This window comes from Zophobas morio, unplaced genomic scaffold (assembly GCF_036711695.1).
Source record: "Zophobas morio isolate AGI-343-1 ecotype UQ-CSIRO unplaced genomic scaffold, CSIRO_AGI_Zmor_V1 ptg000072l, whole genome shotgun sequence".
Lineage (NCBI taxonomy): Eukaryota > Metazoa > Arthropoda > Insecta > Coleoptera > Tenebrionidae > Zophobas > Zophobas morio.
Genome location: NW_026972177.1, coordinates 433 through 72,521, shown reverse-complemented (window position 1 = coordinate 72,521; position 72,089 = coordinate 433). Strand labels below are relative to the sequence as shown.

Sequence of the window (72,089 nt, the reverse complement as noted above, 5' to 3'; positions counted from 1 at the left end):
ATTTTTTTTGCGTCATTAATTTATAAATTTTATTTGTTATTATACAAAACATCCAAGTGTTTGTTCTTTATAAATTGGGTGTTAACTATCATTATAATAGATTCTCTGTGTATTATTTGCGCGCTTAACAGTAGTTTTAGTAATCAAAGAAAACCAATAATAATGCGCGTCTTTAGAATATTATTTATGCATATTGAAGCAAATATAGTAAACAAGTTTACTAGTAATAGCAATTAATATTATTATAAGCGTAACCGCTAGAGCGTTACTTTTGTTTTGAGTCACAAAATTGAAGTATTAAAATTTTTGGCTCGTAAATCTAAGAAAATTTTTAAGGTATTTAAAAAAAAATTAACAAAAATATTAAGAAGTTTCTAATGCGCATTATAACCACTGACACGCCCCCGTAACTTTTCGCGTTTACTCTTCTGCAATTTGGTTAAGGATCTTTCTTTATTACAATTTATATAGTGAAATTTCGTATAATTATGAACTTAGGGATCTATGTTACTTCTATTTTTAAAATAATAACCATAAATAATATATTATGTTAAAAAAAATATTTTTATTAATGAGAAATTTTTTTTCGTTGTCTTAATAATAAATAATAAAGTATAATCGTAATAATTTACTTCCTATTAATAATGCAGTAAGATATATATTATATATTAAAATTTACGTGCCCAGCAACTCTACTTTTAATACAAATAGTGGCTTTCATTAAAATATATGTACACCAAAAACAACTACTTCCTGGCGTCACATTGGCTGGATTGTGCTACAACGCTTGGCTATACGAGATTTCTTATTATTACTAATTAATAAGTAAAACTAATTTTATTTTATTATAAATTCTGAAGAGCTTACTGTGAAGCTTGCTATCATTTTTTTTCGTTAACAAAATATTTCATAGTGAAATTAATTTCTTTGAAAAATTGTGAATGCTAAGGAAATTTTAAGCGCAGGCAACTTTTGTGAAAAAAAATTATTATCAGTATAAACAAATTATACAGACTTTAGAATTAACTTGTCAAGTGGGGGACCTATTCCCAGTAAAATAAAATTTTTCATAATTTTGTTTGAAATATTAGTAAATTTTATAATAAGTATTAAAGTATTTATATATAAAAAATCATTTTCATCATAATTTTATTTACAGAAATATAAAATTATTAAGCAGTTGATGTGGTTTTTATAAAATATTTTACAAGTTTCAGCTTTTGATTTGCACGCTTATTGCAATAGAAATTGCTATTGAAATAATTTATTGGCAATTGTTTTTTTAAATATAATTATAATTTTTTTATCCATTAAAAAATTGTTAAAAGACGTAAATTTAATCAACTTTATAATTTTAATTATTGAAACTCAAATTTTTTAAGTACTTTTTAAAGACTTGATTGGCCCATATATTAGGTCAAAAATTTTTTAATCGAAGTCTTTAATTTTTACTTTCTTTTCTAAAGATATTTATAATTTCATTCAATTCATTAAAAAAAGTCTGAAGTTGGGTGAATTTATTCAACTTTATAATTTTAATATTGTAGCAAACCAAACCAATTTAAAGTACTTTTTAGTGACCTAATTGGCTCATTTATTGCGTTAAATTTTTTTAATTGGAGTATTTAATTTTTACTTGTTTTTTTTGTAAATAAATAATTATAATGTTTTACGGTTCAAAAAAAGTAAGTAAAGTCAAAAGTCGTGTAAATATATGAACTATATAAATTTTATTAAGCGAATTAAATTTTATTGAAGTACTATAAGTGACTTGATTGGTTCATTTGTTAGGTTAACTTTTTTTAGAAGTATTTAATTTATAATTATTGCTATAAAAATTATGATTTCATCTTATAATTCAGGAAAATGTTAAAAGTGTATAAATTTAATGAACTTAATAACTTTATAATTTTTTAGAAAATCAAACTAATTTTTAAGTATTCTACTGACCTAGTTGGCTCAGTTTTGTCTTTAAAAAAATTTATTTATGAATTTAAAACACTTCACTTTTTTCTACTTCCCCTTAGGTCTTTTCTTCTCATCATTTTTTTCTCCTTTTTCCTTAAAAAAAATTATTAAAGTTTAACTAAAATTTACTATTGCTGGGATACCAACCACAGCCCTTAAAATTAAAGTCGAGAGAAAAAAATTAATGATTTTTTCTTCATCCTTTCTCTCTCCTTCACTGTTAACAAAACAGTCCCATTTCCATTACTGATAATATATATATATATATTTATATATATACCACTCGCAGTGAGAGGCTCTCATCCCAGCACAAAAATTAGTTTTAGAAGGGAAGAAAATTCATTAAAAATAGTAAAAACTGTAATTTATAAAGATTTTTATTCACTTTTTTAGAAATCAATACTACTTTTATTGATTTCATTGACTCTTTTATTTATAAAAAATTACTATCAAACTATAATTTCTTACACTTCATAAAAAAAAAGTTAAAAGTTATGTAAAATTTAACGAATTTTTAAGTTTGATTTGTTAGCGAATTAAATTCATTCTAAAGTCACTTACTTTAAAATTAAAAATAATTGGACCCAAATAAAAATTATTGAGTCCATATTGGTCGCAGTCTTGCTGAACAAAGTTTTATTAAGAAAAATGATAATTTATGGTAAAGTCTTCTAAAATCTACAAAATAAAAGAAAAGAAAGTCGGAAATCCTTTTTTTTAAAATGTAAATAATGCTTTCAGTATATTTTAAGAATTTTTTTAATGCTCAGTTTTTTAAATGCAAATAAAGTTAATATGTTTTATTACTTGAACATATTTGTTAAACAGTTTAAATTGAAACTATTTAAAAATATAATAAAATCTCGAAAAAATGAAAACTGAGAAAAAACGAATAAAACTTATATATGTGGAGGGCGCTTTTTTGCAATTTTTTTAATGAATAATTTATAATTTTTGAAGCTTTTTATTCGCAATTGTAATGAAAATAATGAACATTGTAACTATAGAAAATATTTTTTTTTATTAATAGAATTAATAGCGCGTCAAGATTCTTCGCTAATATTGAGAAGTTTATGTATTATTGAAAATATTGTTGCTAGCAAAATGGTCACTTTATATACTTTTTTAATAAATAATGTTATAAACTTATAAAGACTCTAAGAGAAAGGTTTAAAGTTTTTAATTGTGTACATCAAGAAAAATATAACTATAAATTATTTAAATTTAATAAGTTAAGAAAAGTGTAATTAAAATAAAATAATAATATTTTTGCTAATAATAAAAAGATAATTTGGAAAAAAGTTATAATAGCAATATACTTTTAAAGTTGAATCAAAATTTAATTCTTAATTTATTGCAAAATAATTTCTTTTATTAATATATATTATTAGCTAATAATAGACATTGCTTTATAATAAAATAAAAGCTCATCTAAAAAGGATTAAGAAATATCAATTTTTAAAAAATTTTCATATTATTTAATTGAGGAAACACTCGATTAGTTTTAAATATATAAAATTATTAAGAAAGCTTTTGTAGAGAAACTCTTTTTGATCTGTGTAAGAATATTTCTATCATTACTTTTAGGAAAATGCGCAAACTTTTTCAAAAAGTAATAATACTGTTGAATTACTTTGCGCTCTTGCAGAAAGGAAAATAAAATCAACTGAAGAATGTCAACGGCGAGCACAAAAAATCTTGACAACTTTATCAGAGCTCTCGCTTATTCGCTCATTTGTATAATGCAAAAAGGAATATTCCTAAAGGCTAATAAAAGTGCCATTTAACAATTATTTTTTCTTACAAATCTTATATTAATGCAACAAAAAAAAGATTCCCAAGAAAGTTAAAAATGCAGCAAAGACACTTTATTTCTTCACAAGTTCTTTTAAAATAAATTTAAAATCTTTACAAAAGATTTTAAAACTCTTTATTTATTGTATATCCCTTCAATATTGTTTGTACGCGGTGTTGTTTAATTTCGTTTACTGATATAAAAATAAGAAAGTAAAGATAATTTAGAGTATTATTAATGTATACGAAGTATTCTACTGAAATAAGAATTAAATAGTGATTTTAATAAAAATAATGTTTTTATACAATAATTTGTTTTATAGTTTATTTGAAGGTGAAAATTTAAGTTTTTGATGTTATATAAGCTCTAAAGGATTTTTTAAATTAGTAAGTGAGTTTGCAAATATGTTAAATAGTTTATTGATTAACATTATTCTCTTTTTATGTAATTATTATTAAATGAATTAATTTTTTTATTTTTATAATTATTTTTTTTGTTCGTTTCTTATTACTCATCATTAAGCGTTGATGCTTTAGTAGAAATGCACCGCTAAATGCGTCCACCACTGGAAAAGTTTGATTATTCAAAAATTATTTTATTGTATTTACACAGATTTTGTTAATAAATGTTTATTTGTTGATTAATTAACTACTTGATCATTTTTTTTATAATCGTTTTCCTTGTGTAATGGACCATTTTATTCTTGCATTAAAGGCTCTATAACAATTTGTTTTTTTATGAGGAGTTTTTTAAAGATTAATTAAATTTAACTAATTTTTCAGAAATCCGTAAAAATTAGTTTTCTTTTTTACACTTAATAGAACTCATAAATCCTGCTTTTCATAGTATGAAGGCTAACGAATATATTTGTAATAAAGATAATTAAATTGCTTCTATTTATAATATTCCTTTGAAATGATTGCCGTGAACACGGCGAAATTTTATAGGCTATTATTAATTGTATAAAGTTGCTTTCCTCAAGCACTTTTTTTAAATAATAGTGGAACAGATATTTCTAACAATGCTTGCTAAAATTTTCTTTGTAAAGCATGTGTAAAATTTTAAATAACTTTTTTGTTGATACTTTATTATAAGAGTTGTTTTGGGGCCATACCAAGTTCACATGCAAACTTTGTTGTAAGTAGGAAAAAGTGAATTATGATATATTTTAATTAAAACTTGCAATTTTAGAACTTGAAAGCAATTTATTATGGTTGATCAAACTAAAAAACTTAAGAATTGCGGGAAGAAAGAAGCAAAGGTGGTAAAAATATTATATATACTTTGCTGGTAAGCCTTTCCTATATACATAATATATATTATAAATCTGTTTGGAACCAAAAAATCAGGATTTATCAAACTTTTTATTTTTAAAGGGACAGATCTTTATATTGCCTCTATATGGCAAATAAGTGCAAAGCCAAATAAGTTTGATAAAAAAAAGATATTTAATAATAATATCTCCTAATAATAAAAAACAAATATTAATACATAATAGTTATAAAGAAATTGTAAAGGAGAAGTATATAAAACAATATAAAATATTAAAATTTTTTTTTAAACAACTACTGCGAATCTGCCTTTCCGAGACAAAAAAAATTCTGGAGAAACTCCACTTAAAAAATCGGTCTATTTTTACAGTTTTCGCGTACGCGCTACACTAACATGAAGTGATGTCGGACTTTTTGTTTAAGCAAATATATAAACTAATTAAAAGCAATATATCGGGTTCTTTAAATAAAAATTTTATATAAATTAAAATTAAATAGTTTAATTTATAACTTTAATAAATACATATTATTTATTTATTAAATTATAAATAGTAATATATTAGAAAATAAAATGTTTTATAAAGTTTTTATTTTTTTTAATAAACTTTATTATTATTTATAGTAATTTTTTATCAATAAATAAAAAAGGTTATTACAGCTAACATGAGATTTACTTTATTATTAATAAAATTACATAAAATTAGAATTACATATTTGAACATACTATAATTGTATTGCGTTTTATAATTTAATTTTTTTTACAAACTTTATTATTATTTATAATAATTCTTTAGAAAAAAAGTAGAAAATGTATCGAAAATTAATTTTATATTCTCTGTTTTAAAAAATACCTAAAAATTTTATTATTAAAAAATTATGACTGTTCGTATATTTAAAAAATAAAAAATATTTAATTTTATTATATTTGTATTGATAACTTTACTAGTATTTATAAAAATTTTTTATAAAAAAATAAAGTGCTATTAAAATAAATTTTATATTAACTTTTTTAAAATTTTTTAATTTAAAACTACTTAATTTGTTATGGAAAATTATATAAAATACCAATATTTTATTTGATAAGATATTTAATTTATCTAATTTTGTTATAATTTTTTTTTTGATTTTATTATAATTTATGATAATAAAAAAATGGAAAAGCTATTGGAATTTTATATTAACTATTTCTTAAAAAAATATTTAAAAACTTTACTAAAATATTATTATTTAAAATTATGTAAAAATGAATATTAGTATATTTAAAAATAAAATTATTGTATTTTATAGTTTTAATTTTTTTTTAAACTTTTTTATTATAAAAATTTTTTTTTTAAAAAGGTTTTTGAAATTAAATTTACATCAATTTTTTAAAAAAAATGAATCTTTTCTAAAATAAATTATTTGTATCTATATAATTTATAAATATTAATATATTTGAATATATAATATTTGTTTTTATAGTGTTTTATAGTTACAAACTTTATTATAATTTATAATAATTTTTTATAAAAAAATAAATAAAGAGGGTTAATTTTTGTACAATTTTTTTTTTTTAGAAAAAATATCTAAAAACTTTACTAAAATTTGTTATTTAAATTTACATATATGAACTCTAATATATATGAAAATACAAGATTTATTTTTATTGTATTTTCAGTTATTATTTTTCTTTACAAACTCTATTTCATTTATAATAATTTTTTATACAAAATAAAATGTTATTGAAATTTTTTCTTTATTAATTATTATTAATACAAAACCTTTACTAACCATCTGCCAAATTAATTTGTTAAAATTGTTGAGTTTTTTTTTTAAAAAATGTCATATATAAACTACATATACGCAAATTTTACTATTAATTATCTTTACAAATTTTACTAATTTGAGAAACATTTTAACAATTAAGACGAAAAGATTTTATAGTTTTTTTTTAAGGGGATTCTTGGAATAATCTCAAAAACTGTAGAGAATCTTTGAAAGAACGCATTGAGTTATATAGTTCAGGTTAATAAGCTTTTTTATCTTTAATAAATATTTTTAATTACTAACTTCTGTTATTTTTTTAATGTAAATTTAGAAAAACAAACAATTAAAACTTTTCTAGCACAGAAAAAAAGTAGTGTTGCTCCAGCCACAATAAGTATTATATTTCTTAATTTTTTTAATGTTTATTTACTAAATAAAGATTATTTGATTATTTTTTAAATTATTTATGAATTTAAAATCTTGTAGTAGCGTATCTTAAGTGGCTTATTTCTTATGGCGATTTTTTTCTTGGCACCGAAGAAATTATTTGTATTCTTGATAATTTTTTAGATGAAGAAGGAGTTTGGGTAAATTATATCAATCTTTAGCCAAACTTTGCTATATAGTTTTTGCATTTAAAAGAAGGGTTTAAGTAAATATATTTTAACTTTTTAATTATTTACTGTGAAGAAAAAATATATAGATTAATTTTACACTTTTTAGATTATGTATAGAATATATTCCTTTTAATTTTCTGTTTACTTTTAAGAAAAAATTTATATCTTTTATTTCTCTCTTTTTCATTTATATATAGAATTGGTTTATATATAACTACTGATTTTTTTTTGATAAAAAAATTAATATAATTAACTAACTTTTAACAATATATAGAATTTATTTTTATTTAATTATTTTATTTACTTTGAAGAAAAAATTTTATGAATAATTTCTAACTTTTTAATTAATATATATATTTATTTAATTGATCCATTAACTTTAAAGGAAAATTTTTTACAAATAATCTGTAACCTTTTAGTTTATATTCAAAATTTATTTTTATTTACTTTGAAGAAAAATTTTGTATAATTTGTTTCTAACTTTTAATTTATATATAATAACCATTATTATTTAAAAGTTCCATATTACTTGAAAAAAAAATTTATATTAATTTTTAACTTTTTTAATTTATACATAAAATATATTTTTAATTAATTATTTTATCTACTTTGAAGAAAAAGTTTATATAATTATTCTATAATAATTGTATTTACTTAAAAAAAATTTAAAATAATAATTTTTAACTTAGTACTTTGTATATAGAATTTAATTTTTATATAATTATTTCATTTACTTTGAAGAGAAAATTTTTGTTTCTAACTTTTTAATTTATGTATAGAATTAATATTCATATACTTTTATCTAATATATATAAAATTTTCTTAAATAGAGTATATACGGTACTTCCTTTCTTAAGCTGCTTAATGCTCTTCTAGTAAACAGTCCTTATCGCCTCCGTTCCTTTTTTATTCACGATGGCGAGGCGGTAAGTTTATAAAATCCATAATTAATTATTTTTAATATTTAGTATTTATTTAGTTATTATAGTTTTATAAATCCAATAAATTTATTATTAAAAAATTAATAAAAACTAACAATATTTTAAGAGCGATACAAAGTATATACAAATATATTTATTTGTAGTGTAAAACTATTAATATTTTTAGTAGTTTAATATAATAAATTTATTTTTCGAAGGTTATTTTAATTTTTATAAAAAAAAGTTTAATTATGAAAATTTTATAATTTCAATAAATTTAATATTAAAAATTAATATAAAATAAAAGCGATAAAAAGTATATATTAAAATATTTATATGTAATAGTAATCATTTTAATTTTTTATTTTATTACTATTTTTATTGTGGTTTATAATTACTTTTTTATTTATTTATTGACGGTTTCTTTTAAAATAATATTAGAAAATTCATTTTTTTTCATTTTTAATTAAATTTGAGATATAAAATTTTTCTTTAAAACTTTTATTCCAAAGAAATTTATATTATATCTCGTGAATTTCTTTACTTTTTTATTACTATTTTATTATTTTTCCGTTGCTTCTAAATTTTTATACTCTTCTTCTACTTTTTTTATTTTTAAATTAAAAATAAATGTTAATTTTTTATTTACTTCTTCGAAACTTTTTAAATTTTTTTTATAAATATAAGAATTAAATTATTTTCGTTTACGCGTAATTATTACTGAAAAATGAATTTATTTTATTTGAAAATATATAATTAATTTTTTTAACTTGTTTTCTTTAATTTTTCATGTAATTCTAGAAATTTAATAAGAAATAAATATATTTTAATTTTTTAACAGTTTTACTAATTTAAAGAAAATAAACTTTTATTTTTTTTTATTATACATATTAATAACTTCCAAATACATATTTATTTTTAATATTCATTTCAAACTATTATTTTATTTAATATATATTTATTGTTATAATTATTTAATATACTCTTTATTATAATTTATTTAACTTTTGTATATTATAATAATATTACAACTTTTGATATACTTGAAAATATTATTGTAAATTTTACTTTATGTATTTTTAATATTTTTTTTAAAATTTTGAAAATTTAGTATTACGTAAATTTTATAAAGTTTATTATTGCTAAATTTAATATATATTTTTATTATAATTTTTATAATTTATTTAAAAAAAACTAAAATAAAAGCATTTTATATAGTCTTTTTCTCAATATTTTATTTATTATACTTTTTTTTAATATATATTTATTACTAAAGCAATTTATTTTCTTTTTTTTTTGTTATGTATTTTTTATGTCAAGTTTGTATATTGATTTATAAATCATTTGTAGAATTTTTAATAAAAAATCCTTTTTTTTTTTTCATATTTAAAGTTCTTTTTGATTTTCTATTTAAGGGAATCAGCCTTCCAACGCTACGCCTTTGGCCTTCGTCTGGCTATACTTTTTCCGCGTGGGTTAGGCTTGAACGTTATAAAAGTTGCAAGTTTTATAATATTTTCAGGTTTTCTTATTATTATTATATCAGATTTTTTTATAATAATTATTATTATACAAATAAACTTTTTTACTAATAAATTTATATTATTTATATATAATATAAATATTTATCCGTTTTTTTTTGTGTTATGAATTCTTTTAAAATTTTTTAAAAAATGTGAACTTTTACAGATTTAGAAATAGTCTACATTTTTATTTGGATAATCCGCTAATTATTGTTTGCAATGTTTAAGAGTTAGAGAATATTTATTATCATTGGTTGTTTTTCTTTTATAGTTATTACTTCTACAGTTAGAAAGATAGCATTTTCTATATCAATTTATATTTTACTTATAATTATTATTGAGGAAATTATATATTTTCAGCTACTAAGTAAATAAAAGTTTATCTTTACTTCTTAGTACAATATTATTTAATTGTATTATTATTACCATAAATATTAATATTTGTTATATTTTTATAATTTTTTTTAAAGCTTCTACGATAAAGAAGGGATCGGTATAAGCGCTTTTATTAATGATCAATATCGTTTTGTTATCAGCTCTTTAACAGGTTCGTTTTATATAGAAAATAATTATTATGTCAATATTATTAAGATTGTTATAATTTTTTATTTGTTATTATTATAAAATATAAATATTATATTAAATCTTACATAAATTTTTGGAAAAAAAGTTATTATTATATAAATTTTATTATAACTGGTTATGAAATATTTGCTAAATAATATTTTGATATTATTATTATAAAATATTAATATTAAAAAATATTCAGTATCGTTTTTACCGTTATTATATAAATATCATTAAAGTTGTTAGAAAGTTTTCAGGTGTTATTATTATTATTAAGTAATTATTTTATTATAACTATTAAAAAAATATCTAATATCGCTTCTATTATTATCATATAAATATTAAAATTATATAAATATTTGATTTATATTTTAATTGTTATTATTTTTAAATATTTATATTATACTAATTATTTATGATATAAAATTTTTGTTTTTATTATTATTATTATAATAAATATTATAACAACTATAATGAAAAATTTTTATTAATACAATTTTCATAAAAAATTATTATAACTTATAAATATTTTTAAGTTATTTTATATGTTATTATAGCTATGTAAAAATATTTGATATTGTCGTTATTATTATTATATAATTATTGACTATTAAATACCTTTTAAAAAATATATATAAAAAGTTTTTTTATTATTATTAAAAATATACTTTAATTCTTACAAAAAAATTTTAAAAAAAGTATTAATTATTATTTTATTTTATATAATTTTAAATATATAATTAAAACATCAATATATATATATATTTATAACTTTCTTTCTTATCAATTATTATCCTCTTTATCAAATTTTCTTATAAAAGTGTTCTAATCATAATTATTATTTAAATAATATTTAATAATTATTAAAAGTATATTTAAAGAAAGTTGTTTTTCCAATTATTACTAGAAATAATGTAACATAAAAATTTTTATAAATTATTTACTATTAATATTTATTACAACTTATTAAGAAATTTAAAAATTTTATTATTATTATTATTTATTATTAATCTATAATTCTTTAATAATTATTATTAGAAATCATAATTTTTTAATGTTTTGCTTTAAATTATTATAAATAAAAAATTATTAGAAATATTATAATTATTATATTTTATGATCAATAAAAAATTTTAAAAAAATGGTTTAATTATTAATATTTATTATTAATTTAATGTTCTTCAATAATTCTTAGATATTATTATAACTGTTAATATATAAATTAATAAGAAAATTGTTTTAAAAACTACTGTTTTAATAATAATGTTATAGAATAAACTTATCCCTTAAAAAATATATGATAAAGTTTTTAATTATTGAGATTATTATTTAATATTGTTAAAATAAGTTTATTATTATTTTTATTAAAAATTTATTTTAAGTATTTTATTATATTTTATTATCAATTTTTATGAAAGAAATACAACTTATAAAATTTTTTTATTAGAATATTTATTATTATAATATTTTTATAAAAGTTTCTTATAAAGTTTATTTTTCTATAAAATTTTTTTAATTATATTATTAAAATTTTCATAAAATTTTTAATTGCTTTTTTATTATATAATATTTATTTTAAAAAAAGTTTCTTAGATATTTTTCCTATTAAATAATATTTTAAAATCGTTGTATTAATATTATTATTATAATACTTTATTATAACTTAAAAAAATTTCTTAATAAATATTGTTTTTGATGTTATTATTAAAAAGTATCTTGAAAAGTTTTTTTTAGTTGTTGTTGTTATGAAATTTTATTTTAATTCTTTAAAAAATATTTAAATAATTTCTAATAATAATAATTATTGAGGTATTTTATTATAACTAAAGAATTCTTTTAATAAAACAAATTTCATAAATTATTTTTTAAACAATATCGGCAATTGTTATTTTGATAGTTATTATGAAATTTTATTTTTATTATAGAAAAAATTATTTGAAAAAGTTGTATACTATTTCGTTATACTTTAAAATTATTTAATAAAATTTTTTTATTGTATTATTATAAATAATTAATTTTTAAAATATATTTTTTTTTATAAATAATTTTTTCTATCTTAATTTTTTTATAACCTGAAAAAATTATATAAAAATTTTTTTTTATTAATATTATTATAAATTTTTATGTAAACTATTAAAGAATAAACTTCTTAAAGTTGTTTTATTGTAATTTATGTTTCACGAAAATTTTTTTTTCGCTATTTTTAAATTGTCAGGCTTATTATCATTTGTGCTTAGTTTTGGTTCATCCAATACATTTTTTTTGCTGAATATTTTTAATTTAATTATATCGCATTCCAACTTTTTTAATAGTTTTTTTATATTTTCTTTATTTGTATAATCATTATTTTTTTCAAAACTTAAATTTTTTTAACCTAATATTTTTTAACAGTTCTATTTATTATTATATAAAAGTTTTTATGATAAATACAATAATTTTTGATTTATTAAAATTTTACTTAGCATAACTTTCTTTTTATACTTATGTCCGTTATTTATTCCTTTTAAGGTTCTGAATTTACTCAAAGCGAAAATGTAGTGTCAAAATCGTTTGTGTCTCCGATAAAAAAAGTAATTTTTCCATATTTTTGTATTTTAATTTCCACTTAAAGATTCATTCTTTTTCACTATTTTTTAATAATTATGGTTTGTTTGTTTTATAAAAGATTTTACGCTACTTCTATCTTTCTTAACTTGTCTTATTTCATTATCATATAAGATGCTTTGAAAGTCAAACTTTTTTATTTCTTATCAAAAAACTCTATTTTTTTATATAAAAATATAAATAAATACTTTGTTTAGTTTATTATTATTATATCTTAATGCTCCGAAGTAAATTATAACCCACCTTTTTTTACTTATAAAATATTTTGTTAACTTTATATCAATATATTTATATATTTTTTTAATATTTACTTTATTTATGCTATTATTATTTTATTAATATGATTGTTATATAAGTCAAACTTTTTTATTATCAATTTATTAAATTTTTTTTATTATTACTTTCATATTAAATATATATTTATATAGTTTTAAATATCACATATATAATAATCATTATATCATAATTTTATAAATTATTATTATTATTTTTTTTAGTTTTATTTTTTATATAATATTATATATATATATATTGCAAGTTATTATTATTAAATTTTTAAACTATTATTTATTACAAAAATAAATTTTATTAGTTAGTTTTCTATATATTATTTATAATTAATTATTAAGATCATATTATTATATATTATGATCATTTTTATTTTTTACTAGTTTATTTTATAACTTATTTTTTATAATATAGACGCATTACAAGTTGTTATTATCATAATTATATTATTTTTCTACTACTTTTATTTATAATAATAAATTTATGTTTTTAAATTTTTATTGTATTAGATTTGTAATTAATTTTAATATTATATTATATTTGATTATCATTATTATTTTGTATTGGTTTTATTTTTTATTATCAAAGAATATAAATATTTGAAAGTTATTTTTATTTTTATTAAAATTTTAAACTATTATTATTTATTATAAAAGTAAATTTTTTTTAGTTCTATATATTATTTGAAATAATACTTATAATATAATATTATATATTATTATCATTATTATCTTCTACTCAATTAGTTTTTTTACATATTATATAGTATAAAAACGAATTACAAGTTATTACTATCATTATTGTTACTATTTGTTATTTATTATTAACATTATTATTATAACTATTACTAATATGACCGCTATTATAAATTTTTATTTATCATTATTTTTTTGTTAGTGGTTTCTCTTGACCATCACCCACAGTCGCGGGCGTTTGCTAAAAACTTCTCGACTTTGTATATATAAAGATGGCCTGTTAGAAGAAGAATTTTCATTAAGATATCCTTCACTTGCCGATGTATTAATTTTTATTATTATCTTTTTACTTTTTATTTTGTTTTTTTTTTAAATTAAATTAATTTTTTAATTATAATTTTAGACAATATTATATTTATTTATACACATCATTAAATTTATATATAATGACATATTTTTGTAATACTTTTATTATTATTGAATTTTTTTTTTAGACTGTCAACTGCAGTAAAGTTTTTGATGGGTTTCTAGGCCAATCAGGCTCCATCTACTTTTTTTCCGATGCATTGATTGGCCATGAAGTTTATGCTCTATACAAACTCTCTCCTTGCTTTAGTAGCAGCTTCGATGATTCCCATGCTACAGATTTACCAATGAGGTGCTTTTATCTCTTTTTTCTTCTCTTATTGGTTGACTTACACCATTTTTTCTGACTTAAAGCTCATAAAAAGTTAACTTTAGTTTCATTAATTTTTTGAAATTATTATGTATTTCGGTTGCTTGTAAATATTTTTCGGACTCCCCCCCACAACTTTCTGCTCTTGTTATAGTGTATTTTAAATTTTATCTTAATAATACACTGTCAATCCCTTTGCTATTGGTTAAATGTTTCAAGATAAAGAGAGAATTTCATTTCCAATAGAATTTATATATATATAATTTTAGTCAATCACTCGAACGATCCTGTTAAGATTTTCTAGATAGCAGGTTGTTAACTCATTTTCTAACTTTAATGGATGGGCGGCCTGCTCCAAAATTTTAACAACCAATAATAAAAGGCAGTTAACCTGCAAGTTCTTTTTTGTAGGGTCTCCGCTTTTAAGCCTTTATATATAATTTTATTAACAAATTCTTTTATAATTACTAAAACTTTAATATATATAATAATTTTATAAAGCGAATTTTATAGGCGCTTCGCTTTTAGCCAAAGAATGGAGTCGCTTGTTGTCTTTGGCTTTACTCCAACTGTAAACTTTTTATCAATATTTTCATTATTATATACATATTTAATAATAGTTTCCTATTGGTTTATAGATATACAATTTTTTTTTCATTATAATTTTAAACTTTCAAGGCTTTTAATGAAATTTGAAGTATTTATTAAATTTCTGATTATTAAATGAATTTTTTTATAACTTTTATTTTTGATTATATATATTATTAATTTTCAAGACTTTTGATGAAGAATTTTAAAGTTTTCATTCATGTTTTTTTGTATATTATATAAATAATAAATTTTTACATTTTTTAATAATTTTATTTAAATTTTAATAACTTTTTATATTTTTTAAAAAATAATTACAAACTTTTAAGCCTTTTAAAGAATATATTTTAATGAACTTATATTGAAGTTTTTATTCATATTTTTTTGTTTATTATACAAATTTTTATAATTGTTTTTAATTTTTTTAAGAAAATATATTTAAAATTTTCAAGTTTCTTATTGAGTATTATATTAATAAATATCTCAAGTTTTGTATTAAAAATTAATTTTTTATTAGTTTGTAATTCAAAAAGTTTGTTATTTTTATTTATTTATATACATATTTATAACATTTTGTTTTTTTAACGATATATATAATAAACTTTAATCTAAAATTATTTTTATTTATAATAATTTACATTAAAATAATAATAAAATACTTTTGTTAATATTTTTTACTATTAAAAAATTTTTATTTCCATAAAAAAATTATAAAGTAATTTTTTTATATAAATATGACTGAAAACTTTTTATAATAAAATTTTATATTGAAGTTTTTATTTATCTTTTAGAAAATATTTTATATATATATAAATATTACTGTTAGAAATATTATTTAAAACAAACTTGAACTTTTTTTTTATTTTTTTTATAATTTTAGAAATATAAAAAAGAAATATTTTAAAAAACTTATATTAAAGTTTTTATTATAATAAAAAAGTTCTATTAAATAAATTTATTATTTTTTTATAAATTAAGTAAAAAATTTCTTTATTAAAAAAAATAATATTAATATTTTTAAAATTTTTTTGAAATTATAATAAGTAACCAACTTTAATGATCAACAGTAAAGAAAATAAACCTGGTAACGCGTGACTAGTGCCACTGGCATCATATCTAGACGCCTATCGTATATGAATAGTAGTATATTATAGATTTAGTAAGTTCTATGTAAACGAACTGAACAGTACTTGTTGTTATGGAACTCCTATGATAGTATAGGTGTGTATAGTAAGCACACCAGTATAATAGTATTAGTTACTGGTACATATAGACATGAGCCGTACCTCCCATTTTTTTAATTTTATTGAAAAAAGTTTTTACCTTCTCTCACTAATAATAACGAATGAAACATTTTATAATTATATTAGAAATAAAAACTTATTGAACTTTTTATGAAAATAATAACAAGTAAATGTTACTTTATAATTACGATATTTTTATTATTTTGTAGAAAGTAATAAATTTTTTTATATAGAAAAAAACTTCAAAGCTTCTATTTGATAATAATAATTAGTAAAACTATGTATAAAACAATTTTTTTTATATTCTTTTATTTTATAGAAAAAATTTTTGGGCTTTTTCAGTAATTATGAATGAAACTTTTATAATGTTATAAGAAATAAGAAAACTTTAAAACTTAACAAAAATAATATCTAAAAGTTTTTATAATTTTTTTATTAATAATAATATTATATATGAAAAAATAACTTTTATGCTATTTTTCATAATAATATACGAAAACTTTTAAAAAACATTTTAATATTAGTAATATTCTTATAGAAAAAATGTATGTTTCATTCAAATAATAATGAATCAAACTTTATAAAATATTACAAAATATGAGAACTCGAAAGCTTTTTATAATAGTAATAACGATTAATATTTTTAATATCATTTTTTTTTATTTTATTATTTTTTTTTTAAATAAAAATGCCTGTTTCATAAAAAAATTATATTAACTAAAAGTTATATAAGTAATTTTTATTGGATAATGCTATATCTTTTTGGAAGTAAAAAAATTTAAGCTTCTTTTTATCATAATATTGAAGTGCTCTTTAATATTATTATCTTCAATTTTTTCGAATATATAGAATATAGAAAAGTTTAAACTTATTTTTATAATAATAATAACATTAAGTTTTCATTATTTCTTTTGTTTAGGCTTGCGAAAAAAGTTTATGCCATAACGTTGCTTTCCTTAAGGACTCTGAAAAATTTTTGTTTAAAGTAAACTTATTAATTTTTATTATATTATTTAATTTTTTTTATTAACTATTCATTATTACTGTATCGAAAGCTTCATTATTTATTGTTAACAGTAAAACTATTAACTTCTGTTAGTATTCATATTATTTATTATTATTATTCGTTATTTTATTAAAAGCACCCAAGAAATATTTTCATAGTAAAACTTTTCAGTCATTTTTATTATTATCTTTTAGTAATCACCCCAAAATTTTTTAAAGTAAAAAAGTTATTAACTTTTATTATATATTTATATATAATATTCCATTATTTTGTTGAATTTTTTTATCATTTTATGTATAAAACTTTTTTATTATTTATATTTATTTTATTAAATGCACAAAAAGTTTTTGTTTATCGTAAAACTTTTATTATTATAACTATTTAAAGCGCCAAATGCACGCCTTTTTATCTCCAAAAACACGTGTTTGGAGTGCTGAGCCCGTCGAAAGAATTTTGCATTCGTGCGGGGGGATACTGGTTGATTATTATTATATCTCTCATTTACTATTATATTTATTATTATTATTGCTTATTAACTTTCATTATATTATGTGCAGCGTATTATTTTTCTTTTCGCCAGTCTGAACCATACAAAAGCAATCGAACTTTCTCGCCGTAAAAAATATTATTAAAGTTTTTAAGCAACTTTCTTATATAAATAATTTTTTATTTCCAGCTGATGAGTGCTTGTATGAACTCTTTTTATGCTTAACTTATTTGGTTCTTCACTCTTTTCAATATCAGCACGAACTTTTGCTTTGCGATGGTTTTTATTATTTTTTATATAGAAAGTAAACGTTTTATTGGTTATAAATAAATTTTATTAAATATTTTCTTATTTTTATTAAATATGATTGGTTATAATAGTTCATTATATTCAATGCTTTTTTATGTAAACTTTTATTAATAAAAGTATTTTAACGTGTTTTTTTAAAAAAACTTTTTATATATAAAAAATAAAAAGGCCTCGTTATTATTGGCTACTTACTAAAATATTTTCCCGCGGAATTTCTTTCAAAAAGGTTTTTAGCGCTTCTTTTATCTTTTGGCCGCTCATTATTACTTCAAGGTAATCTATAATTATGGGTTATAAAAAGTTATTATTATCATTAATATTTTTTAGCTTCTGAAGGAAATATTAATGCAGAGCGTTTATCACATCAGCTTTATCATTATATTATTTGTGAAGGTAAATTTTTTATTTCACTAAAGTAACTATAATAATTATTATAATAAATAAATAAATAAATAATTAATTATGTATCGTAAACTAATGTGGCGTCCAATAAAACGTGCTTATTTTGAAAATAGTTCCGTCGTGGAGCTCATGCAAACCAACATTTATAATAAAACTTTATAGTGAATTGGCAGGAGACTTGTTAAACTTAAATGCAAAGCCAAGGTAGATTATTATTATTATTATTATTATTATTATTATTATTATTATTATTATTATTATTATTATTATTATTATTATTATTATTATTATTATTATTATTATTATTATTATTATTATTATTTAGACATCTTTTAATGAAGTTGTTCACCGTCAAGCGCATACTGTTTGTATTAAGCGCCTTGTACTCTCGTAATAATAATAATAATAAATAATAATAATAACTAATTCTTGCAAAAAAGCGTATTCGCTAGTATATACTAGCCGCGAAGAAGCCCACAAGGTTCGTTCATGTATCCTACTATGTCTTCAGCGCCGTTTGTTGTGGCATGGAGCCAAGGAAGCAGCTCAAGTTATATTATTATTAATATTATGACTATTATTACCATTATCACTATTATTACTCTTATTATTACTATTACCACTATTATTATACTAACAAATTTATTAAAGTTTGTTAAACTTATTATAAAATTTTCACTTGAACATACTCATGATGAAGATGCTTGTGTAGATATGCTTAAAATATTATTATTATTACTTCATTATTGGAAGGAGGACGCTTGCGAAATTTCTTTTCAAGTGAGTATAATAATAATAATAATAATAATAATAATAATAATAATAATAATAATAATAATAATAATAATAATAATAATAATAATAATAATAATAATAATTTTTATTGTAAAAGGCTCTCAAAATTGACGTTTTTCTTTCAAAACTTTTGAAAAACTTGAATTCTGGTTCTTATTTTATCAATTATTATTATTATTATTATTATTATTATTATTATTATTATTATTATTATTATTATTATTACTGGTTCACTTTTATTAGAAAGAATTTCAGTGTATTGTATTAAATTATTTGGAACCTGTCTAACCAATTTTGAGTCACTTTATCTAAAAAGCTGCCGATATGACATGTGGCATGTCTTTAAAATGACTATTGTATTAATTATATCTATTTTTAATTCCTTTTTACATATTATAAATATCTATTTATTATTACTATTTATATATTAATTTTATATATATTTGATATTTTTATCATTCTTTTATTAAAATTTTTTTCCTATTCGTTACTTTTCACCAAAATTTCTTTTATAACAGAACTTTACGCTTTATATATATATTTAGAAACTCAATGATTCTACTTACTCTTCATTGCTGGAACTTATGACCAACGAGGTTAACCAAACACGTGCAATTAAAAAAATTTATTGTGAAATTATAATTTGTTGAGCTAAATTTATATTTATCAAAAATTCAAGAAATTAATGAAGATGTGTTGAGAAAAAAATATTTATTATAAAATCATTTTTTTTTAATTAACCTTTCTGTGAATTTCTTTTTATTAAGAATTATATTGAGTTCAATATTCTTAGAAGCAAATTAAATTTTTGGTTAGCCTTTAAATTTTTAGAGAAAATATTTATTAAAATTACGAGAAAATAATTTTTTGTTAAACTGTATATGATTTTTATATAAAGATGAGTGCATTTATAACTTACAAAAAAATATAATTTATATATATATATATATATAATTATCAATCGTAAATTTCAATAAATATTTAGAAAAAAAAATTATTAAACTCTTTCTTCGTAATGCTATTAAATAATGTTAAATTTAAAAAATTGTTGATTAACAATTTCATAAAAATTTGCGCAAACCCAATTTTCTGCGTTATTTATTGTTCAGTTATTTTGTTTTGAAGGTTTCTATAAAGTTCAACCTCCGCCAGCGCGAACCAATACCTGCTCAGTGCGGTAATCATATTATCCAACCAGAAGCCGTTCTTCTTATATTTCAGGTTTTTTCGTTATTAATTTTTATATAACCAAATTTTCATTATTATTGACTTTTTTCAGTGCATGTTAGAAGAAGTAAAAAAAAATTCAAAGCAAATTTTTCACAATACAAAAAGTCTTTATACTTCCTCCCATCATCCAACGAAAGAGTGTTTTATTTTTACTATTATTATTATTACATTATCTACTATTATTAATATTAGTTCATACTAATTTATTATAATTAGTTAATAATTATTTGAAATTTTCTATTAAATTATAACATAGTAATTATACTTATAATCTTTTTTATTTCTATATTAGTATTAATAACAATATGTTTTTAGTGTAAAGAATAACTTAAAAACTTGTATTATATATTTTTTTAGTTTCCGGAGTGTTTAGATTTTTAATAATTTTACTTCTTAATTTGTATAACTATTATCATTAGTTAATGAATTGTTATATTTTTATTTCTTATTCTATATATTTTTTACTTCTCCATATAAATTATTAATAATAGTTAATATAATTATTAATATTTTAGTGAATTGTTTATTTTTAACTTTGTTTATATTTTATATTATTTTACTTCTTAATATTTATTAATATTATATTACATAATAGTAAATATTATGATATTTGTGAATTGTTCATATTAATTATATATTATAAATGAATTTAAATAATTATTTTTATATAATTCCCTTGAAAAATACTCATTAAAAGTACTGTTTTTATTTAATTTTTTATATTGTTATTTAATAATTTTATAAATAATGTTTAGAATTTTTTATTAATTTTATTGTTTTTATTAATATTATTTTAAAAAAAAAATATTAAAATTTAGAATTTTTTGTTAAAATTACTTCCTTATTAACACATTAATAATCATAAGACTCTTTCACGGAGATGATAGCCACTCCTGTGCATGCGCCTCCTTGAAATTTCTCATAAATAACAGGTATGGAGACCGCGTGTCTCAGTCATTTTATTGCAAACTTTTAAGTCCCCATAATCGTCTTTCCTTTTTTTTTCACCCAATAAAATGCGTTTTTCTATTAACTTTTATTATTTTATTGGCTGATTATTATATATTAAAAAATAGCTAATTTTTTTTAGAAACTGTAAACTTTTTTATAGTAAATAATAAATAATAAATATTTTACATTATAATTATTTATACTAAATTTTTACAAAAAGGTATAAAAACTTAGGAAGTTTTTTGAATACTAATTCTATTTTTAATTGTTTTTTATTTATATTTTATTAAAAGTTTTTATATTTCGTTTTTATGTTTTTTCTAATAAATTGTTGAATTCATGTATTTTATTATTATTAGTATTTTTTTAATCAAAATTTTATATATTTATCAACTTTTATAAAATATAAAATTGTTATTATTGTTTAAGAAATTTTTTTAATAATAAAGAAAATTTTGTTAGGCAAATTTTTGTTTGCCATTTCAAATAACAATAAACAAAAATAACAAACTTTTAATTATAATTAATTTATATAGAAAATTACGTTCATGAAATTTAAAAAAAATAATAAAGTCGCTTAGAAAAATTTGTTATAAAAACTTATGAATATAAATTTTACAATAATAAAAGTATTAGCGATTATCTTATATAATAAAATTATTAAATAGTAATAAACAATAGTAATAAGCTTTAAGAAATAAATAAATATTTACTTTCTTATGGGCAATAATTTTTATAAAACAAGAAACATTTAAAAAGTTTTACTTTTTTAAAATTAAAAACTATAAAAAATTTTTTATAAAAAATTGTTTTTTATAGAAAAATGGCAACAACAACAAAAAGCAATCAAATATATATAATAAACTTTTTAAATATTTATAATTATTCATATGAAAAATATTTTAATATCACACTAAAAAATCCGTTTTTAAAAAATTGTATAGAAAATAGCAGCAAACTTTTTATAATATAAATAATTATATTATAAAGAAATTATACAAAAAGTTTATATATAATAAGATAGCAATAGATATATTAATAAACTTAATATAAATTTATTAGAAAGAAATTTTTTTAATATATTAAAATAAATATAAAAAAGGTTATAAAAAATTGTATATTATAGAAATAACAATTATCTTTTTAAAAAAATTTTTTTTTAAATAATTATATTGTAAAGAAAATATAATAAGTTATAAAAAATTTATAATATTTAGCATTTTTCTTGTTAATAAAAATATCAGTAAATATAAAATTAGTAATAATTTAAAATAATAACTTATCGAATATATTAATTGTTATTATATAAAGAATTATTTCTTATTATATATTCAGAATTATTGGAAAAACTGTATTTAAAAAAATAATAAATAAATATTTTTATTTAATTTAAATATAAACAATTAAAAATGTAATAAAGTTAAAAAATTGAAGATTATTTTATATAAAAATATAACAATTACTTAAAAGTTATTTATCAAGAAAAATTCTAAAGAAAGAGGAATAAACTATTTATATATATAAATAGTTATTGTTATCAAGTTTTTACATAAAAAATAAAATAGAAAAAGTTACAAAAATTGTTACTATTAAAAAATCTTTTACTATATTTAAAAATATCAATAACAAATAGTTTTAGAAAAAGGATATTTAATTGTTTATAAATTTTTTTTAATTTTTTATATTTATAAATAAAGTTTATTATTTTTTTTAACTATAAAAGATTTTTATTTTCTTTTTTTTAGAATTTAAAAAATTCATTAGATCAATTCAAAAGTATTATTAATATCATACATAAAAAGTTTCCTTATCGTCTTTGAAGAAACCACAACCAACACTAAAAATTCCTATGTTCTTTTTTAGCTTATAATAATAACTAAAACATTTAAGGAAAAATAGTGTAACAATATATAAAAGTAATAAAAATTTTTATAAAAGCTAAAATTATATAAATATTTAAACTATTTAATAAAAAAAGTTTATAATAAACATTTAATAGAAAAATCTTATTAAAAAGTATACATTAATTTTAAAACTAATAAAAATTTTTTAAAATTACTAAAGTAGTGTTAATAATAATAGTAATAATAATAATAATGGAAGTTTTATTAACAAATATTATAAATATATTTTTTTTATAATTAGTAGAATTTTTTTCTAAACCCTTTAAAAAACTTTTTTCAGAGAAAAGTTTAGTATAGAATAGGGAATATAAATAATTATAATGAATTTGTTTACTAATGAAATTATTTTCAGTATTTATATTAGTAATAATATTATTTATAATATTTAAGGAATTTTTATAACCGCTATACAAGCTTTATTTCACTTTCCAAAAGAATTATTGAAAACATCAGTACTTTATGTTTTCCTAAAAAAGCGGAGGAAGCAGGTTTTCTGATAAACTCTTATTATTATTGTTTGTTTACTTAATATAATATTTATGTGGAATTAGTTATTTATATTCTAAAAATAAGTAAAAGTAGTTTATAATACTTTTAATGAACAACAACAGTTACAATTACAATAAAACTATAATGTTATTAATTAATTAATAATAAAAATAATAAATTATTATAATTTTGAATAATAAAAGGTATAATAGGCGCTTGCAATTTTCATACTGAAAACTGTAAGAGCCTCGTTTCTAAGGAAGTTTTATTTACTTCCTTAATAACTTTATTACGATATCTTTTACACGACCTACTTTCTCTCAAGTTTGTTATTAATGAAAAAAGGTAATCAATAATAATAATAGTTTATAAATAATATGATAATAATAATTTCTGTTAGTGCTTGTATTCATATAAAAGAAAAAAGTTTATATGAACATGACGTCACGCACATGGTTTCTTCTGCTTACTTAAAAAAGGACTTAACTATAACGTTATATTTATTATTATTTATATAAATACAAAAATTTATATCTCACTTCAATTTATATATGTTATTAATATTTATGATAAAAGTTAATAAAAAGATTTTTTTTATAAAAAAAAAGAAATGAACCAGATTTAGTTCAGCTCAGAAGTTTAATTGAATATTTTTTATTGGAAGTTATTGACTTTATTGGCTCGTTGATTTGCTATTCGCTAAAATATGAAGTACTTTTATTATTATTTTTTTGAAATTTTTATAGTATTCAAGTGTTTTTAGGAAAACTTTATTATATATTTTTTTACTATAACTGTCTATTCTTTCTATTTAATAATAATTAAAAAAGTTAAGAAAAATGTTTACAAAGAAAAGTAAGTTTTTTATATAAACATTAATTATTTTTATTTATATACTTGTTAATAATATTTTAATACATAAATAAAAGCGAATAGTTATTAATTTTATTATTTTTATTTAATATATAAATAAAATACTGATTTTTTTATTTTTTATTATACTTTAACAAACTTTTCTTTATTATTTATATGAAATATAAATAAAAAATAGTTCATTATTTTAATTTGTGAATTTTTTTTTTCAATTTTAATAAAATGTTTATAATTAATTATTTAAAAGTAAAAAAAATTATGAATTGTTTTGATTTTTGATTTTTTCAATAGATTATTATTTGTTTTTTTTTAAGGAATAAGTAAAAATACTGAATTATTATTATTTAATAAACTTTTTATAAAAATAGTGTTTTATTTTTTATAATAAACTTTTTTTGTTATTTACTTAATAATAAATAAAAATAGTTAGTTATTTTATTTTATATACAAAAAAACTTTTATAATTATTTTTTTAGCATAAAGAAAATTAGTGACTTGTTTTAAACTTTCATAATTATTTATTTAAAATTAAAAAAGTATATTGAATAGTTTTAATAATATAATTTATTAATAAACTTTTATTATTTATTTAGATAAATAAAAAAACTGTAATATTTTATTTATTTTATATAGTTTTGTTAGTATTATTTTTATATATTTATTATATTTTAGACCCTTTTATTAAATTTTTAATACATTTTATATTTTGTACTTTTAATACTAATAAAATGATGAAGAAATTTTAATAATGAATTAAAAAAAATTAATTCTAGTAGCATTTATAAGTAATTCAAAACACTTTTATGACAGCTGTCCGTATGTAATTTTTATATAATATTTTTGGCTAAAGTTTCCCCTTCCACGTAGCGTTTGAATAGGTAGGGAATCATATACTTGCTGACTTTTCTAGATCTCATTTATTTTTTATATTTGATGAGCTCATTGTTGAATGAAAACTTTTCTTATTAGTGCATCGCCCTGTTTTGTTAAATTATTATTATGTTTATTATTAAATGTCTTTTTTTTTAAATATGTAATTAACGTATTCTTAATTATTTTGTTTTGATAACTATTTATTTATGTTTTTATTACTAATATAAATATAGTTATACTCTTTATCATAATCAATTTTTACAAAAAAATCTTTATTTATTATGAAAGGTAAATTAATTATAAAATTAAAAAGAGTAGAAAAAAAAAATTTTATTGAAATTTTTATATAGTACATGTTTAGTTATAATTGTAACTAGTAACGGTGAATTTATATATATTTAGTATGGAATATTTGGTATGTTTTTATAATATATTATTTTATTATTAACATTATATATTTTTTATTTTTCTATTATTTGTGTATTACTATTATTATAAACAACAGAAAGACGCTTGGAAAACTCTACGAAATATTCTTTCCTGCATACAAGAAAAAGTGGTAAACACTTAAAATACTGAAATGGAAATACCAAATATATTAACTTTTATTAAATTCGTTTTTACTTATTTAATAAAACAGAAAATATTAAAAAGTAGTTAATAATAATAAAAAGTTATTTATTATATTAGGGCCGTTAATATTTTAACTAGAAGAACGATAAAAATATAATGAATTTATTTTTTATAAATGGAAAAAGATTATTATAATAATATTATATTTAATAATGAATTTTTTAGGTATTATTTACAAGTGTTGTAGAAAAAAAATCTAAAAGTTCTTATAATACTGCCAGAAAGACTGAAGTATTATTATTACAATTATTATTACTATCATAATTTCTATTGCTATTATTGTTATTACTATTGTTATTATAATTACCACAATTATTAATAATTAAATTATTTGTTATTACTATCATAATGAAATAGACATCTTCCATTGGCTCTATAGACGAATTTATCATGTTTTTTAGTGAAGAAGAAGACTCCGATCTCAACACTCAACAATTATTTCCAGTTTCTGTCGATCTCAGCGATAAACTGATTCACCTCCAAGTTATGCTGTTCTGCAAAGTTTTAACTTTTATAGAAAAAGAGTCTTTTGAGGATAAAGTACTTTATATAAATAATAATAATATCTATAAAGAGTGATATCATAAATATTTGTACATTTCTTTATAGAAGATAATTTTATATATCAAAGTTTATAAAATAGTTTAAAAAAATAAGGGATTCTTAAAATAATAATTATAGACAAGTAATTATATTTATAGTAATAATAATAATATAATGTTTTAGGTAGAACAACTTTAAATAGAAATAACCTTAAAAAAAAATAATGAATATGTAAAATAATAATTATAAATAATATACAATATAAAAAAATTAACAAAAGTAATAATAATAAATAAATCCTTTATAGAAAATAACATAATGTAATAAAAATATCCTAATCTGTTTTTTTAAAGGAATACCTTTTATGTAGAAGAAAGGTCTTTTAATAAAAATATCGCATAAACTTTAATGATAATAATATAATAACTTTTAAAAAAGTTATATAAAACAAATATAGAATTCATAATTTTCAGTGATAATAATATTATAATAAATGATGATAATAAAAACACTCTTCTGAAAAAAGTTTTACTAATAAAAGGTTATTCATAATTTATAATGATAATAATAAATAAAAAATAATAATGGTGGAAATAAAAATATTATAAGTACAAAAATAACTTTTTAAAATTAGTTATACTAATAATAAATAATTTATTATTTGTTTTGATAATAAATATAATAAGTAATAATTGTAATAAAAAAATATTTCATAAATTTTAATGATAATAATAAAATTAAAAATGATAATAAATTTTTTAAAAAAAAGTTATACTAATAAGAGGTTTCAAAAATTATAATGGTATTGATAAAATAAATATAATATTAATTTTTTAAAAAAGTTATACTAATAAAGAAATATATCAATAATTATAAAGGTTATATTGTATTATAAATAATAATAGTGATTAAAAATATTTTTATATAATAAAATTCTTCTAAAAAATTATACTAATAAAAAAGTAACTCGTAAATTTTTATTATTCTTATGATAATAGAATAAAATGTAAAAATACTAATTTAAAATTATTATAATATCTAAAAAAATTCTAAATAAAAGTTATACTAATAAATAAATATTTCATAATATATAATGATAATTAAATAAAACATTATAATAATAATAAAAATAAAATAGTATCAATAAAAAATTATAAAGTTATACTAATAAATAAATAATTCCTAATTTATAATAATAATAAAATGAAAGATTATAATAATAAAAAGATATTAATATGAATAAATAATTTTAAGATAAGGAATACTAATAGAATTATAATACATAATTTATAATAGTAATAAAATAAAAAATAATAAAAGTAAAAAAAATATATTAGTATTATAATATAATAAAACTTAGCGAAGAACTTTTATTTATATGCAATAGGAGAAGTTTTATGCTGAAAATGTCCTTTTCTTTTCTCTTGAAGCTTTACTAAATTTTATTCCTTTTGGTTGGTTAATATTTATATAGCGAATAAAGTTTTATACGTCATTAACTTCATAAAAGTTTATATATAAGCAACTTTATAACTTTTGGTTTATATTTACTTAAAATTTTATTGTTTGAGGAATTCATTATAATTGCTAAATTTTAGATTCCATTATTATCGATGGCACCTTTTCTGCTTCGCGGTTACAAATTTTTCATGTGCAAAAGTACCAAAACTTTTATATATACTTTTTTGGTATTATTAATTTTACAAATTTTGTTGGTGTTATGTGTTAGCCAATAGCAAATAAACTATAATTAACCTGCGAATTAATAATTGAAATTTTTTACTGCAGACTAGTTTTTCTCGATCGCTTCTTATTTGTCCTTGACCGGCTTTTTGGTAGATTTTCTGTTAACATCCTACCCAAAGAAGGCGCCTGTGGCGTCCCAGTCGGGCTTCATTCTGTCGTTATCCTTCATTTTGGTCAGCTATCTATTTATATAAACTCTGGTGACTTTCCACGGTGCATTTTACTATTATGTAGTTTGTACCAGAATTTTCTACCAACAAACGAAATTGGGCCCATTTAGCTTTGCAATTTCAGTGGAGGAAATTTTTTGGACGGCCTTTTGCTATGTGAATGGCCTGTGCGAAAGCGAGTTTATGGAAGATCTTCATGATGACCTCTTCACCAATTTTAATGAAGTCCCAATTAGCAAAAAAAATGAGGAACTTAAAAAATTACTAGAAAAAGTAGCTTATATGGTACTATTATTATTATTATTATTATTACTATTATACATTATTATTATTTATTATTATAATTTTAAAGAAAAGCAACGTGACCGAACGCTTATACGCTCCTCTTTTTTCCGATAAAGATATTCGCCTTTTAAAATTATTGGTTTCTATTTTTTTTCTTTTTTTTATTAATAATAAAGCCACCAATTATATACCATATTTTATAATAACCAACCAATCGCAAACAGATGACCAACCATAATGAAACTAGTAGCGACCATAAAGTTAAAAATTTTTTTGGCCTTCAGTTTATCACTAATTTTATTGAAAAGTCGTACGTTTTTTTTTTTTATTTGTATTTTTTTATGTGTATGTATAATAATTATTATTTATTTAGTATATAAATAATTATATTTTATAAACTATATTATAATAACTTTTTTCTATACATATTTTATATATATATATTATTTAAGCTTAATATATATTTATTCTATAAAAGGTTTTTTATCGATAACTTTTATACAAACTTTTTTTTTAATGGATTCATATTTATATTTATTCCTTAATTTATATTTTCTATTAATTTTTTTTTTTCCTTTATTTATTAATAGAAAAATAAAAAGCTTGTGAACTTTTGTATTATAAATTTATATATATATTAAAAGCCTAAATAATAATAATAATATTATTATCATTATTATTTTGATCAGCTATCGAAAACTGCTTGACCATCACAACATTCTAAACGGTAGGTTTTTCAAATTTTAATATTTTAATAATAATTATTATAGTTACTTTTTTTACCCCGTTATATTTAAATTTTTATTAAAAATTTGATTATTTTTGAAATTTCTAATACCCAAATATATTTTTGTTATTATTTTCTATTTATTACCAATATTATTATATTCTGTATGCCTTGTAGATATAAATAACATATTTTCTTTAATCCTTTCTTTTTTAAATCATTATTTTTATTTAATAGAACTTTTGTATTATTTTACGTTATAACTTTGAAAAATTATTTTTAATAAAAATTATTATAAAAATCGTTACTTTTTACGTATACTAATAATATTTTCATAACTTATTATTATATTATTAAAAATTTGATAACTTTTATTATAATAATGTTATTATTATATACAATTCTATTAAATTATTCTTAATAAATACGCCCTTCATAAAAATGTGATTATTTTTTTTGTTGGTTTTTCTCCATTTTTTTTAAGTATAAAATTTATGAACGTTTATAAAAATATATACTATTTATTATACACACACGACCCTAAAAGTTCTCAGTAACTTTACGTATTCTTTAATATTAATTTTTTATATAAAAAATAATTTTAAAAAAATTAATATTTTTTACTTAAGCAACTCTAAAATTTTTGAAAATTTCCTTTTTATTATTTTTTTTTTATAGATTTCTTTATAGAACTTTACTTTTTTTTATTATTATTTTGTATAAATAAACTTTAAAGTTTATAAGAAAGACAATATTAATTTTTTTTACATGCCCGGCTTTGTTTGTTCTAAAAAACTTTACGTTTTCTTTATTATTATTTTTTTTATATAAAATAAATTTTAAAAATATTTTATTATTTTTATTTATAAAACTTTCGTTTTCTTTATTATTATAAATATAAAATTGATAAAAGTTTTTATAAAAAAATATTTAATTATTATTATTATTTACTTGCACGATTCTAAAAAGGTTTTTTTTGGAAACTTTTTTCCTTTTTATTATAGTTTAAAATAACATATTTATTTTAAATAGTATTGCTTTATTATTTATTTATTAAACTTTACTTTTCATATATTATTAATTAGTATAAAAGCGTTCTCTTTAAATACATCATTATTATTTTATATATAAAAATTTACTATTGTCAGTATAATTATTATTACTATTTATTTTTTACTTATGCAACTTTGTAAGTTCCTAAAAATTTTACTACTTCGTTTTCCATTTTACTAAATAAAGAAAACTTATAAAGGTTTTTTAAAAATTTTTATTTATTTATTACCATTACTTGCGCGGCTTTCAAAAGTTTATTTTATTATTATTAATATTAAAGTATATTACTAATTTTTATTTGAGCGACTATAAAAGTTTATAAACACTTTACTTTTCCATTATTATTATTATCACTATTTATTGTTAATATTATCAAACGCTCCTAGACTATTGAGTTTACACGTGCTCAGAAGGCCTTTTGCACCTCTTTGTTTTTATAAATACTTTTAACTTCTCATTTATAAATAATTTTCTATATATATAAGATATATACTTTTATATTTATAATAATATTATCAAGTTTATAAGTATTTATAAACTTTTATTATACTTTTTTTATAATATTTTTTTATATATAATTTTTATAATATAATATAATAGTTATTAGTAAGAATATATAAACTTTTATATTTATAATAACTTTATTAAAGTTTTTATAAACTTTTACTTTTCTATATTTTTTTGTTATTTTTATAAATATTTGGTAAAACACTCTATTAAAAAGAAACAACTGTATATATATATTTATAATTTTTATATGATTCAATATTTTAAATTTATGATTATTTGTATAATAATATTTTTTAGTAATAATTATATAAGAAAAATAAGTTTATTAATTTTTTTTAGTAATTTTCAACAAACTTTGCAATGAATAAAAATATTATATAAAAGTATTATTATTACAATAATTATTTTTGTTCCATATTAATTTTTCTAATAAAAATTAATAAACTTTGCAACGCATGAAAATATGATTAAATGTTTATAATATATTTTATTATATTTTTTAAAATTCAAGATGTAAGAGTTTCTTACCTTTCTTTAAAAAAAAATAATAAGAACTCTGCAGTTCTTAAAAATATAAATGTTTTTTTTTAAAATGATTCTTATTATTTTATTGATATTTCTTTTAATAATAAAGTAATTAATTATGAATTTTTTTACTTTAACTTTTTTATAATAAAATTAGTTTTTTTTGTATTTTTTTGTTTTAAAAATTATTACTTGCGGTTTTTTTTAATATAGCTTATAAATATATGATTATTTTACTGATAAAAAAAAATTCTATAATTTATTTTGTATCCTTCATAATATTTCTATTCAGTTTCTTTAGTTTCGTTATTTTTATTTATTTTTAAACTTTAGTTTATAATTTTATTAAGTTTAATTAGTATATAAATGTTAATATATTACTATTTATTCTATAATTATTATTATATTATTAGTATTTTTATTATTTATTATAATTATTTTATTGACAAAAGCTTCTTTGGAAACTCTTATAGACGAGTATTTCCATAACGTTTTGGAGTTTTTACGACGTTTTGTGAAGCAAAACTTCGCTTATTACCCAGTAAAAGTTTTTTTTTATATTAACTACTTTATATTTATTTTTAATAAAAGTTTTTTATATTTCTTTTATACATTTTTATATCGTTTATTATTATTATTATTATTATTATTATTATTATTATTATTATTATTATTAATAATTTTTGGTTAATATAATATTTATTATTAACTTTATATTCATCTTTAGATAAAGCTTATTATTTATTTTATTTTATACTTTATAATTATTTTTTTTATATTTTTTATATTTTTATAAAATATATTGTTGTTATTATTATTTGGTTAATATCATATTTTTTAATTAACATTATATTTACTTTTACAAAGAATTTTTTTCTTTATAAAAAAAAATTCATTATTATAAGTTTTTTTTTTTTAATATTTTTATTTTATTATCAACTTTATATATATTTTTGGTTAAAGTTTTAAATTTTTTATACATTTTATAGAAATTTACTGTTATTTTTTTATAATATTTTTATTTTATTATGAACTTTATATATTTTCAGTAAAAGTTAGTAATTTTTTATTTTTTATATAAATTTATATTATAATTCGTTTATTTTGCTTAAATTTATATTTTTTTATTTGTGGTTGCTGTAGTGATTACTTTATATTTGTTAATAAAGTTTTTAATTCTATTATTATTTTTATATAATTAATTTATTAGATTTATTATTTTTTAATATATTTTATAAATATTTGTTTTTTTTTTACTTTACAATAGAAAGTTTATATTGTATAATTTTAAGTTATTCATAATTAAATCTTATAATTATTTATTTTTTATTTCTTTTTTTTAAAGTTGTAAAGTATTTTTATTTTTTGTATTTATATGTTCTTTATTTAGAAAATCAATTATTATTATTTATTTTATATTCTTTCCATTAAAATTTTATAAATATTAATTTTTAATGTATATACTATATTAAACCTCTTATTATTATTTCTCTTTGCTTTAGTGAAAGTTATATAATAATATTTATTTTATACTTTATTTTTACTTTTAAGTAAAAAGTTTTATCTTTTTTATCAGTATAAAAGTTAATCTTATTTTTTATTTTTATTTTCTTTTATAAAAATAATTATATTTTTATTAAAAGTTATATATTTTATATATTATTTGTCAGAAATTTTTTCTTCGCTTAATGTTTTTTTACTTTTATACTTTGAAGTAAACGTTTTTTTTCTCATAAATTTCTATATCACTAATTATTATTATTTATAGTTTCATAATTGTTATACTTTTTTCCTTTTTTAATATCCTATTAAAAAATTTCTACACTATTTTTATATTAATTATTCTATCGATTAACAATATATTTTTTTTAGTAATATTATTATTTCTTTACTTTATACTTTTTTTTATAGATTATTAAACTGTATAAATCTATTTGGGAGTGTAGCGAAGCTGACACTGCTTTGGGAATTATATTATTATAATTAGAAAATATTATATTATTATTACTATTATTAATATATTATTTAGTTATGTTTCTTTGTTCTTCTGACTGGCAAAGTTGGATAAAGCAAACAACTTGGCCAATAGTCGACACGCTTTTTTCAAAAAGTAATTATTATTATTATTATTATTATTATTATTATTATTATTATTATTATTATTATTATTATTATTATTATTATTATTATTATTATTATTATTATTAATATGGAAAAACTTTTTTATACATAAATAAAACTACTTTCTTGTACATAAAAAATATTACAATATTTTATTATAATAATACTTTATAAATTAATAAAACATAATGCCAAACAAATTATTTTTTTTTGTAATAACTTATATATTTACTTTTTATATATAAAATACTTTATTTAGTGATCTTGTTACTTTCAAAAATTCAAGTTACCAACAGAAACTTTTATCGGAGTCAACTTCGCCGTTTAAGCCAATTGGAAGATAGAAAGGTTTTGTGTTATCCAATGCGCAATTGAATATATTTCTCTTCAACTTTTTGTAGGTTCAACAGTTTATGAGTATTACAATAAAGAAGAAAAATAAATTGCGGGTATTACTAATAATAATAACTAAAGTAGTAAAAATTAAAATAATAATGATGAATAACTATAATTATTATATTATAAATATTAAAATAATGTTTTTTTTTAGTAATAAAGTTACATTTTATAAAAATTTTTTTAAAAAAATAGAAATTAATATAAAATAGATTTTTTTTAAAAAAAAGTAATAAACTTTTACTATATTAAAAAAATTTTGAATTAATGAAAAAGTAGATTTAATAATTTTTTTAAGTGTGCTAAACTTTACTACTAAAAAAACTTAAAATATATATATAAAAAGGATTGCATATTAATTTTTTAAAGTTATAAATTTATTATTATAATTATTTTTGAAGGAAATTGTATGAAACTTTTATTATTATAAAAAAATTTAAAACATAAAAGTTTTAAATAACATTTTTTAGTTATAAATTTATTATTATTATATATAAAAATTTAATAATATCTGCTTTGTAAATATTATTTTATAATTAGACTTAAAAAAATTGAAGAAACTTTTATTATTATTAAAAAAATTTGAAACTTATAAAAGTTTAAAATAATACATATACTTATAAATCTACTTCTTTTATTTCTAAGAAATAAATAAATATTTTTAAAAATTTTTTATTATAATCGTAGAAAACTGTTATTATTAAAAAAATGTAAACTATATTAAAGTTTTAAATAATTGTCTTTAGTTATAATTTTGTTATTATAATTTTTAAGAAATGTAAAATTATTTTTGCTTATTACAAATATTTTATTATAAATATATTTAAAAAAATATAAAACTTTTATTATTAATAAAAAAATCCAAGATTATAAATTTATTATTATAATTTTAAAAATATATATAAATATTGTTTTTATTTATAAATTTTTTATTATAATTATTTATAAATAAATTGTAGAAAACTTTTATTATTATTAAAAAAAATTAAAAAATTATACATTTATTATTATTCTAATAAATTCTGGATTTAAACTTTTTTTAATTAAGAAAAAATTACTTTTTCAAAGGTTTATAGAAAATTTTTTTGTAGTTATATATTTAATATTATTAACTTTTAAAAAAATTGTACTAAACTTTTACTATTAAAAAAAAAAAGTTAAAAAGTTTATCTAAGGCTATTTTCTATCATGAAAAGAATCATAATAGAAATTTTTAATTTAAAAAATTTTGCAGTTATAATGGGTATTGGTACCAAATTATAAACTGCCGATACTAGATAAAGGCACGTGCGCAAGAGCCAGGAAGAGCCTTTGTTTAGTCCTCAGACTGAGCGCGTGGGTTCGCTGTTTTACCTCTAACAAAGCTTCTTGTTCTAGATTATTTATTGCTCTTTAAATTTTAATTCATACCACGTGCGAGAGAATACCCAACTAATTAAAAAAATTCACTCAATTTTATGAAATAATTTGTTTTAATAATTAATTCATTATTATTCAAAAATTATAATAAATTTTACTTCTTATAAAAAGTAATTTTTTTTATAAAAGTTTTTGTTAAGAATTTTTTAAATTTGTTGTATATCTATTATTATTATTTAAAAAAAATATAGTATACTTTTTCTATATTAATTATTTTAAGTTTATAAAAAAAATATCTGTAAGAGAATTTTTTATAGTTGTTATAAATTTATTATTAATATTATTATTATTATCATTATTATTATTTATATATTTTATATTATATAGAAAAACTTTGAGGAAACAAGAAAATACCAAAATGCTTATGAAAAAAAGTTTATTAGAATTTTATTATTATTTATTATTTTTTTTATTTATGTAATTAATTATTATATCTATTAATATAATTTATATATCATTATCATTTTTATATATTTAATATTATTTTTCTATTATTACTATTATTATTAAGAGTTTGGATTAACCTTCTTGAACGTCTTCGGTGCAGCGAAGAAACTTTAACAACGGGAGAAACTGTAAATTTTTATAATAAATTTTATTTTTACTTCTAATTATTTCTTTTTATTATCGTAATTCCGAATTTATTAAAAACCTTTATTAAATAATTTTTAATAAATAAAAATAATATATTTTACTATTTATTATTTTTTAAATACTTTTATAAATGAATAAAATTCTAAAAAAGCTTATATTAATGATAATAACTTATTATTTTGGTAATTTTTTATATTTTTTCAATTAATATTGAATTTTTACAGTAAATTTATTATAATTTTTTTTAAAAAAGTTTTTTATTAATATAATAACTAAAGAGAATAATAATATAAAGAAAAATAATAGTAATACTATATCATTATATGTATTTATTATATTATTGATTGCTTTACTTTATATATATTTATCTAATATTATTAAATTTTTTACTATTTTTTATAATATTTGAATAATTTTAATTATAATAATAATAATTTGGTTTTATGTATTTATTGTTACTTTCTATTTAACTTTCAGTTTTTCATTAAATCTTTATAAGTATTTTTGAAAAATTTTTTATATAATGATAATAATAAAAGATTTATAGTTTTACATTTTATATTATTTATTTTTTTATATTTTTTTTAAAAAAATAAAAATTTATAATTTTAAAATGTTCTCTTTTTATTATTATATCCATTTTTTAAGTTATTAAACTGCTACTGAAAACATTTTTATAAAAAAGTTTATAACGTTAAAAATTTTTATATTTTTGTTTTATTTTTTTAAAAAAAAAAAAGAATATTTATTGGAAGTTGGATATGCACGAGGACCGTTACAAAAAACGAACTCGGATAGGTTCATATTTTAAATCTATTTTCAAAATGCTTCGTTTAAATTTTATTTAAATTATTTGATTGGATGATATTTCTATTTTTCTTTTTAGTTCGAAACTTTCAGGGGACTTCTCATGATGAAGCTGTACTAGAAAAGTTTAGAAGTTTGGCAAATTTTACTGGGCGAAACGGTCATAAATAATAATTATAAATAATAATAAGAAGAAGAAATATAGAAATATTAATAATAATAAATAAATATAATAATACTTAAGAAATTTATGATAACATTAATAAATATAATAATTATAATAGTAATAATAAAGAAATATATTAATAATACTTCGGAAATATAATAATAATATAAATAATAATTATTTAAAGGGATATAACTATGATTTTAATAAAAAAAATATAATAATATTAATAAATATAATAATCCTTTTTATTTATAGAAAAGCCTCTCAAACTATTACGTACTATACTACAGTTTTTCTTTAATTGACCACAAATAATTATCTTCCACTATTGTTATAGAGTGTCACGGGGAGGAGTCGAGTGTTTCTCATAATAATGCTTCCACGTGCTTTTCTAAAATCTATCGGCTTTACAAGGACAAAGGTATTCACTATTACATGCTGGCCTGCATCAGTTTTAAACTAATTTAACCATTAAAGAAAATGTTGTCAATTAAGTCTGCGTGTAGAAAAAAATCTATGATTTTGGAGCCAGTTATCTAAAAATTATAAAAGTGAGCAAATAGTAAAGAAGGATACATTATAACAAATAAATATAGTAGCACAATATCTTTATCGCGCCATTTTAGCTAAAGTTCCACCCCCTTCTGCCGAAAAGCACGTTTGTTTCGCACAAAGCAGTTATACATGTGCTTTAATTTCCTCCTCTCTACCACGAGAACCACTGCGCTATGTTTTATTCGTTAAAAGGCGAGCGCTATACAGATTTTTAATGCTTTTGATTCGTTATAATAATTCACTTTGTTTGCTTATTACTTTAGAAAACTTTTATATTTATATATATATTTATTTTTATAAGTTTTATAAATCTATAAACTTTTCATCAGAATTCTATTATATTCGTAAAAGGACGTCTTTCACTGGAGATTTAGATCGATTTGCAAAACAAAGCGAATCTTTGGTATTTGCTATTATTATTATATGCTATTAATGTTATTATTATTTTATTATTATAATCATTATCATAATAATCACTAATACTACTTCCAATATAATTAATATTATTATCATTATTTTTTCTATTTCATATCATTATTATTAAAGCTTGAGAGCACCAACAACAAAGTCAATTTTCCTTCAAATCCCAAAAAACTTGTAGTGGAATGTAATATTATTTTTCCAGGTTTTTATCATTTTAATACTTCCTTTATATATTATTTACTTCTTTCAATATTATTGTCTAAATAATAATGAAATGAGTTACTTTCATATATTACTATAAATACTAACCAAATTATTTTCTTTAGGGTGCTCTGCTAAAGGGCGCCTTATGATCGACTCCATGTATTTTACTTTTTCACTTCACGAGACTGAGGTACAGCGGAACAGCGAGTTTAAAGCCCATCTTGCTAATGTTGAGGGCACATGGTAGTTGCCTTTAAATTTTTTTATTAAAGATCATGAAACACATCTCAATACTTATAGGAACCAATCAGACATACTCTCCGTGGCTGCTCGGCGATATATGCTTCGGCCAACCGCCGTTGAGCTGCTGCTCCGGAATAAAACACGAATGCTTTTAAATTTTGAAAGGGAAGACGACTTGATTCAAGTACTGCTTTTACTGCCGACTGGTTTGACTTTTTTTCTTTTTTTTTCTTGGTTACCTTTTATATATATATATTAATATTAAAAAATCTTTATATCAAAAAATTAAACATTTTCATTAATAAAGTACACAATTATAGTGACAATATCAACTATTTTCTAATAATAATGAAATATTTTATATTTTCTGTACAAGTAAATCTATAAAACTATTTATTGCAGGAAATGATGTCCTTTTAGGGAGGGGAAGCTTAAAAAACTTTATAAAACCTAATTTAAGAACTCCTTCAGAACTTTTTCAAAAAGTAATTATTATTATTACTACTATTATATAATATTTATTATTACAATTATTATAACTTATTATTAATTAAATTATTAAAAAACTGTTGTTACTATGAAAGTCGACTTTTACTGAAAAATGGCAAAGCCATCAGCTATCAAACTTTGAGTATCTCATGGAAATCAACGCATTTGCTGGACGCAGTTATAATGATCTTAACCAATATCCTGGTAGCTTTTATATATAATGCTATAATAAGCACAAAAAGGTATAAATAAAAGAATTAGACGCAAAATACAATCAACAACCTTTTAAAGCTAATACAAAATATATTACAAAAAAAACGCAAAATATAAAACAAATAAATCTGAATCATAAACATATAAACATATTTTCTAATTAAAAAAATGATGCATTGATGACCAGTCTCTTATTTAAGAATTTCAACCATAAAATAACAACTATTATGGTTAACTGGAAGAAATACGACCTTTTTTTTCCTATCTCTAATATTGGTAGTTATTTTGGCAGATTTGTATCCAGCACACCAACTTTATGGGTAGCCTTAATACTTAATATTGCTAGAATGTTTCTACTGGTAATTATTCTAGTAGCTTTCTACTTACTACTAAATTGTATCTTCTATAACTTAAATTGGTAGTTATTTTAAAAGCTTTATTTCTGTACTACCAAAATTCTCTTTAACTTAAATTATATTTACCTTGGTAGCTTTTATCTTTATATATCAAATGGTTTCTCTTATAGCTGAATAGGTGGTTATAGGTAATTTTATTTACTGCTCTTCTATTGTTTCTTTATTTTTGAATTGGTGGTTTTCTTGGTAGCTTTAATATCTGATACAACCTAATTGTTTATCCTTTCACTCAAATTGGTAGTTATATAGGTAAATCTAATATTAGCATGCAACTTGTTTTTGGTACCTTTTAGTAATTAACTCTACCAAACTATTTTTTCTTAAAATGGTAATTTTAATAAATACCGCTTATTGTTTTTTGGTAGTTTCAATAATTGATGCTACCGCATAGTTCTTAAATTAATGGCCGCTATCACAATTAATTCTACCTAATGGTTTTCTTTTTTCCTAAATTGGTAGTTTTTCCTTGGATTTTATCCGATTATTCCAGTGAAACTATTAACCTTCTCGACCCAAGTAACTTTACAAAGCCCTCTACAGTCACGTGTAAAACTAATGTTTCAGCCAATAGGGGTCTACAGAGATTTGAGCCGGCCTGTAGGAGCCCTAAATAAAGAACGCTTAGCAATTGTATTGTTATTATTACCGTTAATGTTATATTTTATAATTATTATTACCATGACTATTATTATTATTATTATAGTTCAAAGAACGCTTTGAAACTTGGAGTGATCCGGAAGTCCCATCATTTCACTACGGTTCTCACTATTCCACCGCCAGCTACGTTCTCTATTGGCTCATTAGGCTTGAGCCTTTTACTACTCTTTTTCTGAATTTTCAAGGTTTTTTAGTTTTACTTATATTTTTTTATTATATATTATATTACTATTATTGTCATTTTTATTTTTATAGGTGGAAAGTTTGACCAGCCCTCTCGAATATTCTCTTCTATAAAAAAAACATGGCAAAACTGCAATCAGTCTACTTCTGATGTTAAAGAACTTATTCCGGAACTTTTTTATTTACCGGAAATGTTTGTACGACTTTTTCATAAAAGTTCATAGAAACTTTAGTATGTATAATTTTTTTATAATATTTTAAAAAAAAAAACGTAATGAATAAATATTAAGTAAATAATAAATTTTTTGCGTATTTTTTTAATGAATCCCGTGGCTTTCTGTAAAGGACTTTACTAATATTGATTTTCATCATTTCTTATTATTTTGTAGCGAATTGCTTTCTACTTTTTATTTAGATTAATATTAATCACTACAATTTTGGAAAGCTCGATAAGGACGATCCGATTGGAGACGTGGTTTTGCCCAATTGGTTATTATTATTATTGTTATTATAATTATTATTATTTTTATTATTTAGGTGCAACAATGATCCTTATGTTTTCGTTCAAATTCATAAAGCTGCCCTGGGTATTTTATTATTATTATTATTATTATTATTATTATTATTATTATTATTATTATTATTATTATTATTATTATTATTATTATTATTATTATTAATTATTGTTATTATATTATTATTACTACTATTATTATTATTATTATTAATTATTGTTATTATATTACTATTACTATTATTATTATTAATAGAATTATTATTATAGTTATTGTTATCACTATTTCGAAATAAACAATAGTAAAAATAAAAGTATTACTTACCTATTAAAATTTTAATTATTTATCATAACAAACCATAAAAAGTAGATATTATAAAAAGTTTATTATTAAGAAACCGTTTTATATATTAATTATTTACTTCTTATTATAATTATATATTACTATTTTTAATATTATTTTTATTTTCCTTATTATTATTATTATTTATACTATTTTTTCGAATATTAAAAGTTTATTATTAATTAAACATTATACTAAATGAATGATAAAAGATTTACTATTAATAAGTATTTCTCCTTTTAAATATTATCAGTGAACTTTTTTTTTATTTTTTTAGAACTTTATTTATATATATTTCAATTCTATTTAATAATAATAACGAAAAAGAAAAGTTTTTTTATGGTAAATATAAATGTTTATGTTTTCAAGTGTTCACTATATTTTTTAATATTTTTTTTATTTATTTTTTTTCGGTAATAAAATATTTATAAAATTGTTTAACTTTTTATATCTATTTTTTTTACTTTCACTTTCGTTATTATTATTATTTGAGCTCATGATTATTTTTTTATTTAATTTAGTATATTTTATACATTCTAGTAAATCAATATAAAAATTATTATTGTATTGAAAATATTTTTATATTTTATATTTTTTAATATTTTTATCAAATTTTTATTTATACTTTTATATATTATTTATATTATATTAAACTTTACTTAACTTTTTATTTTTTTTTTTAATATATTTTTTCTATACTTTCATTTATATTGCTTTTAAACTTTTTAAATTTCTAATAAAGTTTTCTTTAGTTTACTTTCTACACTCTTAAATATTAATTTTTTATATTTTTCATTTTTTTTATTTTACGTATTATTTTATATTAACCATTTTTTATTAGTTTACCTTCTTTTACTTATAAATATTATTTTATATATATAAAAAAAAATAAAATTGATAAACAATTTAATAAAAAAGTTATTATTTCATAAAACTGGTTAAAAAAGTTTATATATAAAAAAAAAAATTAAGAAAGAAATTTTAATATTTCCATAATTTTTATTTAGTTTTATTCTTTATTTATTATTATTAAATAATTATTATAATCAAATCTTTATTTTACGTTATTTTTCATATTTTTAATTTTTTAATAAGTTTTACTTTTAGTTTTCAATACTGTTCATTAGTAACTTATATAATAAATAATTATTATAATTTCTTTACGTTAACTTTACTCTATTTTGTTATATAAGTTTTGCTTTAGTTTTATATATTTATTTATTTTTATATTAATTAAAAGTAATTTATACTGTGATTATTATACTTACTTTTATATTTACGTTAACTTTTATATTTATTTTTTTAATTAGTTTTACTTTTAGTTTTTGTATTTATTTTTATTTTTTATATTATTTTTTTATATTATTTAAAATAATTCATATATTAATTATTATGATTACTTTTATATTTTACCTGAACTATTATATTTTTTAGAATTTTTAATAATTTTTTTTAGGAGTTTTACTTTATTTTTTTATTTTATTAAAAAGTAATTTATGTAAAAGCAAAGATAAAAAAAAATGTTATATTATAGTAATTTTTATTTTATATTTGAAGTTAACATTTATATATTTTTATTTAATTTTTTTAAATTTTTTTATATTTTTATATTATTTTCTCTTTTTATAACTTTTATATATTTATATATTTTATATATTTTTAATTTTTTTTTTTATTTATTACACTGATAGGTTTAACTCTTTTGTATATTATTTTTTTTTATTTCTACATATTTTCCTTTTTTATTATTATTCATATTTTTCTATATTTTAAATTTTTTTATCTAAAAAAGAATCCGATTATGTTTCTGCTCATCTTCATTATTGGCTCGACCTTATTTTCGGCTACAAACAACAGGGTAACTATTATTATTATTATTTATTATAAAGAAAAAATAAAAAAAATGAGCAATTAAACTCTTTTAATGAATTCTCTGCCAATTACATTTCGTTTTATTGTAAAATTAGCCAATGAGTGGTTGCATTGTTGTATAAGGTTTACTTGATCTTTGATTTATGCAATTCGTTATAACTATAATTTATTATTTATATTTATTTTATTATTATTATTATTATTATTTATAACATAACAAATTTAATAACAGGAGAAGCTGCAGTTGAGGCCAATAACATTTTTTATTACTTAACTTATGAAAGTTAATAATATATTTTATATTATATTATATTATATTATATTATTATTTAAATAATTGTAAATATATATTATTTTAAAATTATTTAAATATTTATAATAAAGACGCCTCCAATCTTGAAACTGTTATTGATCCTGTCTTAAAAGATGCACTTAAGCAGCAGATTACTAGTTTTGGCCAAACTCCCGTAATAGAAAACTTATAAATAATAATAATAAATAGTAATAATACTCATTAAACAATAGAAATAAATAATAGATAATAATAATAATGATAATAATAAATAGAGAAATATATATATATATATATATAACAATATTTTTTTCTTCTAAAGAGTCAGCTTCTTTATAAACCTCATCCCCCTCGTCTCGGCGTTGCAAGTGTTACAAGATTTTACAGCCAATCAGAGGTTTTAATATTCTTAAAAACTTTATATCGACCAATAAGAGGGCACTATAATAAATTTGGAAATAGAAAGGGACGCCTTTAATGAACTTCCAGGTTTCCAATTCGTCATTAATATTGTCCTTTTTTGATGAAAATAGTCAATCACTACTCGATAAATTCGCAGTTCTTTACTCTACGTATTTATTATTATTATTATTATTATTATTATTATTATTATTATTATTATTATTATTATTATTACTATTACTATTATTATTCATAAATACTACTAGAGTTCCTTATAAAAAAAGCTCCTCCCGTGCAAGCTTATATATATATACTCTAACAGGTTCATCTAGTGTTCGTAATAATGCGCCATTGCAAATTATGAATAATAATCAAATAATAATATAAATTGTACAATAAACTTTTCTAATTTCTTTTATGCTGCTTAGCGATATTTTTTTTTTATACTACTTTTTTTTATATAATGGAGATTCTCTTTTATTATCTTTTTATAAAATAACGTTACCTGAAAGTAAAGAAGGTACTCTTTTTATTATATTTTACATTGAAGATTTTTATGTTTTTATTAAATTATATTGTTGCTATTTTTATTTATATTTTATGTACAAATGAACTTTTCTTTAATATTATAAAACTTTATTTTTTTATATACCGATTTGTTACTATCAAAATAAAATTACTTTTTACTTATAATTATCTCTTTATTATAATAATCCCTATTGATTATTATATATTATTATAACTATTACTTATTTTAAAATTATAGTTTTATTTACTACTTCAAATTAACTTTATCATCTTTATTTAATTCTTTAATTTTTATTAAAAATATTATTATCACTATTATTGTTGTTATATGAATAATTGCTGAGTTCTACAGAAACCTTCCCTTCACTTTTATTCCAAAAGCATATTCAGTCCTACTATAGTACTTCCGACGTTGTAACGATATTATATTATTGTTATTATAATTATTACTATTATTTATTGTTATTATTATTATAACTATAATTATTATTATTACTATTCTTATTATACATTTTCATTGCATATTAAATAGCCATACAGTGAAAATACCAATCATTTTGTTATATCCAAAAGTTACAAGGTCTACAGTTACTTGTCTAGTATTATTATTACTACTATTACAATTATTATTATTATTGTTATCATTATTATTATTTACAGCTTTTTTGGAAGTGCTCTTATCCGGACAACAGTTTTAAAGCCTTCTCTCTTATGGGCTCTTCCAGCTTTCCTTCTCAGTCTATTTATTACCACTGCGCACGTGTTGACTGTATAGCAATGAGTCCGGATGAGATTTTATTGGCTACCGCTTCTTCCGATACGACTGTGATGGTTTGGTGCGCGAGCCAGTAAATAAGAGAAAGAATTGTAGTTATAAAAATAATAATGAACCAATAGGAATATTCTAAATAACGGACTGGTGGATTTTTATCCAATCACTGTACTTTATTACCATAGAACACACATTACTGCGCTTTCCATCTGCGCCGATTTAGATATTGTGTTTTCCGCAGGGGAGGAATTTGGATTGGTTCATTCTGCTTACAAAGGCATTCTGGTACCGTTGGACTTCTTAATATGGCGCCCTTTAGTTTTTCAGCTCAACCATTTGTCATCAGTTAAGAAAAATCCCGAATCCTGCTGATATGCATGCTAGGTTTTCTATGTTGACCAGCAACAGTCTCCTCATTGTCTATTACGAGGGCTTGACTTTGACCGGCGTGTTGGCCGTTTACACAATTAACGGTATGAAAATGCTATTATGTTTGTAACTGTTTCAATGAACTTTTTTTTAAGTGAAATAATTATAATGACTTATTATATTAATACAAAAAAAGGCCACCAGCTCGTCCAATTAAAATTTGAAGAGCAAATCACTACTATAACAGCCACTAAAGACGGTGAATCGTTGCTAGTAGCCACCATAAACGGGTTACATTTATTAATCTATCACCTTATTCGGGCTGCAAAACCTTTTTTTGATACAATTAATCTTTAGCACTGTAAAGATATTCGTCACGTACAATCTAACGGAACTGCACATGTTCCAGACAACTGCGCCAATTTGCTCGCTTGTCCTTTCGGAATCCGAAGATTTAATCTTAGTTGGGCTTGCCAACGGCTCCTTATTACTCTACTGCGCTTACATTATTGACTGGAGTCGCTCAGCACGACTTCTCGATTATTAAAGAATTCGTTAATTTTTTCATTCATGAAAAAAAAAAATTTTTTTAGGGAATTTTTTTAAAACAAAAAAAGTTAAATTTTTTGTTAGAAAAATTATATAAAGGGCGTTTCTCTTCTGGATTTTGCTTATTAATTAGAAAAACTCGTATAACATTAACATAGTGAAAAGAGGCTCTTTTGCTTTAAATTTCATTACAATTTTCGTCCATCCTTATTAATTCCGTTTCCTTATTCTATCTTTTCAGCGCTTATATATTTTTACCTTGCATTCTGCTAGTGCTCGCTCTAAGCATAGTTTATGGTATTTAATTTTGCCTATTTATTTGGAAATATCCATAATTATACCGATTAGTAAAAAACTTTAACGGGCTGAGAAAAAAAGATCAATAAAATTGTGCCAAAATAAATAACAATTATTTAAAAAGGGGTAAATTGTTAACTCATTTATTCCATACAACGACAATTACAAAAACTAATGAGTGCCTAATAAAAAATAAAGTGAATTGTTTATAAAAACATACACGACCATTTAAAACTGTTTCTATATTTAAAATGTCTCCTTAAAAATTCTGTAGATCAACAATTATTAATTAGCTTCATTAATATCTTACATGTTTATAAGTTTAGAACAAATTTTTTTTAATGTAATTGGTATAATAAAAATTGCTTTTTTACTCAAGTCTTTATTGTATTATAAAGTTTAAGTATTGATTAAAACGATTCTCACAGGACACTACTTATTGCAATAATATTGTTTTAATCTATATTCAGTCACTCCATCATAAGGGGTTTTTTCATAGCTTTTGAGCGACTGTAAAGGATAGCTTAATTATAAACTTACATAATAAAGCGTAAACTTCCAATCGGTAGAGAAAATGGTTAAAAAATGCCTTTTAGATCAAGGCAAGTCTCATACTGAGATCTCTCATGGATGTGGTGTCAGCAAGGCTACAAATATCCCGAATCACAAGGCTCAATATGATCCAAATCTTCTTTATAATGACCCCGGGCGTCCATAGTTCTTGAATAACCAGGATGTAGATCAATTTGTACGACAGGTGACGTCTGCAGCTATCAAATGTTTAATAATAAATTAGTACGTCGGGCTTCACAGTGAATGAAAAACTCAATAAAATTTGTGAAAGGAAGAGATTTAATTCTCTGTCGCTAACATACTCCTTTACTTTCAAATGTAACTTCTCTTTTTTTTTTTCCTGTTTACACAAACGATAGAGTTCAGCAAAGTATTGGGCTTCTATCTTATTACTTTTATCATTGGAAGTTATGAAAATAAGTCTCCTTATTCAAAATTTTTTATATTTACACTATACATAAAAACATACAGGTTAGTTTTATTTATACTTGCACTTTTATCTTCTTAGTCCATAGAAATAAGTATATATTATAGCGAACTTGGGCAACTAAACTATTTAACGTTAGTCGAATAAAAGCCTAGGTAACTTGAAATTTCAAAATAATTCGAATTTTGTAGAAAAATTGCTTAACAATAAGGTCTTTATAGACAAGAGTGAAAGGCACGTATAGATTTATTTAAAAAGACGAACTACCAAGCTCGAGTACATTTAACATATTATCAGTTGACATTTCTATTAATTGTTGCTGGTGTGCTTTGTGACGGCTTTGGTTTCTTCAGGCACAGCATGCTTTGCTAATTTTCCGGGTAGAAGTAGCCGGACAGAAGTTTGAATTTCCCGAGTATCTATAGTCGAGCGCTTGTTATACTGAGCGAGCTTAGAGGCCTCATTAGCGATATTTTCAAAATGTCTCCGACCAAAGAATTCAAGATCTTCGCTTTTGAAGAAATTTTAGTGTCTGGAGGTATATGCTTGAAAACTTAGTCGTTCTTTTTGAAGTTAATTTACTGTGGTTTATAAATACATATATTATCTATATAATAAAATTAAAGATATTAAATGCTAATAAACGAGAATATCCTAATTTGACTTTATTTAAGTAAAATCTTTCCTTTGTAATTTTTTTAATATGTATGTTAGTAGAATCTCAAATGTTTCCGAATGTTCGTAATTAACTTAGCATGTGCCTCAATTTGAGGGTATAAATAGCTTCCGTGAAGGACACGAAAGAAGCCCTACTCTCTGTGCGTTGAGGTTCGCGTGAGGATTAGACTTCCGTGTGTCGGTTGATTTGGGTGCGTGTTTGTTTGTATATCTGGCGAGCGACGCAGTATAACTGTCGATTTATAGTCGTTTTTCTTCGTTACCTTTATAGGTGCTATAGTTAGACATTACGTGATAAGAGGGAGAGTTTTAACTAACAATTGCATTCCTAAGTTATATAAATTTCAAAACAAAAATTACATCGTTATGAATCATACAAGGACAAAAGCGCGCCCGGTTCCAGTGTTAACTGAGGAAGTGTTGCGCAACCGTAGTATAAGCAGCATAGGATGATGGGGGAAATGCGCAGGGTTAAAAAGAATTGACTCAGCGTTTTACTAGAGAGATGGATGCTTTAGAATCTGAGGTTAGTGCTGGAGAATGTTAATACCTTGAAGGACACGATGGAATACGTTAGACCGATGATTGCTAAAGCTCAGCGAGTTAGTGGACGAGCATTACAAGGATGTTATCCTGGCGAAACTTAATGAGTAGCCGAGGAGCTCAACTGAAGAGTTGGTTGAAGCACCAGTGTTGGACGAGCTCCTCCCGGTAACTTGCGGGTTACATATACGGGGATAACCATTATGCTCGTTTTTAAAAAACGCAGAGAGGAATAATAAGAGTTTCGCGACGTATTCCCATTTAGTTTCTGAAATAAAATCAGACACTCGTAATTCTAATGACAGGTTGGATGTTTGTTTAGTTAAAAAGAAACAGCGAGATAACTTAGTTGAAGGACAGATGAAGGGCATACATTGTGTAATATTTTTGGATTCTGGAGCGAATGGTACATTTACTAGCGTTAGCGCGTTGTCAAAGTTTGATTTGCATTTGTTAGAGGGATCTAGCCGGCGAAGAAGTTTCCAGGTCTTTGAAGGAAGTAACTACTGGACTTAAAGTTCGGTTCCAGTTTATCTCCTAAATTAAATATTAAAAAAGCTGGTATTAAATGTTGTACTTCATGATCTCGCCAAGGGTGTAAATATCCTGTTTGGAAAAGAAGATTTTGGAAAATTTTCCCTTCGGATCGGCAAATTGGCAAGCAAAGAAAAACCATTTGCCTACTTCAGAAGGTGACAAATTAATTAGTGGAGAGACACTACGAGAAAATTCCTGAAGACGTGATTTTGTGGATTTTTGAGAGCATGGGTAGAAAGAAAGATCTGGTCTCAATTATGAATATAAGAACCTTACCTATTTTGAAATGGAAGACGGTGAACACCAAGAAAAAAATCGACAGTTTGGCAAGGAGAATAAATAATCTGAGATAGGACCCGGATGTATAAACTTGATGAAATTGGAACTTCTCAAAGTTAAGCTTAAAGATGATGTGTCGAACGCTTGAACCAAGTATGAAATAAAAGTTAAGACGAAAGCATTAATTAATATGAGAGAGTGCGAGAAGCTACTTAGAGTTGGTGGTTTTTTGGAAGATATTACTGGGGTAAGGGGGACCATATGCAGGTTCTAGTGGAGAAACCCAGCATAAAGGGGGCAAGCATTGAGGACGTGAAAAAAGAGTCGGAAAAACAAATGCACATGTGCGATGCTCCTCATGGTCTCAGTGAGAGATACGTAGTAGAGAGGTACAGAACCCTGAGGGAACTATTTATTAATATGAAAGTAAAGGATAAAAAAAACTGTTTCACACCTTAATGCGAAAGGCTTTTACCCAGAGAGAGATAGATGTTCACTGAAGGAAGTATTTTGAAAGTATTTTGCTTTTATCATGCCTAACTGCAGGAGGGTACAGTGGACAGATTTGCCTTTTAATTATGTGAATGGACCCTTCAAATTTAAAAAAAAGCATAAATGTTATAACTTCTGGCTTGCAGAACACTCACGTTTACGTAGATGACTGCTTGGTAGATACAGAATCCAGAGAAGACCACTATCAGGCACTTTATGAGCTATTAACCAGTTACGATAAATTTAGTGTAAAGGTACAGTTAGAAAAAAAATGCAAGCTTGTTCGAAGTGAAGTACGGTGACTAAGGAGAGAACTCATCGACTCGGGGCTCAGAATGGGGGAAGATCACGTTCAAGAATTAAAAAACATGCTGAAAACAAAAACTAAAGATGAATTAATCAGTTTTTTACAGTCTTTAAACTATTGGATCAATTTTATCCCTCAGTGTGCTGTAATCACTGAACCGCTAAGTAGATTGTTTATAAAAAAGGTAAAATTTATGTGGGGCAGTGAGCAAGAATATTCGTAGAATAAAGTCAATGTTCTGGAATCGAACAGTATGCGCCTAGTATATAAATAAGGAATATGACTTAAAATTCTTCAGACAGATTTCAGTGATATAGGAATTCTTATTTCAAAGATGCGATGAACACTTGCGCTCTATAGCATTTGTGAGTACTAAATAAAATGAAGCTCACAGAAAGTATAGCGTAACGGATAGGGAGGCGTTAGCTCTCGCTTGACCCATTAACACATTAATAGACCATATTCATTTAAGTAAAAAGAGACTTAGAATTGAAACAGACCAAGAAAACCTTCTTGGAGTTTTTAATAATGCGTATGAACCTGAATCGGTAAGGGAAAAGGAATTAACATTATTAAGCAATATAATGAGCATACTTATTGAACATTAAAATGCGTGCCTGGTAAAATAATGTCATTGCAAATTTACTGTCAAGACACCCATCTAATGAAAACTTAGATGTCGAACAAGTGAAGTTTTACTTCAACTAAGGAAAACCAGATAATATCGATGTTATTTAGCAAATTCTCGAGAATTGATTTCAAGTGGGAAAGAGAAAGTTGAAATACTTGCCCGGTGATTGCATACCATACACTTTTATAGAAAAAGTTGTCAACGAGCGTGAAGTATGCCAACGTTTTTAGTAACAGAAATTTACTTACCAGGGAGAAACTTAAATTAGTCGATGAAGCAGAGGAACCTCTGAAGCATCTGGTTTCGATATAATGGTAATGTCGAAGACTCATGAAGGTGTAGACAGTGTCCTGGTTTTTTGGATAGATATTCAAGATTTGTATGAACGTTTTCTCTGCAATAAGTTACAACAGAAGAGGTGGAAAACCACTTAAAAGAATTTTTTTAAGTGGTAAGTCTCTATGTTGTATAACATTCGATAGGGAATCGAATTTTGTGAGAAGAGTCATCTCGATTTCCAAAGGAAAAAGGTTTTAAAGCTCACTTTGCCAATGGAAATGGTCAGAAGGGTAATTTAAGCCATTATAAACTCTTTGTTAAAAATATGTGCTAAAAATGTTGTGGCTTACAATTATAGAGGACTACGTGAGGAGGAATAGACTTTCAAGAGTACAGTCTTAGTGCTTGTCGAAGAGGATCTCCAGCTTTTTGGATGGTCGCTTTAATATTCGGCGGGCATCCCACTGCGGCTACTTCTCCCCAGCCTCTGTAAATGAGATTTTCGACTAAAATTTTTAAACACCAAACTTTCCGAATAATCGTGCTCCATTGTCACCGCGCATCTTTTCAAGGCTCTTAAAAATGTATCTAAGCCACTTAAGATCAAAACACTCCCCTCCGCGCTCGTGCATGCAATCAGTTCATGCAGTGCAACATTAAACTTATTCTCATTATTTCTTCCATCTCTTAAGTTACTAAAGAATGTAAGGGACGGGTACCTAGGGGCTATAGCATTAACGCTGCCCACACAGCTATCACATTCAGTTTTTGTGGGCGAAAAACACGATTATCTTAAGTGATGTGGACAACATGCTTCAAAGAATCCGCAAATCGTTTTGGGATCTAAATTTTATGTGTTATTAACTGACCACCACTAAGAGTAGAATATTTCACCCTAGGATGGTCATTCATTTGCAACACACACACGTTGGACATAAGTTCCGCTGCTTGTCCCCTCGGCATGGCGAGAAGCATACAAAATAAAAGACCAATTGGGAGCAATTTTTTTTAGTTCCGTGGTATCGCACCCAATTGGTTATGACTGGCACAGCTAGTATCTCATGGATTTCGACCAAGGATCATGCGGGCGCAATGTGCCACTCTCTCAAACTGATACTTACAGAAAAATTTGCCATATTTGCTATAAATTAATTAATGTCAAGGGGAAAAACGCCCCATTTAGCGGAATGGAAGATGAATCATCCGTATTACACCAGGCAAATACCTCCAACTTAAGCTCGACATCACTAGTTCAAGTCATTGACATGACTACTAATAAGCGGAGGCTCTGCTTTTAAAGGGCTTAGATTATATATTTTGACAGTTCGCTCATGTGTCCCGAAACCTTTGTAACTCTCAGTACGTAAGATAGCACGAGCGTGCTCTAATATAAAAATAACCGGATCTGCCGCTTCCAGTTTTAGCGTATACATATTCTATACGATTATTTTTCTGGCCTCAAGCTCTTCTAGAGCATGAGCACTCCAAGTCTTCATGGGAACGAGCTGGCATGTTGGGGGCTAACACCGTATAAGAGTGTCCTTCGCCAGCTCTCGGTATCTCCTGTTAGAAAATGGTTACATATGTTACCATAGACCCCGACAGGTTGTTCTGACTTGTTCATAATCGGCAGCCCTGACCTTCCAAGGAAGCCGGCTAAGAGTACCTCAGATTCATCCTTTTTGACGGCCTGAAGAACCGCAAGTGAGTTTCAGGATCAGTATTTGCAAATTCAACTACTTGGGCCACTAAAACCTGCTGGACACCTGGTTCGCTAACAAACACAATTCCATCAATTATAGTTTCTAGTAGTTGCGGGAACCCGCCATAGGTGATCATATCGCCCGCCTTCCCGTTAGCATTCCAAATAGACCTTTATTGTTAAGTTGCAAAGTACACTGTTATTAATTAGGCGACCTGGAAAAATATTAGCTCTCGTAACATGTCACGTGCTATAGATCACTCCTCGCCACAAGGACGCAACTCCAGAGGTGCTCCTTCTCGAAACTTGCATAATGCATGCTATATTTACAGGTATAAAGTGTTACCAAAGGGAAATTGTTAGCCATAGAGCTATTCCCAAAGAGGTTACTGAACCTTTCTAGGGAAGTATACAACTAGCTGGAGGGCCTGATAATTATAAAATAAAGATTGTAACGAATGTTCGACCGTCACGCCGAACCTATCATGAATATATTCGTGGTTGCGACGGGTTAACGCCTCATAGTGCTGTTTGTAGTTTTAATCACATTAGCAGAAAGGTCTTCATTTGCACATAATAAGAATTATCATTTTTATTTAAAGAACTCCCACAGAGGGATATACCCTCCCCGGCATCTTCTGTTTCATTAGTGTAAGCTAACGCTGTTGTAGATGTACCATCGTGAAAGGTGAATACACCACCTTTGGCAATGGGTCATTACTTTTTCTGAAACAACTAACTGAGCCCCCCTAACGAATGTCATCATTGGCACTATAATGCCCAGAAAATAATAAGTTCCACCCAAAGACGTGTATCTTATGTTTAGGATAAAAATAAGAAATCATCGAAACAACAAAAAGATGAATATTATAATCGATAAAAGAATAAATTATGTAAGCAATTGTAAATTCGTTTCTCAGTTCGAATAAATACAATTTATTTTTAAAAAACATATGCAGACGCCTTTTGGACCAACGGGTTAATATGTCCCTCTGCACTGTCGTGCATACTCTATTGAACATTACATAAGATATATATTAGATTAAAGTAGATTTGTCTTTTTTTTCATCCATTAAGAAAAATAAGGATGAACCAAGCAAAAAATATGCATTATAAAAATTATCAAGAGAACCGATGATAAAGGGGTGAGATCTTACAACAGAAGTTACGTCTGCAGGACGACTGTTGCAGCCTGACTCCCGAGCACAATAATTGCAAGGAAAGCAAGCAATGCAGGCAATCAAAGGTAGAGGGAAGTATATTGCAAAATGCCAAACTCCCACAGCAACTAACTTGTAATTTGAAAATGCGCCTACAACCTGTTAAAAGTTTATAAGTCAAATGAAGAATTGTAGCCACTGTTTTTGCAGCTGTATTAAGAAATTGGTCAACATCAACTCCTGTGTCTGTTTCGACACTAAGACGCCTCTCAAATTTATCTTTCACACAGCCCCATGCGGCGTGTGAAGACAATAATTTTTAAATTATGTTTGTGGTAGTAAACTTTAAAAACTCCCGTGACCAGAACAATATATCATTAAATAATTGCTTTTCAGAACAGTTAAAAATACAGTCTTGTCTGGAATAGAGCAACCTGATGTTAAAACAATCGGAAAATGCATAACACAAGGCTCTTGAGCGACCTTCACATTAACCTCATAAAGCAGTATAATCGTCCTGCAACGATATCTGATCACACAGGATTAACGGACCCACCATACAGTTTGCAGCCTCTTTAACCTTAGAAATGTGAGTGTCAAAAACAAAGCTAGAGATTGCGTTAACCAAAAAGGTTTCAAGAAATGCTCTTGGTCATATCTTATCTCGTTCATCAAGAACTAAGGTGTGGTCTTCAAGATCCCAGTTAAAACAAACTGAGAATCTTTGCTCCCACCTGATTCTTAACTAACAAATCTACAAATTAGTTACTTTGTGTTAAATTTTTATTAATAAACTGAAGCTTTCTATAGGAAACAACCGTAGATCGCCCGCAACGTAAATCACTCAAAGGAAAAAAGTAAAAATAATTTCTCTTATATACCTCAAGAACCAGCAAGTTTACTGGAAAGTTTATATTTAAGATTAGCAACAAATAACATAGCGGGCCAGCCCAAGTAGGATAAGGTTGATAGTTCCATAATACACAAGTTTTTAGTTAGCTTAAGAAGTATAAAACTCAATCATAATCATAAACATTAAACTGTGTTGCAAGTTTTTGCTGGTTACAATACTATAGAAAATTGTTGTTAACATGATTCTAATTTAGTATTTCAATGTTGGAATTAAGAGTATATAATTAGACATTTTTTATTCTACTTGTAAAAGTGTCTAAGCGGAGATAAATGGGTGCTTACGAAAATAAAAGATATTTTTTAAACTCTGTTATACTAAAAGAAAACTTCCTTTTAATTAAACATTCTTTATTAAAAAAGTTTGTGATATTCATTAAACAATTAGTGCTGAAGATTAAAATCTAGTTTATTTATAGAACTTTTATTTATCCTTATTGAATATATAAACACTATAAACAAAAGTGTTACCTTTTAAAAAAAAAAGCTGTTATTTTTCTTTAAGAATACTTTAATACCAAAGGTATAAAAGGAATGTAAAGCTTACCAAAGCTTACAAAAATTTATTGAAAAATAGGAAAGAATTGTTATAAAAGAATGTTCAGTAGTATTTAAAAAAATATAAGGTTAATATAAAATTAACATCGATGGATAGTAATTTTTGACATATTGTTATTTTCTAATTTATATTCGAGAAAATGATATTAGAACTTATAAAAAGTGAAAGTCTTTATGCTCCATTTTTTCAAAAACTTCGTCTAAAAATTACTTTTTGGCTTGAGTGACTACGATTCCGTGCATAAGATTGAAACTTCTCTGCTTTTTAGGCGAGGCTGGAGAACGTAAAGAAGCTAGAGGGAACCACATTGACTTTTTGCTTTTTAAAGGGGCTACCTAAAGGAATTTAATAGTTTATAGGTGTATAGTAAATAATATAGTAAATTATTATTTTTAGTTCCAGTTAAATTTTTTGGCTAGACTATCTTATGCATTTAACTGACAACTACTATATTCTAAAATTTATTTCTTCTACAATTCATAATATCCTTTACATACGTAAAACAGTTACTCTTAGCGAGTTAAGTAAAAAAAGGTGTGCAATATCAACAATAAACATATTTAAGTATAGTAAATAAATTCGTAAAGCAAGCATAGTTTTTAGATAGTAAGGCATTTCGATAAACATCATTACCTTTATATATTTGTTTTTATAAAGTACTGGCTTGCTATTAAGCCATCGACAGCTAAATATTATATACACCTCAGCAAAGAAGCAGCAACAATAATGCAGTTTACAACAGCTTAGTTAAACTTCAGCATCTATATAGAGTGCTTAAAAAAATTATAATATTATTCATATTTTCCTTCTAACAAGTCTAAGAAATTTCGAGTATTGGTGAACAGTGAGAATTAGAGAGCCCGTTTATAAATTGCTATGGGGACTACTGGCCCTATGGAGCCAATTTTCGTGATGCTTGAAGAATTTCAAGGTTAAACTATCCATGAATTTCGTTGTTGAGCAAAAACCAAGAGTACAGCATTAAGTATTCTTTAAAATCGATTTTTTATTTTTTCTTGAGAAATAAATTCATGCAACTGATGTGTTGACCATCAGCCGACACATAGGTGATAACAAAAGCTTGTCTTTTACATGCAAATTACTTTTCCCACATATTATAGGGTATAAAATAGGCTAGGTCCTGTTTAGTAATTAAAAGGATTTTATAAAGATGAGCAGTCTGAAATGTTAATAACAAAAAAAAAGCAAAAAGAGGAACGAAAATTTTAGTTTAATTTACGTATGATTTTTCCTAGGGCTCGATCGAGCCAAAGACTTCGAATACTTGAGCAAAATTTCTCATGAGGGAACAACCGTCGGGGGCAAAATGACATAACTAAATGGCTCGCGTACAAAGATTTTTTTAATTTCTGTTAGCGCTGTTAGGTTTTTGTACTCCCTAGGGTTTTTGAAATTCATTCAAAGACCTATTACCGCATTTCTAATATAATCATATTGTTGAAATTAACCGCAACTCCAAGAGAGGACGCCCAACAGTGCGATTAATCCTTTGTAAGGGTACACAAGTTCGAAACTCATAGTCTGTAATATACATCATACTATATTATATAACAAAGTTTATAATATATATTAGTGTCCGGCACTTAAGATTAGTAAAATCAACATCTGGGAAACAAAAAACTAGCGCTTAAAGCGCGTCATGTGGGTGCCGATGAGCTCGCTCACCAGCGTGAGAGGGTGTGCCACCCTAACTTGTCACATAGGGTAATTGGTAATGCGACGGAAAACGCTTTTTATTAGTCTAGTTGGAGGTCACGGAGGAGGTCTTTGCAGACCTGGAGTGCGGGCTCTAATACCATGGAAGCGAAGGTCCACGCAGCAGAAGCCTATGTCATTATTGACTGGATTTAATTTTGTTGAGGTAAACAAGGCCAAACTAATATATACCTTTACATGATGGATGTTTTAGATTAAAATACATGTTACTTGAATAAATGTTTATTTTCGTTCCATGTTAAAAAGATGTAAAAGTTTTTAAAGCTTTGAATATATCTTTGTTTAGCTACGAAATAGTTAAGTGCGTTTGTTTCCCTGACAAAGTTAAAAGCAGTTTGGATGAACTAAAAAAGCTTAAAATATTTAGCAATCAGAAATTCATAACTTTTTATCTATAAAATCAGTGATTGCAAAGTAAACATTTGAGTTAATTTTTGTTATTACCACTCATCGTTCATTTCTTATTAATACTCTAGTTTTTAAGTTTTTTTTATTTTACTTAATATCACTCCTTTTGTTTGTTCTATACTTAGTTCTATTTTATTATTTAACGTTGAGTTTGTTGACTATTACTCCCTGCTTTTAAATCCCACCTTAAGTTAAAGTAAGTGGTTCTCTGCTTTTCACATAAGCAGTATAACTAGATTTTAGAGACAAACAGTTTAAGGGCTGTAGTAGCACAGCAAAATGTTTAAAATAATAAAAAATAAGTCAGTATAACAATAGTAATAATAAAAGTCCTTTAAAGGACTGAATCAATTTTTTTTTAAAGTAATTAAAAGAAAACAAATAAATAATATTTCAGGGGTAGAAAAATTTAGTCTTAGCATAATAGCTTACAACATGAAAGAGGCAATATAATGTGAAAATTCTTCTATTTTTTGAAACATTTTCTGAAGCCTGAAAAAATAGATAGAAAATTGAAATGGTGCATAAACTAAACTTTTGGAAAAAATTGTTTATTTAATTTTTTGTTTTAAAGTATTGCGGAAATTTTTTTATAGGAGATATGCAAAGGTAAAAAATAGTTCCGTGCAACGAGGTACATATCTAGTAATATAAAACCTGTTTTAATAAAAAAAACATACCTTTTATGCATCCAAAAATTTATACTTATATTTTAGTAAACTGCAAAATAAGTATAACAATTTAAAACAAAAATAATTTGATAATAAGACAAGCGAAAACGCACATTCATGAGTATTACTAAAAAAAACATCCATCTCAAGCCGATTGGAACCAATCAATAACCTAAAAAGAAGCTGGTGGACAAAAAATAAAAATTAAGCAAAGTAAAATCTTATAAAAGTGATTTCTATAATAATATTTTTTGAACAATTAAAGTTCTTTGACGTCTACGTATATCACTCCTTTAAAAATAATATTCTTAAAAGATGGTGGACGCTATTTGTACTATTGTCATAATTAATTGTATTTAATAATATTAGATTAACATAAAAGAATACAGCTAAAAAGTAAAAAAAATTTGCATTTAATTCAATAGTCTTGTGAAAATATAATCGCACTGATAATGTAAAGGAAAATAGAATAAAAAAGTTTACATAAATGGTTATCTTTTTTTATGCAAAATACTCAGAAGGTACCAAAATATTTATAAGGTATGTTTTAAAATTTAAACAATTTTTTAAAAATTTTACAGTTTTAGGACTACAAAAGAATTACATTGAGCTCTTAAACTTAATAATTGCAAAAAGTAAAAAAAATTTAAATCAACTACCTTAACGGGCCTGACGTAAAGGTTTTCTCAATTATTTGACTGCATAGGTTTATATAAATTAATGATGGCCACTTCATCACAACTTTAAAATTATAATTACTTATTATTTGAATTTTTAAGGATTAATATTATTTTTGTAAGTAACATTAGAAGTAACTTAAATAACTTTATAAGGAGACTGTTAATATTCTGATAAATATTATAAAAATAAATTATTTTTTTTAAGAAACAGAATTCTTAAACAAAAACAAAATTTTTAAAAGCTTATTAAATAAAGATTTTTGATAAATATTTTTTTATATAAATTATTTCTTATAAAATTTATTTTTTACGCAGAGAAGGAAATTACTACTTCTCCTTTTAAAATCACTTTTATTTATAAGGCTAATGTTGACGTAAATAAAGCTTAAACATTCGCTCTTTCATTAATTACTCCTTGTATATCGTGATAAAAAATAATAAATTATAAACATATAAATATATTTAATGAAACGAGAACTAAATTTACTTTAGGAAATTAGTAAGAAACAAAACACAAAACTTAAATACGAAACACAAACCCGATTAAACCAACTTTAAAATAGGGAATCTAAATATAAAACGAAAAGCACAAAAGTATACAAATAACTTAAAAACAAAAAGATTTAAGCAATATATATATACATTTACACTCAAAAATAAAACACACTAATAAAAAGAAATCTCGCCAGCAAACGGTGATATATATTTAACCCATGAACTATTAGCATGCCATTTTTTAAAACTAAGAATGTGAACTGGAAAAAAGAAAAATACTAAGTATGCGAATCTTATTTTCTTCTTACTAAATGGGTAATTTATCCATGCGATTATCTTAACGCAAGAAAAGGTAACCTAACTTCTATGAGACGGTTGGGCGTAGTTTATAAGAATAATATTTTTTAATATATAAATAAACGTATACAACTTAATTAAATGAGTCACAAGTAAAAAAGAATAAAGTTTATAAAACCAAACAGAGCAACAGATTGACTAGAACAGAATAATAGAGATTAAACGAGAACATCAGATCAGAACTGAACCCCCTAGCAGGAAAAAAAAAGGTTACTCGGGCCAAGAAGAAAATAAATACAACTTGGGTTTCTCCTTGCACATGTGGAATGGCGTAGGTACGCTAAGTAGCACGTGCATTAAATAGAGAGGTTATAGAAAAGAGATAGAATCCTGAACCACTGGGTTCGCCGGGGAGCTAAGTTCATGAATTTTACAATCTAGAGCTTTTCAGGTAAAAGAGGAAGGGTCCAACCTTTGAACTTCTGGGCTACGAAGGATTTTAACAACTTACCCGTTATTAGGGTAATGGGGGATGTCAAACTTGTGTACCCGGGGTGTCCTCTTGAGGAGTTGTGGTTGATTTCGACATAAACGATTTATTAATAGACAACAATATCCTAAGTAGGCATGATTACAAAAAATTTACTTATTAAATATGAAAGAAAAATATGATCTTCTGGGTCAACAAAAATGTATTTAAAACGTAATAAAGCATATAAAACGGTTTTATTAACTTAAACTTTTCATCCTGATGGCCTGTATAAATTGGTATGAGAATAGTGGGGAGGGAGAAATAGGAAATTTTCTAAGTTAATATTATCTTAGAGGAGGCTTGAATAATACTAATTAAAAAGTTTAGCTACCTAAAGTAGTGACAAAGCCTTGTTTATTACCAAAATTATAGCGCTCCTATTCTTAGTGTACCTCCCTTTTCGTCCATAGTAAACGATATTGCAATTTCCATAAAAACATCTATACATATAAGCATTCAAGGCAAGTTGTTCGACTTTTGTACTCACGAAATTTCATAGTACAAAGGGTTTATTTACCTCTTTATGAATTATTATTAACTAACATTCTCCACTGGCCGTTGACTTTTTACAAAACTATTCACTTAAAAATGTTTTTAATGCTTTGAATGAACGTAGGTTTATTTAAGGTGATGTTAAAAAATTAAAGTTTTTACTCTTGACAAAAAAAACAAAAATTTCGCATTTCTATATGATAGACTCATAACTGAACTTGTAGTAAGAACAACCAATAATTCACCAAAAAAATATAATAAAGCACACAAAATATCGTTTTTAAACAGTAGTTTATAGTTAGAAATTAAAATGTATTATATTAAAAAATTTTAAGGAAAAACTAAGTGGTTGGTTTGCATTTTAAAAAAAATATTTATTCTTTTTGTTACGTGGTTTCATTAATTTTGTTTAAGGTTTAGCCTTTATCGCATTAATTTTTATATAGTTTGTAAGATTTCCTTATCTTCATTATATAATTCTAATTCTAATGTTTTGATAATATAAATATTTATTAGTTTGATCCATTTTTATTATGTGTTTTGCCTTAATAGCTTATTAATTTGCACAGTGTTGGCCTGTTCTAGCCACTAAAGAATAATACTCTTGTATTGATAGAACTTCTTCGAGTCTAAACTAATTAATAAAATATTTATTTCGTTAAATACTGTATTTTAAGCTATAAGTTAAAAAATTGAGATTAAATTAAATGTCTTTTTTAGCATGTGTTAAAGTGAACCTAATACAAAGTAACAAAAAAAATCAGCTAGCAACAGAACACAGTACACTACATAAAATATTTCTTAACTAATATTATATTTCAACAGTTAGTCAACAAAACCATAATTACCATATATTCGAGTAGAGACAATAAAACTACTCAAATTTATATACTAGAGACGGTCATGAAATGTAATAGACACACATAAACATAAGTGAAAGTCAGCCAAGAAACACAAAAATTAACCAAAAAGAAAAACAAAACGCTAACCTCAAAAAAGCTATTTAGAGAAAATGATCTATTTTAAACCAATTAGCATCCACCAAGTTAATTAATTAACCAATAATATATATTCATGTTTATAAATGTAATTTAATTTTACCATATTAATTTTAAATTTTTCCTTAATTTGTTTAAAAACAAAAAAAGGGTTGTCATCATTTTAAGGTTTTCAAAATAATTTATTCTTCTGTTTTTTATTAATTAAACTGCTAGTTACTGATTAATTTTATAAAAAATCTGTAAAAAAGTTTATGAATATTTGTTTTACTTTTTTCCTGAGTAATTTGTATTTCTTAGCTATCTTTCACTCATGTTTATTTGTGTCTATTACATCTCAAGGCCGTCTTTTTGTATATAAATTTGTAACTAATTTTATTTTCTATACTTTGATGTAGGGTAATTGTTGTTTTGTTGATTAACTTCTATAGGATAATTATAATCAAAAATATTTGGTGTAGTGTATATTGTGTTTTGTTGTTAGTCGCCTCTAGTTACAAATTTTAGTAACTTCTTAGTAGTAATATTAAAGCTTGAAAAGCAAAAGTTAATCATATAGCTGTCTAATAGATATTAATAAGCAGTTTACCTTTAAATATTCTATTACTAAAATAAAGAAAAAAAGAAAATTATAATAAAATTACGTATACATATAATATGCGCTCAATAAATTTTGTTAGTAAGTCCAATAAACTCTTGATTATAGCTCCATTGGTGACTCAAGATTGAAAAATTGGAATATGTTACTTCTAGAAGATATTGATAGAAAAAATTAATTTGATACTAATTTAAATGAGCCTTACTATAATTACCAAGGAGACTCAGAGGCTGAAGTTTATTATATTACTGTCCAGTAGATATTGGTAAAGAATGCAAGTTGTTTTTAATTTAACTCAAAGTGAAGAACAATACATAAAATATGTTCAATGAACTTTCATTGTAAATATACTAGAGCCTCAAAACTGAAGTTCTATAAAAATTAACAATTTTAGGGGTTTGGGAAGGTGTGAAACCAAACACCCTCTATTTCGCCGAACCTAACCCAACGATCCTCAAACATAACTCCTCAATTCACTATTTACTCGCATTAACTTTTCCAAAATATATATTTTTGCAGTATATTTATTATCTACTTTATTATTAGCTTCTTTTTAATATAGTATTTGCCTCGTTTTTCATAAATTTTAAATAGCTTTATTCGTATAGTATTTGCAAATAACTATAATTTTTTTAAAATTTTGTTAATAACCTTTACACGTAGTTTCGCACTGAGCAAAGAAAACATAATTTCTTGGAAAATAAAAAGAAAAAATGCCTCTGCTCTGATACTAGAAAATGAATTTCTAATATTGCCAATCTTTAACTGCGCGCTGTAAAAAGTTTCACTGACAATGTTTTTATAAAATAATTATTATTTTTATTTTCGGAGCGAATAAGTGACTTGTGTTTAGTTAAACTCAATATTTTTTTTGCTTGAACTTTTTATTTCATTAGCTTTGCTTTAACAAGTACTGCTTAACTCCAACTTTTCTTATTGTATATAAGTTATCTATTAGTTTAATATAACGAAGAGCAATATACTTTAATAACTTAAATGAGACCGTTTGTTTATTCCACTTTAGTAAAATATACTTCATAAATCTTGATAACACCTTTCACGCAAAAATTTTTTTTTGGTTTGACCTTTAAAAGAGGACTTGCCTTTTATTTTGCTGTTTGATTTATAAGTTCTTTTTAATCTTCTAAGTCATCTAAAGTAGATAATTATTCTAAGGATATACATAATTTTTTTTTTAAATAACTTCAGTACAATTTTACTTTATTTGACTTTTACAAGCTACTAAAATAATATTACGTAAGTTTAGCTTCTTAGCTGTTGTGTAAATAAAATGGAGAAATTGAAAATATTAATATAAATTGTCACTTATATTCTTCTTTACGTTAAAGTGTTACTTCTTTCTAAGTTCCCAAAATCTTTTTGCTAAAGCGATAGATTTCTTTTAAGTATTGGGTTTTTCTCCTCTTCGCTAAACCTTCATCTTTGGAAGTCATCAAATTAAATAAGTTTTCATATTTACAATATATATGTAGAACCATTCAAGATAGTATGTATCCCTATCTATAGAAAGGAGATTAAATAGTACTTAACTATTAAAAAGCTCCAGGCCTTATGAACCCAAAGCTACCCTTTTTATATTCTTTCTGGTCAATAGAAGTGAGTATATATCACAGCGAACCTGGCAAATTCTAAACTATTGAAAGCACTCGTAACTTAATTTCAGTAATTCAAAATACATAGAAAAAGAGGTCCTTATCGGCAGAGTGAATAACAGATTTATTTAAAAAAACGAGCTACCAGGCTCGAGTACATTATATATCATAAGTTGGCTTTCTTATTACTTGTTGCTGGTGTACTTCGTGACCGCTTTAGTTCCTTCGGACACAGCGTGCTTCGCTAATTCTCCAGGTAGAAGTAGCCGGACAGAAGTTTGAATTTCACGACTAGTTATGGTCGAGCGTTTGTTATACTGAGCGAGCTTTGAGGCTTCATTGGCAATACGTTCAAAAATGTCCGCAACGAAAGAATTCATAATGTTCATCGCTTTTGAAGAAATACCAGTGTCTGGATGGACTTGCTTTAAAACTTTGTAAATATAAGTGGAGTACGTTTCCCTCCTCTTCGCCTTGCGTTTACCCTTTTCACCCTTTACCCCACCCTTTTTGCCTCCAGCCCTTTTGCCAGAAGCCTTAGCAGTAGTAGTCGTCTTAGAAGGAACCGCTTGAGGAGCAACCACGGGAGCCATCGCTGGAGTAGACAAGAAAGGGGTTTAACAACAATTGAGAGCGGGGCAATGGTTACTTCATTTATATACTAAAAAACGGATCAAAATTGAATTTTTTAGCCAATCAGAAAAAACATTTTAGCCAATCAGCTAATGTTATATTCGTAAAAATAAACTTTGCGTAAGTGTTTTAAAAATATAACTTGCAATAAAAGCAGTAACATTAATATTATATATGTCTTTATATCCTATATTATTTATATTATTATATATATATAATTGTTTTAGAAATAATACATATTATCACTTTTTTTTACGTTTTTTAGTCATAAAATTGAAGTTAATGCTTTCCGTAGTTGGTATGACAGGAATTATTTGGTTCCGTTAAAATTAAAATTAAGTAAAAATTACCCGTACTAATTTTTGCGCCATTTTTAATTCAAATTTCGAAAATCTATAAATAGAGCACTTCACCGGGGTTATTCTGGACATTTCGTGCTTGCTGTCTTGTGAACTGCTTTATTATGTCTGGAAGAGGAAAGGGTGGAAAGGGACTCGGAAAGGGGGGCGCCAAGCGCCACCGCAAAATTCTCAGGGATAATATTCAAGGGATAACGAAGCCGGCTATTCGCCGTTTAGCCAGACGTGGTGGCGTAAAGCGAATTTCTGGGTTAATATATGAAGAAACGAGAAAAGTCTTGAAAATATTTTTAGAAAACATAATTCGTGACGCCGTCACCTACACTGAGCATGCCAAGAGGAAGACGGTTACCGCTATGGATGTCGTATATGCCTTAAAGAGGCAAGGGAGGACGTTGTATGGCTTTGGAGGCTAAGGGGTTGACTTCAAAGGATCACGGAATATTCATAATGTCTGAACGGTCGTCAGTTGTACTGAGCTTTCTACGTATAAATAAAAAAGTTTTTAGTTCCATTTTTACTATTTTTGTTATAAGCTGGGCTAGCCCCTACCGGCTTTAGCCCCTACCGGCTTTGGTAGACTATCGTTTTTCTTGGGAGTCAATCGATCGTAGTAATCTACTAACGCAGATTTTTATTGGGCTAAGTAAACTCTTGGCTAGCACCATCGGGTGAGTTTAGCCGTAGCTAAGTTCTCTTCCGCAACTAAAACCTTCCTTTCAGCGTTGGGCTGTGCAGATAGAGGGAGTCTATAATAAATAGTGCATTGCTAAGAAAAGAATGGTGAACATTTTAAAGTTGTTCTTCTTGCGTGTAGTTTATATTTTGTTAGTCTCGTAGTGCAAGCCGGGCGAACGTATTTACTGTTTTAGAGAAGGTGGGGAAGGGTTCGTTTGGCGATGTTTATAAGGCGTAATTATTAAAAGCTTTCGATTCGAGTAATATTTTAAGTTTATTCGGATTAAGTTTAAAAAATGATACTAAAGAAGTGGTGGCTATAAAAATGCTTAATCTTGAGGAATCGGAAGAAGATATAGCCGATATACAGCAAGAAATACAGAGTTATATTTATACCTATTAAATTTACTTTGTATTCATAACCAATTAAATTCTTTTGTGATTTTTTTATATAAACAATAATATATATTAAAAAGTTTTATCTCGGAGTGTTTGCCCAAATGTGACAAAGTACTATTGCTCTTGCCTAAACGGCCATCAATTGTGGATAGTAATGGAATATTGCGGCGGTGGCTCTTGCTTGGATCTGGTGTTTTAGATTTTTATTATTAAAAAAAATATATTTACACTTATTATATTAAAAGTTGAACGAGCACACCTTAAAAGAAGTACATATCGCCGTCATATTGCGAGAAGTCTTAAAAGGGTTATTATATTTATAATTGAAGTTATAAAAAGAAAAGAAATTTTAATAATTTGTTTTAAACCAATATAATAACTTAAATATACTTTATGTTTCACTATAACTTTATTAGTTTATTAAATTTCTTTTTCTTTTAATTAATTATTATATTTATAATTTTTAATTAATTTTTGAAATGTAATAACTTTCACTATTTAAATACTCACGTTTTTACTTTGATTTTAAATAATTAAAATTTAAAGATAAATTTAATTAATTTCAAATGTTTTATAATAGTTTAATATATTTACACGGTGAAGGAATAGTTCATCGAGATATTAAAGGTAACCTGTATAATTCTTTGAAATCTTTTTTTTTTACATCAAAATTTCTTTAGCAGCCAATATTTTGTTAACTTTGAACGGAAATGTCAAATTAGGAGATTTTGGTGTTGCAGGTTTAAATTATAAAATATATATATTTTTAAAATAGAATATTTGAAAATTTTAACATTATATTTAAAGATTTAGAAAAATAAATTATTTATTGAAAATTTGGAATTTAAGTTTTTTTTTTTAAATTTTAATTATTACAGGTGCAAAGAAATTGTTATTTTAATTTAATCAATTTAAAGTAATAGTAGATTTTAGGTTACGCCTTTAATTTTTTAATAAATTTCAAATATATTCTTGTTAGAATAAAAATTTAAAACATTACAAATTTTAAATATTTAGTAGTAATTTTTTTTTTAATATCTTATTATTACGAAATTTCTAAAAACTTAAAATTTTAAATTTAGGAGTTGTAGGCTTTAAATAGTAAATTAATTTAAATTTTAAATTAAAAAATTATTATTATAGAAATTATAAATTTTATATTATTAATGAATTTTTATTAAAGAAAATAATTACAAATTAATTTAAAATATAATTTTTGGTGTTAGTTTAGATTTATTTAATAGTAAAATATATATTGATAAAAATTTTTATTATTTAAAAATAAATTAATATTTATTAAAATTTAAACAAAACGAATTTTATCTATTTAGAACTATTTTTTATAAAAAAATATTCTTATTATCACTGCATTTTTAACAGTTTTTTGAAATTTTATTTTCGAAGTTGCAGGTTTAAACAATAGATTAATATAAATAAAAATTATAAAAATTAATATAATAGAAAATCTATAAAAAATAATTTTATAAATTTATAATTATTAATTTTTAGTATTTTTTCGAATTGGACTGATTTTTAATAATGAACAAATTTGTTATTAATATCTTAACAAAATTATTTATTTATTTATTTTATTTTTTTATATATTTCAGAGGAGCACCAGAACTTTTAATTATTCTTCGTTTATTCGAAAAATAAAAATTTTATAATAAATTAATTTTAAATTTTTAAGTTGTTTTTAGATTATTACATTTTTCTATAAATTTAAATTTATAGAAAATTCACATTTTTAATACTCTTTTAAATTGATTATAATTCTATAGTTTATGCAATATTTTAATAAAAATCAATATTTCCTATAAATTTTGAATCTTTTTGATTTTACAATCTCACTAAAAATCTAAGTTTTAACTAAAACCTATTATCAGGAAATAATTTATAACTTTTGATCAATCCTATAATTAAGAATTAAATTAAATCCAAAATATTATTTATAGTTACTGGTTAAATAAATTATAAGTTTAAGATCCACGAATCTAAAAGTATTTTTGTATTACTTAAAAATTTCTGAACTTCAATAGGAAAATTAATTTATGAACGGAATGTTATTTAATAAGTTACTATTAACTAATATCTTTTTAATAAAATTTATTTTAATTTTGAAGGTTTTTTTTTTACTTGTTAAAATTTTAGCCGAATTAAATTCTTTTTCGAAACCTAAATTTTATACAATTTAATTTTTATTAATTAGATTAATTTTAAATATAAAAATAATAATAACAATAAGTTTTAATGATCTTTTTATAATTGTTACAATTTTCTTTAAATCTAAATTTTGGTCTAAATTAATAATATTTATAAATATACAAGTAATACTTTATTATAATAAAGTAAAAATTCTATGCAAAAATTTAAAGAAATAACCTTTTTTTTTACTACAAGAATACGGCTCGTGGCCAGAATTATTTAATAACAGCCAAACGTGTGCCCATAGCGGAGGCGATATATTAGTTAGGCTAATTACCTTATATTGACCCGAATTACTAATTTTAGCGCCCAAATAAGGAGTACTACCAATTTCATGCTTTCCTGAATGGCGGGCGGACTTTTCAATAAGTTTAACTAATAATTTTATTGAACTAATTTTTAGATTTGAAGTTTTTTTTAAATTGTTACAAACTACTATAAATCTAAATGTTAGTTAACCCAATTTATAAACAACTAAATTTTACAAAATCAATTATTTTCAAGTAAAAATTTAATTTTTAAAAGGAAAATTAAAAAAAATATTTCACAAAAATTAAAGATCGCTAGTGAAATCTACTGTTAGTATAAATTTGGCTAATTAAAAAAATATTTATAATTTTAATTTTAACAAGTTTTTCTGTATATAAATTTAATTTACGGGAACAATTATATATTGCACCTTTTAATGAAAGTTAATATGATTTAATATATTTTTCTTTTTAGGAATTATTTATTAGAGTTGAAGTACTTTGTTAGCTTGTTATGGTCTACTACAAATCTAAACTTTAACCAAATCCAAATTTTTTCTATTACTAACTATTAGTGTTCATAAATTATTAATTAAATTTAAACTTTAATAAATAATGAAAAGGTTATAATCTTCAATAAACTTTTCTTCGAATGTTATAATATAAACCTAAAATATTTTATATAAAATTTTAAAATTTCTAGATCGTTTTATGGAAAAATACAATAGAAAATATATTATTACTTGAAAATTTTTATTATTAGTTTATAAATTGGATTGCTGACAAGAAATATTTAATTCACGTGTTAATGATATTTCGTTCAATTAAAAAATATATATATTTTTTAATTAATTTACGTACACAATTTTGTATAAACACTTCCAAAATATACTTTACCACCGAATACAATAATTACTAATATTTTTTTATAATAATATTCGTGTAATATAATTTGTAATAAGCTGTTTCTTTTCATTTAAAATTCATCAAAATTCATTTTTTCGATAAGAAAATTTATTTGATAAAAAAATATATTAGAAAAAGTTTTATTATAACATTTAAAGATCTTTTTTAGATTTTTAAACTTCTTTAAATCTCGATTTTAAAATTTATTCCATTAGAATGATTTTTTAGTACAATTTCCGGTGAATAAAATATTTTTAGATAATAAAAAAGAAAAGGGAACACAACTTTCTACTTACAATAATTTACGCACTTTTCAATATTATTTTTGATTTAATAAATAAAATCGAATACAATAATTACTACTTTTTGTTTTAATTATTCGTGAAAACTTAATTTATTAAAATATCTTAAAATTTTAAATTTCTTTAAAATTTTTATTCGATAATTAAATTAACATTTCTTTAGATTTTTTTTTAAACTACTTTAAATCCAAAATCATAAAATTTATACAATAAAAATAATTTTTTTTTCTAATTTAAGTTCCGTCTTTTAATTATTTTTATAATATAAAAAAAAAACAGCAATCACAACTTTCGACTAACTCTTCAACAAATTTTATTTTTATTTTTAATTTACTATAAAATTAAAAGCGAATACAAAACTACAACTATTTTTATATATTATTCGTTGCAACTTATTTTATAAATATAAATAATCTGAAAATTATAAATTCCTTTATTATACTTTTTAATTTAAATTTTCAAAAATCTATTTTCGATAAATAAATTTATATCCCTTTTTAGATTTTTAAACTACTTTTAATTTAGATTGTAAAATATATAAAATAAAATTTTTTAATTTAATTTTCGTTAAAAATTTTGGTTGCAATTTACTTTTATATACATATTAATCTAAATTTTTATTTAATTTTCTTTATTAAATTTTTTTAATATAAAATTTTAAAAATTCATTTTTAATTTGAGTACTTTTCAATTTTATATTTAACTTTTTTTTAATTATATTATTCGTTGAAATTTATTTCTAAAATAAATTAGTATTTTAATTTTTATAAAATTTTTTTAAATATAATCACTTTTCAATTTCTCGTTGCAATTCACTTTTCTGAAAATTAAGAATTTAAATTTTTTTTAAAATTCTCTTTATTAATTTTTTTTTTAAAAAAAAGTCTAAAATTTTTAATTTTTAAATTTTTTTAAGGGCATCTTAATAGTTGTAAGACTGATAAGGACGCTTTTGTGGGAAGCCCCTTTTGGATGGCTCCAGAAGTATTACAAAATTGAATTCATAGCTTTCATAAAGTTTTATAAATATAAATAATAAAAGAACTTCGAATTATTAAAAACTTTTTTTAAAAAATTTAATAAAATAAAGTAAATTTAACATTAATTTTTTATAAGTTTATTATTATTAAAAGAAATTTAATTAATTTTAAAAATTAAAATTTTATCACTTATATAATACATTTATATTAAGCATCTAAAACTTTTTTAAATTTTATTATTAATAAAAAGAATTTATATAATCATCAACTTTTTATAAATTTTATATTCTGAAAAATTAAAAGAAATTTATTTATCCTATTTATTTTTGGCATCAAAAACTTATTCTAATTTTTATATTTATAAAAATAGTCTAAAACTTATTTAATTTAGTAATTTAATAAAAAATTCAATTTCATTTTAATCTTTCTTGGTTTTGTAACGAAATTTTAAATATATTTATTTTTATAAACATATAATACTTTTCTAAGTTTTTATAATAATAAAAATAATTTAAACTTAATTTAATTTAATAATTATAAAAACAAAATAATTTTTATTTTACAGTAAATTTTTGGGTTTTAATAGTAAAATTTATAATTTTTATTTACTAAAATTTTTTTAAGAATCTTAAACTTTTTCTTAATTTTATAATTTATAAAAATGTTTTAAAACTTATTTAAATTATTTTTTTATTACTTTTAATATTCATTTTATTGTAGACTATTTAGGTTTTGGAACTAAAATTTATATATTTTTTGATTATTAAATAATTTTTTTTAATCATCTAAAACCTTTTTTACAAATTTTACATTTTATAATAAAATCTGATACTAATTCATTTTATCGTAAAATTTTTTATTATTATTAAAACTAAAATTTATATATAATTTTCATTTAAGAAATTTATTAAAAGCATCTTATACTTTTCCTAATTTTTATAA

At 22.0% G+C, this 72,089-nt stretch overlaps 4 protein-coding genes across 4 annotated transcripts; 3 read left to right on the top strand and 1 right to left on the bottom strand.

Annotated features, from left to right (window-relative positions):
- The first annotated feature begins 36,463 nt into the window (after positions 1-36,463).
- LOC135143706 (lipopolysaccharide-responsive and beige-like anchor protein) lies at positions 36,464-47,558 on the top strand. The gene is made up of 31 exons (XM_064075610.1): positions 36,464-36,524; positions 37,284-37,341; positions 37,430-37,510; positions 37,857-37,940; positions 38,404-38,477; positions 38,621-38,699; positions 38,824-38,944; positions 39,002-39,150; positions 39,347-39,429; positions 39,529-39,637; positions 40,522-40,578; positions 40,634-40,692; positions 40,766-40,904; positions 40,975-41,099; positions 41,318-41,391; positions 41,440-41,489; positions 43,552-43,617; positions 43,864-43,914; positions 44,016-44,098; positions 44,246-44,320; positions 44,386-44,495; positions 44,592-44,647; positions 44,795-44,845; positions 45,206-45,267; positions 45,386-45,433; positions 45,514-45,701; positions 45,751-45,910; positions 45,972-46,098; positions 46,191-46,284; positions 46,352-46,512; positions 47,437-47,558. The coding sequence occupies exons 2-31, from the start codon at positions 37,305-37,307 to the stop codon at positions 47,556-47,558; spliced, it is 2,775 nt and encodes a 924-aa protein (XP_063931680.1). The 5' UTR covers positions 36,464-36,524; positions 37,284-37,304.
- A 17,064-nt stretch (positions 47,559-64,622) lies between these two features.
- On the bottom strand, positions 64,623-65,030 carry LOC135143705 (late histone H2B.L4-like). The gene has a single exon (XM_064075609.1). The coding sequence runs from the start codon at positions 65,028-65,030 to the stop codon at positions 64,623-64,625; it is 408 nt and encodes a 135-aa protein (XP_063931679.1).
- Positions 65,031-65,533: 503 nt separating this feature from the next.
- Positions 65,534-65,845, top strand: LOC135143704 (histone H4-like). Its single transcript, XM_064075608.1, has one exon. The coding sequence runs from the start codon at positions 65,534-65,536 to the stop codon at positions 65,843-65,845; it is 312 nt and encodes a 103-aa protein (XP_063931678.1).
- A 289-nt stretch (positions 65,846-66,134) lies between these two features.
- On the top strand, positions 66,135-71,151 carry LOC135143700 (serine/threonine-protein kinase 24-like; the record flags this gene model as incomplete). The annotated part of the gene is made up of 8 exons (XM_064075603.1): positions 66,135-66,212; positions 66,262-66,341; positions 66,396-66,490; positions 66,584-66,696; positions 66,752-66,813; positions 67,087-67,133; positions 67,187-67,246; positions 71,084-71,151. Coding segments are annotated over exons 1-8 (528 nt in total), but the record flags the coding sequence as incomplete, so codon positions are not given.
- Between the last annotated feature and the right edge of the window lie 938 nt (positions 71,152-72,089).

Coding starts and splice junctions, on each gene's coding strand:
- LOC135143706 (XM_064075610.1), top strand. CDS start 37,305: ATGCACGAGGACCGTTACAAAAAACGAACTCGGATAG. Junction 37,511..37,856: donor AAATTTTACTGGGCGAAACG/GTCATAAATAAT, acceptor CTATTGTTATAG/AGTGTCACGGGGAGGAGTCG. Junction 43,915..44,015: donor TTATTACTTAACTTATGAAA/GTTAATAATATA, acceptor TTTATAATAAAG/ACGCCTCCAATCTTGAAACT.
- LOC135143705 (XM_064075609.1), bottom strand. CDS start 65,030: ATGGCTCCCGTGGTTGCTCCTCAAGCGGTTCCTTCTAAGACGACTACT.
- LOC135143704 (XM_064075608.1), top strand. CDS start 65,534: ATGTCTGGAAGAGGAAAGGGTGGAAAGGGACTCGGAAAGGGGGGCGCC.